We start from the raw sequence: 72,089 nt of genomic DNA, 5'->3' as shown, positions 1-72,089 counted from the left end.
ATCTTAATTTCTTTCCATATGACATGTGGGTAAAATTCCAAGAAAACCTGTGTTTTAGACATAAGAGAGTTTGCCAAGATTTCCTCATTTCATTTCCTTTAACTAGAAACTGATTTTGAGCAAGAAGATGTTTGCTTTTCCAAACGTCCCCTCAATCTGAATCTCTCAACCAGTGTAGCTCAGGTTCCTTTTGTCAAAGGAATGATCAAGAAAATCACAATTAAACACTAATAAAGCTTTATCTACAGGTGTGCTAGTAAATTTTAACAGCTAGCTCTCAGGGAGGGAAAAAGGCTCTGATTGTAGAATTTGCCAATTTTCCTGGTAAAAATACTCCCACCATGGCTGATTTCAAGTTACCAACATGATGATACTAAATGGAGGACATGGGAAAAGATATGCAGTAGCAAACCACCATGTAGTAGCTTCACTAGAAAGATACAATAGACACAAATGACCTCAAGATCATAGACAATAGTAAAATGTCATAGAGTAGTTAAAAAGTGATGAGTTTTCAGTATCTATTACCTTTATCTTAAATATAATTAATTTATCTGTAAGTTTAATTATTTGATTTATAATAATGGCTGTGTTGGACTTCCCTGGTGGCACAGTGGTTAAGAATTCGTCTGCCAATGCAGAGGACACAGGTTTAAGCCCTGGTCTGGGAAGATCCCACATGCCACAGAGCAACTAAGCCCGTGTGCCACAACTACTGAACCCGTGTGCCAAAACTACTGAAGCCCGGGTGCCACAACTACTGAAGCCCGGGCGCCTAGAGCCCGTGCTCTGCAACAAGAGAAGCCACCGCAATGAGAAGCCCATGCACCACAATGAAGTGTAGCCCACACTCGCCGCAACTAGAGAAAGCCCGCGCGAAGCAACGAAGACCCAACGCAGCCAAAAATAAATAAATAAATAAATAAATAAACAAATTTATATATTAAAAAAAAATAATGGCTGTATTTAACAATGGGCTTACAAAATGCCTGACAATCTAACAACTGGCTCTTGTGAACCAGTCAGTACTAGCGAGCTGCAGCACAACCACTGGGTGTTTTTCTCTTCAACTTGGAGCAGTCAAGTTGACATTATGTGAAGGGTCACAAGGGACTTGCAAATAACTGAAGACTTTCCCAGACTGTCTAAGACCAGTAGGATTTGTCCTAAGTAAAAGATACACGTGGTCTGAAATTTCTGAAAAGTCATATGCAAACTGCTTGGTATATGACCCAACCTGTCCAATGTAAATGAATTAAGGTCACATCTTCAAAGGTTTTTATGTTAATTTTTTTTTTTTTTTTTGCGGTACGCGGGCCTCTCACTGCTGTGGCCTCTCCCGTTGTGGAGCACAGGCTTCGGACGCACAGGCTCAGCGGCCATGGCTCACGGGCCCAGCCGCTCCGCGGCATGTGGGATCTTCCCGGACTGGGGCACGAACCCGTGTCCCCTGCATCGGCAGGCGGACTCTCATCCACTGTGCCATCAGGGAAGCCCTATGTTAAATTTTGGATGTGGAAAGGGCATTTGAGTCAAACCCAGGTTTATCTCAGCTCCCCTTTGCTAATTGTGTGCCCTTGGTTTGTCAGTCTTAACTTTTTTGTTCTTTAGTTACCTCATTTCTAAAATGAGGCTAATAATGAGCCTAATAAAACACTATCAACAATTGTGAAGGATAAAATTAGAGTCCCTCTCAAATCCTTCAATTTCCACATACCACAGGAGTATATAATTTCCCTTATGAAATGCAATAATGTAAGTGAAAAAAATTAGGCAACTCCCTCAGACCCCTAATGATCTTATAAATACAGGTTTTAAGTCATTTATGAAGCTATTAAAATAAATTCTACCATCTGTAATTTTCACAGAGTTTCCTCTTTTATTTAAAGAACAACTTTTGACTCTTTTAACAGCTTTATGAGTCACTTTTTCTTCTACCTTTTCAGTGCATATAGTGGATTCTTCAGTTACAGATTTGAGCTACAGACAGATGCAGTACTGCATTCATAAATGTATCTAGAACTTCGAATTTTTTAACTAAAACCTCTCACTTTCTTAGACTTCTTCATTTCTATCACCTAGCATCCAACTTTCTCTAGGAATTTTTATTTCCACCCCCACAAAAAAGAAAGTATTTAAATTATAAAAATTCTGAGTGATGAGAGAAGAAAAAAGACATGTAAAGGTGTGGATGTTAGGAGATTAGCTAAGTGCGCTCACTGTCCAGTACTTACCCTTACACATAAGCCTTGCAGAGCAATTCAGACTCCTTTGTCAGTATCATTAAAAATCATACATGCAGCAGACCTTTCAGTGACTCATGAGGAGGCATAATAGTGAATGGCTCATTTACAAATGCCAAGGTTCCACTTATTGGAGCTACTTGGCGTAATTTTGAGAGTATTAAATAAAATAGTAGTTGTGAAGTACTGGGAACAATGCTTGAGACATAAATATATCAGAGGCCTCTCCCTTAGTTCCTCCTTTGACACCATAATGACAAAAATAGCCCCAGAAGAAGACAAAATGTGGGGGGAAAGCTCTAGATTGCTTTCCATGCTAATTTTAGACTTTTCCTGTTGCAGGAAGTCGGCATGCCCATCACTCCTCAACGTTCAGTAAGTGACAGCTCTAGCGAAAGGAGAAACAAAAGTTTCCTCTTCAGTTATGCCTGGGCACGCCCTCATTAACTTATTTCTGCCTATTTGGAACTTTGCCTTTGCTTTTGCTAGATTGTCCCTTCAGCTTATCCCCCAGACCTGGGCAGGGGTGGGGACTGTTCCTTTTAACAACAATTATTGATAGCTTTCTTGCCTCTTTCTCCCTCCTTCCCTCCTTGTCTTCTCATGTGGCTCAGCTACATATACCATCAGAACTTTCAATGCTCGATTCCCCATTGTCTTAGTCAGTCTGGGCTGCTATAACAAAAATACCATAAACTAGGTGGCTTAAACAACAGAAATTTATTTCTCACAGCCCTAGAGACTGGGAAATCTGAGATCAGAGTGCCAGTATGACTGGGTTCTGGTGAGAGCCCTCTTCCTGGTTCACAGATGGTTGTCTTCTTGCTGTGTCCTCACATGGCAGAGAGGAGGTAAGGAGAGAAAGAAGGGCAGGGCTTGGGGAGAGCCAGCACTCTCCTGTCCTTCCTATCAGATCTCTAATCCCATCATAAGAGCTCCACCCTCATGATCCAATTACCTCTCAATGGCCCCCACCTCCTAATGACATCCCATTGCGGGGTGCGGTTTCAACCTATGAACTCGGGGAGGACACAAGAATGCCGTCTATAACCCCTATCTTCTACCTCTGTTCTACTCAATCCTTTGAAAATCTCAATCTTTAATGACTGAGAGCCCTAAGTTTTCCTTGAGCATGCCTTGCATTGTCCCTGTGCTGATCAAATTCTGGCTCTCTCTGGCAATGCTACCTAGCTCAAAAGCCTCAAAAGTAAGTCAGCATCTCAAAAGGGGGCAGTCCTAAAAGAAAAGGTTAAAATGGAAAAATTGTTATTAGAAAATTAATTAGGGTGAAGCGGGACAACTTTCAGCTTTCCATTTTAGTATAGGAATCCTTTGTTGTTTTTCACAGGATGCCAGGATTCTACCAAATACAAGTTAAGCCATGACTTAACCTTTAAAAGAGCATGCAAGATTCTCAGGGAAAGCACCACCAAAGAGTCAATTTCTATAAATTAAATACTTAAGGTCAGACCTCAGATGCCTTAGCCAAAGTACTTTTTGAGATAAGTATCTATAGTTACTTAATAAGTGTTTGTTGATTTATCTTACTAAATCACTGCACAACATATAGAACATTCTGAGTGAGGGATTTCTCCTAATATAGATAATTTTAGCATCTTTAAGGCCATATATCACAAAATCAGGAACCCCACAAAAGTTAAGGTTAAAACATATTTATTTCATCATAAAAAGAAAGTTTGAAAAAGAAAAAGGAAAAAACCTTTTTAATATATTATATTACACAAGATCTTATTCTGAACAGAGATCATCTAGTTAGCAGCCTAGCAAAAAAATCTCCTCCCTTTCCCAGCTAACTGTATCTCAATCTTTCCTCTAGTTACCAAAAAAAGTTCCCCTTTGGCCACACGACAGATTCATCAGCAATAGTTTGGATGTGCTCTTTGGCATTAATCTATCCTTAATATTTATGTATTTCAAAGAAGCCCAAAGAATACAGTTGAATAATGAGGAATAATTTAAACGGTGCATGCAAATTGTCATGAAGAAATGAAGAGGAAATTGTGTCAAAACAGAATGTTCACATTATAATAAAAAAAAAGAATAGAATGAATTTCAATGCCTACCGACTCCTCAAAAAATATTCAATCCCATTAGACTGAACTTTGAAGATGTCACCAGCACTCCTGAACACTCTTAAAGCAGAGAAACTATGCCACCCAGCACTTGAAAATAGATAAATATACTCCTTTGAGGAATATCATGAACATTTTTAAGGAACTGTTTTGGCTAGATCTGCTACAAGCAATGGTACTGGCAAGAGACACATTTGTATTCATTTCTGTATTCACTGTAAAACCCTAGAATTTTGCCCAGTTGTTGTCTCTTGAAACAGTCTCAAGACTATAGTCAATTTTCAACATGAAAGTACTAGCTGGGTGATAATATCATCAACTAAGCATAGATAGGTTTAAACAAACTTGATATAGCATTTACTTCTTTAAACAAGTCTTCCTCTTTTTTTTCATTATTTGCTTTCATCTAGAGCAGCCTCCATTTTTTCTATTCTGTATAAACCTCTATATTTTTAAGAATTTATCAGTGACAAGAATGTAATCATTTCTTAAAGTTCTTTGAACAGCACAGCCTAAAAGGAATTATAACAATATATTTAAGTAATTGAAATTTGACTTCTATCTCTTTTAAAAGTTATTTTATCTTACTAATACTAGTCATAATATGAAAACCTGTTCAACAAATAGTCATTTTTCAGTGCGTTTTTTAATCCTATAGGTACACCCATTTAATATCTGTAAGTTTGAGGGGAAAAATAGCAAAAGAATAAAAATGGAACAAGAAAGAAAGATAAAGATGAAAAGATTGGTTATTATGACATTTTAATTCAGTCCTTCCTAACTGTAAACAAAACTGGGACAAAACTATTTAAATTCTGTGTTCTTTCCCACAAGGAGCTTTGGTTTGTTTTACAGTACATTTTGGTTGCAGTTTACTTTTTATAGCCTCCAACAGGCACCAGGTTTTTCTCCAGCAGTTCTGAGGGAGTTTTCTGTGTGTGGTATTTTATTACAATTTATAAATGTTTGTCCTATGTTAAGTCCCACTTTCTCTTAGAGGATTCTGGAATCAGAGGATGAGGAATACACATGGCAGGAAGTCACATGGCAATCAGCTAGGCCATTGTTGTGATTTGTTAGCGAGCCTGCTCACACAGGAAGTCGAGGAGCAGACCCTTCTCTAATGAAGAGGCAACCCCATTCCTTTAGAAATGACCAGAGTTGTCCTCTTGTGAATTCAGTTTCACAAACTACACAGACAAGTTTAACATGGTCTCCAAATGGAAACGGTGTTGAAGCTCTAAAACTGTTGTTCACATGATACATATAAAAACCTAACTCTTAGATGTATTTCAGTCCTGTTCTCAGTTTCTGCAAACTATCTCTCCCTTGGAATTTCAGGATTCTTTCATGTGGTACCTCTGAAAATAATTGTAAGGTTTATTTTTTACGGTTCGCATATTTTGAGGAAAAAAAACCATGAAATAAATCATTCATACATTAAGAATGATTACCAGCGTGTAAAGTGGAATGCAGAATTACCTTAGGTAGATTACACACAATGCTTTTTCAGGACGGCAGCTAATTTCCAGCAGAAAGGTCATGCAAAAAATAATGTGATTAGAAGAGGTGGAAGGAAAAAAATAGCCACATATTTGGACATAGACCAAATTCCCTTTTTGCCACTGTAACTGAAAACCACTGCTTCAATATTTAATGAAACGCTTATGCTGCAGCACCTGGTCACATTGTCAGCACTGCCTAACCACTGCCTCCCCCGTGGGTCATTACTGCAGCCATCTGAAAGGGGGCAAACTGTTCATCGACGACAATAATGCCAGTCTTTAAGAATCTACAGCTACAAAACAGCAGGAGACAGAGTTACTTTGGCTTTGATCTTGGGAAAAATGGCTGGGGGCAAAATGCTGTTTCCTACCATCAGAGGCTATACAGTTAGCAATAATTCTGTAAGTCAAAGCCATTCACAGGACTCAACTTGGCTGCCCTGCTTTGCTTTCTCTCTCCCCTTGCAGAAAGCTAGCAGCTCCTGGTGAGAGATCCTTGTCAACAGGAAAACACTAGTTCACGCTACCCTGCTAATGATCCAATGCATCAATACCTCAAACAATCACAACAAGCAGATGTCCTAAGTTAATGTAGACTTCCCTGGGATTTTCCTGGTGAAACATGGCTTTAAAAGGCATTAGTCTTTTGTCCTCGCTAGAGAACGGCTAAATTCTGGCACCAATTCCTTGGGTATGTGAACCTCAGCCTAATGGAATTTAATTACTTTAGTGGTATTAATCATCTGTACAGTAGAGCAAAGAGTATTTTATTACCACTTTTAAGGGTTATCGGCACATTTATTTCAAATGAACTGTCAAACTGCGTTACGTGTAAGGCATGCCAGGTTTGAATTCTGCAGCTGAGGTGAAAATAAATTTACAATTTAAAACTCTTCCCCTATCATCAGCAACCCACCCATTAACAGTGGTAGCACATATGTAAGACTCTCAAAATTAAAAGAAATTAAGTGTTGAATTAGCTATTCATTTTTTACTCTCTGGTTTTATTCCTTATTCCAACCATTTTGACTACTCATTTGCAAAGGTTGCTTTATACCAAGGACCTCAGGAACACCAATTGGCATCAAATAAGCTGTGACACCATTACAGGCTTAGTTACAGGAAAGTGACGCTAATTTTGTCCGTTATCAGGCAACTAGCACCAGCTCAATAGTATAACGTTCCTCCAATTCACACCATAGAGCAAATGCTTTTGTTTTTGTTCATATTCAGGGAATGTGAATGTGTACTTCTCTCTCCTCTTGGTTGTTTTTAGCCCTATTTGAATTGTTCTATAAAGAACTCTAAGAAACTCTTGCATCATTTATAAAGCTCTCCTCCTGTGCTAAATAGATCCAAGAATGGATTGCAAGATGCCAAACTCAGGTTAATTCTGTAGACTTCAGTAAACTTTGTCATGAAGCATTCTACAGAACACAGAGGTAGCAAACTAGAAGAGTGGGACCAGGAAAAATGCAGGACAAAGGTCCTGATACAATTGTGGCCAGAGCGCTCTCTAGGGCTCTGGAATCAGATTGCCTGGGCTTTAATCCCCAAGTATTAGTTATGCCACTGTGGTATAAAAAAATATATTTGGTCTTTGTCCCCAGTTCCTGGCACTAAGCTCCTCAAACTGTTAGAAGTTCTAGAATGACGAGAGTACTTTTTGTTATTCACATGGAGCCCCTTTTCACCTTATGTTAACGATGTGACTTAGGGTAGGGCCCCTGGATAACTTCAGGATAGGGCTGGTCAGCAGAAAGATCAAGTGATCAGAGGGTTGGAACTTGCAGCCCCACTGATCGACCTGGGTGAAGGGAAGGGTGGAGGTGCTGCGGATTAAGCTCTATAAAAATCCTTGAACAACAAGATTTGATGAGCTTCCAGGTTGGTGAACATATGGAGGTGCTAGGAGAGTGGTACCCTTGGAAATGGTATGAAAGCTCCAAACTTGTTTCCCCATACCTTGCCCTATGCATCTCTCCCATCTGGCTGTTCCCCAGTTAAATTCGTTTATAACAAACTGGTAATCTAGTAAGTAAAATGTTCTCCTGAGTTGTGTCAACAGCTCTAGCAAATTAATCCACCCAAGGAGAGAGTTGTGGGACCTCTGAGCTATAGCCAGCCGGTCAGAAGCACAGGGGTCTAGGTAGACCTAGAGATTGGCATCTGAGGTTGGGGGAAGGCAGTCTTGGAAAACTGAGCTCTTAACCTGTCAGATCTGATGCTATTTCCAGGTAGATAGTGTCAGAATTGAGTTAACTGCTTGGTGTTTTGGGAAAAACACACATACTGGAGACACCTTAGGTAAATTCTTCAACCTCCTCAGTGACCTGATCTATAAAATGGGAATATAATCACAGGCTTATTTTAAGGTTCAAAGATTATGTACAAATAAAATAACCTTAGCACAAATGCCTGGTTTATAGTGGGCTTTGTTATGTTGTTGTTACAATTGTAAGGAAGATACATAATATTTGAAAAGCTATATATTCCACCTTATCACATGGGTCAATATCATGTTGAATGAATCCCTTATGAATTCCAGTGCCTTCTAAGACACCTTCATTTTTCTCCTTCCTCAACCCACCCCTCCTCCACCAAAGTCCTTATAGCCCCCGACCTGTTCCACATCCACCTGTTTAAGGCATTTTCCACTCATCTCATTTCAGAGACATTCTGCAAAGAGAAGCAAATGAGAGCAATTTGTGACATGAGATACTGCATGTGCAAAAGACACATAATTAGTGTCAAAATGGATGCATTTGCTTTTTAAAGTCTATTTGTCCTGTGATTTCAAATGAATCAAGCCGCTATATCTCTCTCAACAGCTTCATACTACTCCATAATGAATTAAATGGCTCCTTTGAAAAAAAGTATAAGCTTTATGAATAAAATGCTTTTTCAAATGTTGGGATAAGAAGAACTTAAAAAGACTCTTATGTCTAGTACCCTTTCACTTAAAGATCATCTCCAAACTCGGGATCTTTGAAAGAAAAGCATTCTCCAAGAAAAAAAAAAAAAAAACAACTTTCCCCCCACCATCTTTCCAATCATTATAATTACCAGTGGGGGGCAGAAAAAAGCTACAGTATTCAGCAAAGCAGAATAGGGCCCTGAATTTCCCTACCCCTTCTTAGTACTCTGACATCCTAAGCATGCAATCAAGGCTCCAAATCCTTTTCAAAGACATTTCATAAGAGAAGAAAGAATGCCCCACTCAAAGCTCTAAAATGTTTGGATTCTGCTATTCAGTTCCTCTATTTCCACTCTATTTCTAGCCTCTGCTTTTCTTCTCTGAATATCTGTTTGGTATTGAAATAATATATGTACCTTGTGAGTTGATTCTCTTAACTCTACCTTTGAAACAAGGTTGTTCCTCCAAGTTTCCCAAACTTTAGTCTTTACTAATCTCCTTACAGATTTGAAAAAAAAGGAACAAAAAATTTTTGAGCCTGACTAACAGTAGTCTACGGAAAGGCATACAATTTTTTTGAACTTTGGAATCATCCAGAGCTATGGATGACTAAGGGAGAGAGTGTTAATAAATAACTTAATCAAAAATAGTTAGAGATTCAAGAAAGCAATCTGCACTGGTCCAGCTAGAAATATGCACATCCACATTATAGATAAGCCCAATTTCTAGTAATAGTGCATGCTTCCTGTGTTGGGAGGGAGTTAAAATTAGCAATAGATGTATGGAACTAATCTTTTCCTATTTGAACAAGCAAAAAATAAATAAAGGAAAGGACTTCTCAGATTCCATCTAATAGTCCATGAGGGTTAAGTTTACCTCATCATTGTCACTTGCATTATAAAAACTAATGTCACTGCAAAGACTCTAAACTAGGCTCAGAGTGAAGGGTTTAGGATTTAATCCTAGTTCCCTTTTATCTTTCTAACCATAAAGTCTGTTTCTTCATTGTGAAATAAGATGTTAATCATCTTAACAAGCACATGAGGATAAATGAGATAAAATTTATATACCAAGTTAAACTAACTAAATCCAACATGTTATAAAATGACAATTATATTAATGGAAAAAATAAAACAATTTCATTTCTTTTCTTAGAGGAAGCCCCAGGCTTCACAATAGTGAGCTCTAGCTACTTTTAGTTCTAAGTAATAGGCACAAAGTATCCTTTGTAGTGAAGAAGCTCTTTCATTGAGTCTACATTCTCCAAGCCTAGGATTCTTTTGGGATAATTTTCCTGTCCCTCAGGTATCTGTCTCTAGAGTCGGCCATGATCACTGTTTGAATGATTAACCCTGGTAGTTGCTTTCAGAAACTATTGACTAAGTTCCCAGTTGCATATAGAAATGGGCTAATGGAGATATCATACAAACCCAGTGGATGTTTATACTCTAGAGGGGAAATGCTAAAATAATGTGAATGCATGTAACTGAAAATAAACATAGGTGGTGAAAAAAGCTAGTTATTGCCCTTCCTTCTTACAACTTGTAAAATCATTAAGTTTGTCATTTTATTAAAAATTTCTATTCACTAATCACTTGGTAATACTATCTCAAACAGAGTACAAAATTGCCACTAGCAGGATCATCAGTATTATAAGATATGATTGCATAAATTGTGGTACATCTATTGATGCAATATTATTGTATGAAAATTATCACTGAGAGCTTATAATAACACAGGAATATGTTTTTGCTAAAATGAAAAGAAACAGAAAACAACTGTTTCCATGGTATATATAAAACGAAGCAACCAAGCACCAAGTATAGACAAAATGTTGGAAGAAAATACGTCAAAATGCTGTGATCAGTTTGGGTTGGTAACAGTAAGAATTTTTTCTCCTTTCTAGTTTTCCCAGATTTACTAATATTCTATAATAAGTATATTCTTTTATGCTGAGAAAACACATATGCAAGTTGTTTTGTTAATTAGTAAAAAAAGACAAGAGATCTTATTTTATACTTTTATATCACCATAGAAGGGTATAAACCTACAATTAATGTTATGTATCAGTTGGGGACAGAGGTAGGTACACAGCTTGGTAAAGAATAAGGCCACTAGCGTGGAAGTTCTGTTTCCATCACTGCTGCTCCTATTCAGTTCTTTTTAATCAGCAACCATTTTCTAATCCCAGAACACTGGTTTTAAGTATCATTCCACTTCTCAGATAATACAGTCTTTATTTATTATTTAGGTTTATCTAGCACTGCTACTTATTTTAGTATAAGCATCATTCACCCAATTACCAAAATGTTCTTTATTGTGCTATTTGGGAAAACAAGTGACTTCCCACTTATTTTTCAGAGATACATTGTCTTTACATAAATTCATTCCCCATTTACTCATTTTTTTCCATTTCTCAGGATATTTTTATTCTCTGCTTGACATGTCTTAAGGTGCATCGACTGAAATTAGACTCAGTATTCTAGATGAAAGTGTATCATTATTTGATATGACATCAACTTAATATTTCCATATTATTTTCTCCCTTTTTTAATGCACCCTGGAGTCCTATTTGCCTTCCAACTGCCTCTGTGTGATGGGGAGACTTCTTCCTTGAGCTCTCCATGATGACTCCTAATTCATTTAAACAGCACACACTGTTTTAATCATATCTGTTTTCACAGATATCACATCTTTTTATGAGCTGAACTGTTCTTTTGCTAACTTAGCTTTTCTTTTATGTGAAATGTTCTAGGTCAGATAAGTAATACAGTATTCAAAGATACAATGATAAAAATTAATGTTAGCTCAGTGGCAAAAAAAAATTATGTTTCAAACATAATTTGTAGAAATGTTAATCATTTCTACATATATATGAGAATTACCACTAAAAGATTTTCAAATGATTTGAAAATATTCAAATGAGTGAATATTGAAATATTTAACACTTATGAAAGAGATTTATCTGCCTATCTTGTTTTTCATAAATGTCTCTGCCATTTTACTAATTAACCAAAGATATCTTTGTTTAGACAAATTTTGTCTCCATCACAGACTATGCTTTTTCTACATTACTTTTTCCCTCAGTAAAATTAAAGCACTCAGTTTTACACACTAATCATCTTCTAGGTAACAGATTGTAATATTTTGAATACAAAAGTATGAGACAGGAAGATGGGACTTTTGGGCTCTCATCCCGGATCTTCCGCCCAATGTGTGCTGTGCTCCTGGAAAAAGACTGCTTTCTCCTTTGCCTCAGTGAACTTGTTCAAAGAATGGATGTAGCAATTTTAACTACCTTACAAGATGTTGCAAGTTGTGTGGTTTTTTAAAAATATGATTCCTGATTCAATTATTTTTCCTCAGATTACATTTGAGTGTTCCGGATCACATCTTTATACAGCATCCTAAAAAGATGACTGGTGAGCACAGGCCTGCATGCATAGTCCCCAACTTCAGTTTAGTAGCTGAACTTCATTGTTAAAGCATTTCAGGTTCTCTCCAACCAGCCTCAGCTTTTAAAGCATATTCTTACTGCAAAACTGAAAGAAGGCATTCCCCCCACCGGCAATACTCACACTTTTCATGATCCCAAAGCCTTTCCTTTCAAATTTAGTCAATATTTAGTTGGAGAGAAATATCACTTTGTCAATTTGAAGCAATAGTTTAATCCCACCCTAATTCTGCCCTGCTAGCATGCCTCTCATCTACTCAGATGAAATGTGTTCAGGACGTAAATATCAGAATTTACAGTAGGGGGTCTTAGTAAAAATAAAGCATAATTAGTGAAATAAACATTATATAAATATATATACATATATTAGATTTGAATTTATATTGCATACTTCTTTCAAATAGTTACTCTGTTCCCCTTGAATCATCCCAATTGCATACTAGTTCCTGGTTGAAAAAGATGGTGACTCATTTTTATATAAAGAGATAAAACAAAAAAGAGATTGATACATGGATAGAAACATGAATAGCACACTGTAAGTACCTTAGAAGTATTGCCAACTCATTCATTCATTTTATTCTATAGATTTCTATTGAGTATTAATTATGTACCAAGCACTATTCTATGAGCCGGGGCTACAGGAGTGAACAAAACAGAAAAAGCCTCTTCTATCACAGAGCTTACTCAAAAACAGGAAATATGAATTAGCCTGAACTCTATGCACTACCAGTTTTTGGAGGAACAAAATGGACATTATCTACAATTTCATGTGGTTCAACCCAAATGATATGTCAAATGGTGATAAGTGATGTTGAGCACAATAAAGCTGGGGTAAAAGAGAAAGTGAGTCTATGTGGGCTATTACGCTTCTAAATAGGGTAGTTGGGAAGGAAGGGACCTTAAATAAGTGAGAGAGCAGGATAATGTGGATCTTGCTCTGGAAATCTCTGGAAAGAGCAGGCAAAGCATGGGAAACAAGAGAAAACAAAATCCTGAAGCAGGATTGGATCTGGTTACTGAGAACTAGTGTAACTGCCAGTGTGGCTGGAACAGGGTGGACACGAGGAAGAGTGCAGACAGTGAGATCATCAAGGTAGAGCAGGGGCTTGGAGGCAGCAAGGTCACATAGGACCACATGGCCACAGTAGGGAATTTGAGTTTTCTCTGATAAGATTGGAAGTTTTTGGAAGGCTCTGAGCAGAGAAGTCACATGATGCAATTTGCTTTTTAAAATAAATTTATTTATTTATTTGTTTTTATTTTTGGATGTGTTGGGTCTTCATTGCTGCGCTGGGCTTTCTCTAGCTGAGGCAAGCGGGGGCTACTCTTCGTTGCGGAGCACCGGCTCTAGACGCACGGGCTTCAGTAGTTGTGGCATGCGGGCTCAGTAGTTGTGGCTCGCGGGCTTAGTTGCTCCGTGGCATGTGGGATCTTCCCGGGCCAAGGATCGAACCCGTGTCCCCTGCATTGGCAGGGGATTCTTAACCACTGCACCACCAGGGAAGTCCGCGATTTGCTTTTGAATAGGACTATCCTAGTTTTGGGGTGGAGAACAGCATCTAATGGACAGAGAGAAGGGCAGAAATGAGGCATTTTAGGAGGCTGTAACATGGAGCTCATTGGTGACTTTAACAAGAATTGTTTCGGTGGAACAATGGAAAGAAAAGCCTGATTGGAATAGTTTCAAGAGAGAATATTGGGAGAAATTGACTAGATACAGCATTTTAAAAGGAGTATTTCTATTAGAAATGGGTAATAGGTAGTAGGGCATTTGCAGGTAAAAGAATTTTTTTTAATGATATATGATAGGAAGACATATTTATTTTGCTGATGGCAGTGATCCACTAGAGAAGGAACAAATGGTGGTGCAGGAGAAAGAAAGGAGAATTGCTGGAATAATCTCCTGTAACAGGGAAGAGGAGGTGAAACCTGGTGCAGGAGCTTGGGGATGGCCGTTGGAAGGGCACGGGTAGTTTATCCACAGTAACATCCATGTGAAAATACTTAAAAGAATATGAAAGTGACTAGACTAGGGAAATGTACTATGATTTCCAGGTAGCACCAAAGGCCCAGTTGGGTTAGTGGTAAAGTGAGATTTCTGGCATGGTTGTGAGTTTTCCTCCAGATATTCAGGTGTGAGGGTGCAGGAGTGGAGGGTTGACCTAACCAGGGTGGGAATTTGTCCAGGTAAGATGAAGACAGAGGGAGCATGAGACTTAATGACTGTAATCAAGGACCACCGGATCTCATTAGAACAGGAGCTATGAAGGTGACGATGAGAAAAAAGTAAAAATGATTGATGAATCTTAGGGAAAGTTGAGATACTAGAAGGGGAGAGCCAGAAAGATAAAAATGGTGATTGAAGAGTGGGAAGCTTGAAATTGAGATGAGGAAACAGGTAAAGTTATTGGTATCAGCAAGGTCTAGGGAAGCAGCTCTCAGAATCACCTGGAAGCCTTGGTAAAGGAATCGCTGGACTTCACACTCAGAGTTTCCAATTCAATAGGTTTGGGGCTGAGCCCCGAAATTTTCATTTCTAATAAGTCCCAGGTAATGCTGAGTCTGCTAGTCTGGAGATCACACTTTGAGAATCACTGGTCCAGGGTTTGATCTTGGTTTAGGTATGATGGAAAACAAGATCACTGTGGGAGAGGAGGTCAAGGAACTTGGAGGCTGGGGTTTTGGAAGAATCACCCATGTGACTAATACATGAACAGAGTCATTTAATCCACATATAGGTTTTATTCAGCTACCAATTGTGAGTCCAGTGCTGTGTCCAATGTGAGGGCTCATATAGAATTAAAAAAACAGAAACAAACAAATCAAAAAAACACCTTCACATCTGTAAGACTCACACTTTAAAATCATGGCTACCCCACAGAAAGATGCAATACATTTATGGGCTTGTTTATTCCATGGCAAAGTATAGAATTCCTGGTATACTTTGTCCAGAGCAAAGAACATTTGTTTCTGAAAAGTGACACATAAATGAAGTAATTTAAATGTCTGGGAAAGCTCATTAAACAAAATTTTACCTAATCATTTCATGAAGTGAACATCACCCTATTTATAAATTTGGATTTTTATGTATTGAGTATTTTTATAAATGCATTAACATGGTATGGTAAAGTAAGGTAAGAGTGAAAAGTAACACACGGAACAAGCGTCTTTGGTACTACTATCAACAGCTAGACAAAAAAGCCTTTGTTACTGAGTATTTTAGTCTACACATCTGTAGTCCTAAACTCAGCTGTGCTAGTACCTTCTAATGCAATGACCCTCAACTATCTTTGAGTCACTTTGAGAATATGATAAAAATTTTGGACTCCTTCCCCACAAAGGGAGAAAAGTCCCCAAACACACAACATTACTCATATAATTTCAGGAAGCTTAAGGACCCTATGAAGGCCATCCACGTGAAGTATCCTCCTCAATCTAACTGGCATTGATCACAGAGAGAACTGCAAAAACATACTTTTGTATCTTTCCTTTATCCAAACCACACACAACCCTTTTTACAAAAAGTAAACCTCTTTGTGAAAAAGTAAATAACTGAATCAAATATATGTTCCAAGCACAGGAAGTTTTATGACTATCTCTTTGGTGATCAAAGTCAAATCAACAGAAACTGAAATGATCATATATTTTCATGGATCCTGAGCTCTGTGAAGCATCCAAAGGAATAAAAGGTATGGTTTTGGACCTGAAAATTGAAATTTACACACATAAAATTTACCTGAAAATGTATGGATCCAAGTAAAGATTCCAGAAGGCAAAAGGAGAGATACCTCAACATTGACTACTAATCTGATGTCAAAATAAGAGCTCAAATATTAAGAGCCACTGAGGCAATGCCTTTTGACATCAGAATAGTGAAGAACAGGCTTTCTGAAAGAAAACAGCCTGGAGTTGGACCTTGTAGAAGGAGGTGAAACAAATGAAATCAAAATGTAGAAAGGATGTCTCAGAGACAGAGATGGCTGGCTACCTGTTGTTCTGAAATTTGACATGTTTGGCAAGCTCTCCATCAAAATGCACCAGGCCTGTCATTAGAGAGTGAAATGGGCCAATGTGCAAGATCTCAGCAGAGCAGATGAGCAGATTCAAATTAGTGCAGAAGCTGAAGTACTACAAAGTCTCCTCCAAGAAAGTTGCTCCCTGGTTTCCAGTTAATACTCAGGGAATATTCAACTGTCAGCCTTGTTAAAACACCCACTGTCGTCGGGCTTCCCTGGTGGCGCAGCGGTTGAGAGTCCGCCTGCTGATGCAGGGGACACAGGTTTGTGCCCCAGTCTGGGAAGATCCCACATGCCGCGGAGCGGCTGGGCCCGTGAGCCGTGGCCGCTGGGCCTGCACGTCCAGAGCCTGTGCTCTGCAACGGGAGAGGCCACAGCAGTGAGAGGCCCGCAGACCACAAAACAAAAAACAAAAAAAACCCACCCACTGTTATCATGTTCTCATTATCACATATCTGTGAGCACTTTACGGTTTGCAAAGGTGTTTCACATACATGGCTTCTTTCTTGTGGTTAATAGCATTTGTATTGAACGTTTATTAAGCAACTTCTGGGAGATAAACAACGAAGAAAATGGATGCAATTATTTGATATATGTAAAATCTCATCCAATTAAAAAAAAAAGTCATGAAAAAGTCCCACAGATTGTCACAATTTGTACCAAAAGAGTAACGCAGCAAGTACCTTTGCTACTGTCCCTTGTGATACCCATGTTAGGTCGAGTTTCATGAGTCAAAGAGAAGAGGAACATACTTTGCCTCTGGGTAATTAAAAATGAAAAAAGTATCATATTCTTTTGAATTTCATAAGTTGTTGAAACAATTTATGGAAGGTGTTTTGCTCTTGTGTTTGTTTCTTTTACCAAATTCTCTAAATTAAATAAAGCTGTCAAAATTGGAAATATTCAAGGTATTTGATTAATAAGTTTTCTGGCTAACTTGGGTAGTGTAAATTGAACATAATTTAATACTTTTTCATAATTTGCAACCTTGAAAGGTGTTCTGATCGTTGGTGATCTGAGGTGGCAGGAAGACAACAGGGCTGATTTGAACTTGAACAACCTCGGCACTAAAGTGGGAAAGGCCAGTGCTGAAAAAAAAAATCTACTTAATTAATGGTTCTGGTGAGTTAGGATCCAGATTATTAGCTTTTAAATAAAATAAAAAATTAAAACCTCATATTTTAATTATTTTAACTATCTCTTTCACTTCCTAGAGTGCCCTCGCTAGCTTTCACACTTTGTAGAATATGCATTTATTTTAAAAGTTGAGAATTTACTATATCTTAGAAGTAGATAATGAAGATCTGACATATTGAGCAAAGCTATCTTTTCTGAATACTTAAAATATTCTATTACAAAGAACTTTTGCAACTTTAGAGAGTAAGCATAATGGAACCTGAAATAATGGGAAGTTCCCATTTAGGCCCCCTCAGACACTGGAAAATCCTGATACATCTTCTGACTCCTCAAAGGCCAACGTGCAATTAAATTTTGTTTTATTTTTAGGGGAAGTTAATTTAGCTCTGATTATTAGAAAATTAGCCATCTATAAATTATATATGGAATATATGTGTATATGAATACTTGGCTAAACAAAGCATTTTATTTTATAATTATTTCAGATGACAGAGTTCATTATAATTTTTATTCAGTATTTTAATCATTAACACTAAACTCTCCTTTCTCCAACTATCTACCACAGTGCAGTTGAAAAAGAAAAAAAAAAAAGACTAAATTTCCCTTTTGCCGTGCAAGAAAACCTGCAAGCACTAGCCTGGAAGTAAAAGATTTAGGAAGAAAACCTAAATAAATCTAGAACCAAAAAAAAAATGGACACAGTATCTAATTTCATCCAATACATAGTGATTAAAATCTCCAAACTACACATAAAGTTTTGCTGACTGAATTGAGCCAGAAGTGAAATAAAGCAAGCAAAAGTTTTTTTAAACATAGTTTAAAAAAAAATCATGGATAATCATAAGCTCCACTCCACCAGGAAAAGATAACAAGATTTAAAATTGTTGTAATAAGGCAGTGGTTAAGAATACAACCACATTATGCTAATTATCATAGTTATACCAATGTAAATTACTACACTTATTAAAGGGACAAAAATGGTTCTGTGCTTAGAAGATACAGATAAGTTATAGTAAGGCTTACAGGCTGAGAGTAAAATTATGCCCCTTTTGCAATAAAAATAATGGCTTTACATAGAAAATAATAAATAACATGAGTGAACATGCAAGAGTATAAGTAGTTTAACTTTTATGGAGGGCAGGACCTCAGTTTTATTATCAATAGTGTATCATATTCACTTCAGCTCTGTACAACTGTAGCCTTTTTTAGTTAAAGCAAATATTTGGTGTGTCGTTATGGCTTTAATTCCTACAAGGGCACATTCTTTTATTTTTTTTCCCCTTTTGCACCAAGGTAGAAAGAACCAAAATAATTTTCAAGAGCCTTTGATCTAACTGTTATTTTAAATTCATATAATCTTCCCCCCAAGCCCACCAACACTTGGAAGATATTCCTGACATCTCCACACCATGAATCAATTATCAAGACCTGTGAATTCTATTTCCTAAATGCTTCTCAAATCCATCCCCTTCTGTCTCTCTCTACTACCAATATCCCAGTCCTAGTGACCCTTATTTCTTACCTCAACTCTCTCAGGAGGCTGTTAACTGGTCTCTCTTCTTATGCCTTACTCTGAACCAGTCAGAGCCCTCTCCTAAGCTTCTTGATGCTCCAGGGATAACTTCCAAAATCTTCACTTTGACTTACAAGCCCTGCAGAATCTTACCCCAACTCACTGCCTGGCTTTATTACAGTCGGACTTTACTATTCACATTTCAGACTTTCCCACTCTTTTTCAGATCCTTCAATGTTCTGTATTCCTTCCTGTCTTAAGGCTTTCCCTCTTCTTCAGTGCTTTCCCCCAAGCTGTGGCGTACTCAGCTTAACAATCACTTCCTTAGAAAAGTTCACTTTGCTAGGCCAGGTCAAATACCATGTGTTCCATATACCAATGTGCTGTATAATGGTCACAATTCTAGTTATTTGTTTATATGTCTATTATTCCTGCCTTCCCTGCCCTATATGTCCCTCCCCTCAAAAACACAGTCTTTATAAGGGTAGGGACCATGGAGGTCTTGTTTTCTACTGGATCTCTAACCCCCCAAACAAGCCATATTACATAATTTAAATGCCCACCAAACAGGTGAACAGCCCCACTTCTAGAGGAAAACGATGTCCTATACCTTTGGTGCTTGGAAGCAAGGATGGCTCCATTAAAGAATAAACCAGAGAAAAAGCATCGGGAATTAAACCATCTTCTCTGAAAGGACCTTGACTTTGTCTACCCCAAACATCTTATTTTGAACATCAGTAAATTGGGGGTACAAATAACTGCTGGACATTGTTCACAATGTTGTAGGGACATTCTCATACGACAATTTTGATGAAAACACTTTCTAAACTATAAAGAGCTGTGCTATACAAATGCAAGTTATTACTGGGAGATATGTGTATATGTGTGTATAAATGTTGATTTGAAGATGTATTTGGATATAATTATAAATATTTATATTTCCCCAACTGTGCTGTGATTTTCCCAAGGGTAGAGATTGTGTCTTCTTTTAGTGAAGTAAAAATTATCTTTGTTTTTCAAAGCTGGAACGAGTAATGTCTTCTTTTCTAGATCTCACCCAGTAATGGGTACATAATGGTTGCCTACAAATGCTTCACGAATGAAGAGTTCAAGGGTCTTTAATAATCAAGGAACAAAAGTCATGCATAGCGACAAGTTCTGCAAATCACTAAGAAGCAAATTACACATAACTTCTCCTGGGAAAGCTGGTGCATCACTCTGTACTTGCCTTCAAACACACTCACAGATTAATGCAGTGGGGATGGATCTGAGTATGAAATACTCATGATTTATATAAGACTTGATGGGAAGGGGCTTAATCTCCATGTTTTCCCTAAGAAGGAACCAGTCAAGAAGCAATCTTTTCTTGCTAATCAGGATTGCAATTTACAGATTTAGCAACAGAAATATCAGGAAATTATCTAGTCAGCTTAGTTCAGAAGGAATCTTTTAAATTTATCACTTTTAAGATCCAAATTGAAAAAAAAAACTAAAGTAATTTTTCTTGCTTACAATCAAAAAATTTTAGGTATGTTAATATAAACTCGCACAAAAAATGTAACAGGGAAAGAAAATTAAGAGCAATACAAAGCACTGTAATCAAAATAGTATGGCACTGGCATAGGAATAGTCAGAAACATCAGTGAAACACACTTGAGAAAACAGAAAAAGTCAATAGCAGGAATTTAATATACAGAAGATGCAATTTCAATCAAGCAAAGAAAGGAAATTTATTAAAAAATAATAATGATACCAGCAGCCATCCCTCTGAGAGGAAGAAAAATCATATACTAAAATTCCAGTTTGCTTAAAAATTTCAATGTAAACCTAAACCAATACAAATATTACACTGAATTTCCAACCCAGAAATTAAAGAAAAATAGACATATCTGAATATGTAAAAATTACTATCTTTTATATGACAAATAATTCAATAAACAAAATCCACTGGCAGGTATTATCTTAAGGAAGATTTGCAATCCAGATGACATAAAAGTTTTAAAATCTAGGATCCACAAAAAGCTTTTCAGATTGATAACAAAAAGATGTACCACCCAGGCTGACACACCTTGAAAACATTATGCTACGTGAAAGAAGCCAGACACAAAAGGTCACCTATTGTATGACTCCATTTATATGAAATATCCAGAATAGGTAACTCCACAGAGACAGAAAGCAGATGGGTGGTTGCCAGAGCCTGGGAGTGGGGGGAGGAAATAGGGAGTAATTGCTTAATAGGTATGGGGTTTACTTCTGGGGCAATGAAAATGTTTTAGAACTTATATAGAGATGTGGTCACAGAACACTGTGAATGTACTAAATGCCACTGAATTATTCACTTTAAAATGTTTAGTTTTATGTTATGTGAATTTCACCTCAATGAAAAAAAATACCATCCAACAGATGTACAAAGCAATTGAATAGACATTTCACAAAAGAGTAAATTCTAATGCCCAATAAACTTATGAAAAGGAAAAGATGTTCAACCTCCCTGACAGGAGAACATAAATTCCATGATTTTATGTCCATCAGACTAGAAAAGATTAAACAGAGAAGTAGCACCTACTTCTGGTGAGGATTCAGGAAAATGGTTATATCTCATAACCAGCCACTGGCAATATGAGTTGTTATGGAACTTTTTGAAAGTAATCCAGACAGATCTATAGAAATTAAAATTGTATATACCCTAGTCCCAGTAATCCTATACCTGGGAATTAATCTCAAAAATAAAACCATCAGTTGGTAACAGGTATGTTTACAGAAACACAAAGAATTGGAAACAAAGAAAATGCCTTTAATATGGAAATGGTTGAAGATCCACTGAATTTTTTCCAGGGATTTTTTTTTGCCAATGTCAAGTGACAACATGCAGAGAAGTTTATACAGAGCGATCCCTGTTTTGTAAGGCAAAGGAAATGTCTATGTTTACATACGATTATACGAACTTGCAGAGTCACAGATCATACACACAGTTTATTACCATCAGTGACAGAGGAGGGGAGGGGGTGCAGATGGTCTGAGGAGGAGAAAGCAGAGAGGGAAACAGAGAAAGAGGGAGAAAAAACGTGTCTTATTATTTAGAGTCTCATTTTAAGCAAGTACAAAATAAAAACCTAAGCTTTCAACAATAGTGGCCCTAAAACAAGGAGAAACCCAGCTCCATTTCAGTGGAACAAGTTCCGTCTGGGATACCTGGAAAGGTTCCCAGAGTCTATCAAAACTCCCCCTTTGGCCACAGTGATAAAGGATGTAAGGGTTACAACCTGTCTCAGGTATCAGAAGTCACCGCACATTATACTTAAATGAGGGCTCCTTCCGTCATTAGTAATAGGAAGTTGGGCAAGTTATTTAAATTATTTAACCCAAAGTTTCTTCATCTAAACATCTGTATAATTGGAATAATACCTATTTGATAGGGCTGTTGTGAGAATTAAGTGAGACAGTGAATGTAAAAGTCTATCACAATGCCTGCCCTTAGTGAGCTTTCGGTAAATGGGAGCCAGTAGAAGTAAAGCAAGATCCCCAAACTATAGAAAACTCGAAATCCAATACCTTTCCCATTACCTGGGCTGGCCTTTCACTACTGGAATTTGAAAAGACTTTTCTAATTAAAAATCTGCCAAATAGAAGTGGTCATTCTTTCTGCTATGCATGAACAAGTATTAAAACATTTCTCCTTAAAAAGATACAATAGTATTATAATATAAATGATTCCAGAATGAGAGTGTTTTTCAAAATTTTTTTCAAATAAGAGCTCCATACAGTCTCCCCTTCTGTAAAACGGATGTAATAATAGTAACTGGTAATGCTGCTCTAAACCTGTGGTGGCTTACATCTCACTAAGAGTAAGACTCCTGTTGACAGCTTCCAAGATTAGATTCCTACAGGATTGGGCTCCTCATTACCTTTCTAACCTCATCTATGACTAGTCCCTCCCAATGAATCTTTCTGCTTCAGCCACACTCCCCTCCTTGTTATTCTGAAAATATATCTGGCCCTCTGTCCCAGGGCCTTTGCACTTGCCTCTACCTCTGCCTGGAATGCTCTTCCCCCAAATATCCATGGGGCTTCTTTTTTTTTTAAACATCTTTATTACAGTATAATTGCTTTACAATGGTGTGTTAGTGTCTGCTTTATAACAAAGTGAATCAGCTATATGTATACATATATCCCCATATCCCCTCCCTCTTGCATCACCCTCCCACCCTCCCACCCCTCTAGGTGGTCACAAAGCACAAGCTGATCTCCCTGTGCTATGTAGCTGCTTCCCATTAACTATCTATTTTACATTTGGTACTTTTTCCTCCACTTCTTTCAGGCATTTTTAAAAGCCCTCCTCTTACTCCCTGACCTTCCTATGTATCTAAAAATTCAACAAAACTACAGTAAAAAAAAAAAAAAAAAAAAAAAAAAAAAAAAATCCCCCCTTTCTGCTTTATTTTACTTATTTCTCTAATTTATTGTCTGCCTTCCTTTCTTGAATGTAAGTTATTGTCTGTGCTCCCCACTACACTAATGTAAGTCATGGCTTTTTGTTCATTCTCTTCTAGTACCTAGATGAGTGGCACATCCTAGGCACTTCATAAATATTTGTTTAATGAATGAGAAGCATTGTTTTAAAATGTTATTGTGATAATAGATAACACACGCACACATGTATACACATAACATTTACATATATAGAGAAATACACATAACCATCATTATTAACTAATATAAATATAAAGAATAACATGACAACCTTAAAAGAAGATATTTTTAAACACATTTATTGAATTTAAAACAAGACCTTCTTTTCAGACTTGAATAAATACATCAAGGATTTCAAATTGCTGGTTTACGTAAGATTAATTAGTCAACCAGTGTGTTGAAAATAATTTTTGTATTGTTGAGGTCTCACAAAATGGAGTTGACATTTGTAGAATACGTGTTTATGGGATTGAGCTTTAGGAAGAGAAACACCGTCTGATTGAAGAGAAAGAGTCCTTAAGAATACAAGACTACCTCTAATTAAATAACACAGATGAAACAAAATGTCATGAGCAAAAGATGTCCTCTTAATTCTGAACTTCAGATTCTACCATAGAAATACATTCCTTAGAATAATTAATGTTGCCCCATAGCTATCACTTAGTACCCTTTGGGTCACAACTATAGAAGAGATGGCAGGGCAGGCGTCTCTCAGAGAGATTCATAGATGGCACTGCCACATTGGAATAAGACAAAAGTTAATTCCCAGTGAGACCTAAAATCTTGATTGCCATGAAAATATATTCATTAAACGAGGAAGGAGATTATACCGATAGGAATTCATATTTTCATATGTTTGAGGTGAGATATTTTCATCACCATCAGATGTAAGAAAACATGAGATCTTATGAGGAGATTTTTAAAAACAAAACCATGTCATTAATTAAAGAAATGTGAATTGGAATATACTTTCTCCAGCCAAGTCAATAGATGAATTTCTCACTGTTTACCCAGCAGCCACTTGGTGACCAGTGCTTTGGTGAGCACTGGGAAGGATACAAAAGGAACTTCTGACATGATCCTTTCCTTTAAGAGGAGTGCAGTCTGTTTATCTGGGAAGGTAAAAGTAGTATCCAGGAAATAAGTCGAGAACAATAAAATATTTAAGTTTTGTCAGTACAATTACAGGAGAACAGATGCTGTATGGAGCAGATCTCCATGGAGAAGGTGTGATCGGAAGTGATTCTTAAAAAGAAGGACGGGATAGGAGAGGCAAAGAGCTGGGGGAGCCTCCAATAAGAGGGCACTGAAAGAGTCAGTGAGCATGCCGCATGGGAGAGGTCAGGGAGTAAGGCAGGACAAGTGGGTGAAAGGAAACTGTGCCAGACCGAAAAATCCAGACAGAGGAACTCGACTGTATGCCAATCAAAAGCGGAAACACTAAGGCTGACATCTGATCCTCTACCGTCCTGTTCCATAGTCACGTCTCTCCATGGGACACAGATCTCAGATTTCTTTAGTTTGAGATGAGAGCTATTGGACTTTTCCAAATCCTCTGAAAACAGCCCAGACAGGCCATTTTGGTAAGCCTGTCCCTACAACTAAAACATGTTTCCTCAAAGTACAGTGAATTCCATTCCACTGTTCAGATTTCTGTCCGTTATAATGAGTTTCTCCTTTCTGTTAGTTGCTGCCCATTTCACCTCATACAGTCAACAGTAATAAAATTCTTCAATGATATCCAGCCTGCAACCTTTGAGCCAGTCCTGACTCAGACATAAGGTGTCAGAGCCTAAATCTGTCCCTGAGGTCAGGGCCCCTAGGGTGTTCCCTCTGATGTGCAGCCTATTTCCCCAAACCTATGATCTTTGTCCAGACCATACAACTATCCTTCTACCTCAGCTTCCAGAAGGTATTCTAGCTCCTTGGTCTCTCTTTTCTCTACCGGGGCTTGGAGTCCTGCACTGAACTTCAGCTTCTCTGCTTGGGGCCTGGACCTGGTTCTCTGACCAATATTCTGCTCCTGGTGTCTGGACTCTTCTGTGCTCACAGTCCCTCTTTCAGTACCGCCAGATCTTTCTGGAATAATGATAACTGCATGTATTGCCATTCATAAGATGTATGTCAGAGGTTCTTGCTGCCTCAGCCTCTCATCCAAGAGATTGGATTCCATGGGTATCCTTGCCAGGTGGGCTGTTTAAATTCCAGTTGGACAGATGGCCTGACCTATGTGGAGAATACTGTGAGGTGCCATCCACACCCCCCTTTAATAAAGGACAAGTTGTCCTAACTGCAGGGCGTGCTGTCAGCAGACAGTCTTCAGTTGTTAGCCTTTCCAGGGTTCACCCCACTTGCAAAGAGTGGCCTTACTCAAGTTCACTCCCCTTCTTGGAGCCGTCCACATAAAATGGATGGTCACTGTGAGACCAAAATATCTGCCCATCCTGGTCCAACTCTGAGAGGCCATCCTACCTCGATTGGTCTCTCTCTCTATTAAGTCATCTGAAGTAGATATTAAGCCTGGATACAGCTTGACCTTTCTCTCTGCTCTGTCCTGATTGCACAGGTGCTGATCCCCGGGGCATTCTCTGATAAACACCCCATACACTAAACACTGCCTCAGAGTCTACATCCTTGGGAACCCAATTTATACCATGCTGTGATTGGGTTCTCCCCTCAGCACAAGCCCTGTTCAGTTTCTTCTTACTGCCCTTTTCACTTCAATTCCTAGGTAAGGCATGCCTTTTAGTGGAGGTTATGACCATTTCTTAGCTAAATTTGGAGGGACTTTTTTGAAGTACAATTCCCAATAAAAATAATTTTTCTCCTGAAAACTGCAAATCTAGAAATGGTCACAAGCTCACCATTAGAAGATCATTATAATTTCAAGGACCTTAAAGTCCCCAAATAAAGCTTTTGATAATGATCGTATTTTATAGCTGCATGATTTCAGCCTATTTGCACACTGTGATTGAACCCAAATATGAAAGACTCAAGGATACTTAGCTTGGAGTAGGGGGTATTTATCTCTCTCCTTTATATAGGCTACGGCAGTGTTCACTAGCAATCATATGGTTCTCAGTGGAAAGCCCTCGAAGCTGTTTGGGAAACGTGGGGATATTTTTGGTAGTCATAATGATGCAGAGGGTTCTTTTGGCACTTAATAGGTGGAAGCCAGGGATGCTAAGTATTCTTGCAATAAGTGAGTCAATCCAATAAGTAACAAAAAACTAACCTACATCCTGAATACTTTTCTGTTGTCTTGCGCAATATTCTTGTTGAAAACCCACTGTAATTCTTTGAGCCTAAGGTACCCTTTTACACATAAACACAAAGCTTTTCTCCCACAAATTTAACAGAAACTGAAATTTCTGGGAATGCAACTACCACATAATCAAGGGAAGATTATGCACTGTTTTGTTCTTTAACTTTACCAAGTGTTATTCATTGTTTGGTAACTCATTTCATAGATGGAAACCCACTCCTGCGTCTGAGTAGCCAACACATCAGAGCTCTCCCAGCCATGGTCAGTCATGGTGACATACATACAGGCAAGCTTCAGCCAACTTTGTTCCATCTTCTGGTGTAGTCCTGCCAAGCATTCACATTCTGAGATACATATTACTTTATTATTGATCATGTTCCTTTTTCTACTTTTTAAAATTACAATTAGAAAATTGTGTTGCTTTTTAAAAAAATTTTATGTGTGTAATAAGTTGTATTAACTATGTATTTCATCCCAGAATAATGAGAGTTATAAAATGTTTATAATAAAGAGATTATTCGCTGAGATAAGGTTGAGAAAAGCCATGCAGAATATTTTCCCAGTTGTTTTATTTATTTATTATTATGTTTTTCTTTTAGCTGCACCGCACGTCTTGTGGGATCTTAGTTCCCCGACCAGAGAACCCAGGCCCCAGCAGTGAAAGCACCAAGTCCTAACCACTGGACCACCAGGGAATTCCCAACTTTGTCATTATTTTTTTTTTCTGTCCACATATTCTCAGGGAGAAGGCAAAGGTATCTCTCTCTAGAGTCAATGTTTTATTTCTTAAGTTTCTAATTAGAAACTTACACTCTATAAAATGGTTTTAAAAAGACATTAGTAACAGAAACCTTATCCTGTGTCATCAGATTAATGACTTTTATCTCAAAAGTTATTTGATAAGACAAAGTTCCAAAATAAACACAAACACTACCTGTGGTTACCAAGTCATTGAAAAGGTGAAAAGAGTTGCATTCCCAAGATTTCCTTATCCGGGACTTCCCTGGTGGCACAGTGGTTAAGAATCCGTCTGCCAATTCAGGGGACACGGGTTCGAGCCCTGGTCCGGGAAGATTCCACATGCCGCGGAGCAACTAAGCCCCTTCGCCACAGCTACTGAGCCTGCGCTCTAGAGCCTGTGAGCCACAACTACTGAGCCTGCATGCCACAATTACTGAAGCCTGCATGCCTAGAGCCTGTGCTCCACAACAAGAGAAGCCACTGCGATGAGAAGCCCGTGCACCCCATTGAAGAGTAGCCCCCGCTCGCTGCAACTAGAGAAAGCCCACGTGCAGCAATGAACACCCAATGCAGCCAAAAATAAATGAGTAAAATAAGTTTAAAAAGAAAACAACCTCAGTAAATTGAAAGGTTGGGATTGACGTATACACACTACTATATATAAAATAGATAACTAATAAGGACTTACTGTATAGCACAGGGAACTCTACTCAATACTCTGTAATGGCCTATATGGGGAAAGAATCTAAAAAAGTGCCTATATGATATGTATAACAGATGCACTTTGCTGTACACCTGAAACTAACATGACATTGTAAAGCAACTATACTCCAAAAAACTTGAAAAAATCAACCTCAAAAAAAAAACCTTAAAAAAAAGAAAAAGATTTCCCTATCATATTACCACACTTACACTACTAATAAAAAGTCAATAAGAATAATATATAATTAAAAGTTGCATGCTTGCTCTTATTGTGCCAAAGAACTTTGTTGTAGCCTTGAACATTTCTTTCTATGCTATCAATTTCAGTTAATATATAGTGATCAATCATTTAAAAGTAATTTTAAACAACAGTTATAATACCTTTTATTTAAAATAATATTTCTGGAAGTTTAAAGTAATTCTTTCCTTTAAAAACCTATGATGTTTGCAGTATTTATTGCAATTTTAGAAACAAGGTTAAGAAGGCTGCCCTGGGCATTAAAAAACAAACCAAAACCGAAACCAAAACCAAAGGCACAGCTAGAGGCCATCCAAGCCCTGTACACTCAACTCACTTGACTTGCTCTCATTACAGCTTTTGAAAATTAAGAAACACTGTGCTTGAAAAGTATTAGCATTTTGGTTTAAAATTCAAAAAGAAAGAAAAGTTAATGGTAGATGAAAAACTATGTAAAAAGAGATGAAAAGATGGTTGAAAAAGAATAATTTCACCCTCCTAGAAAGCTTCTTGTATTCTTAACATGCCACTTTTAACCTCAGAGTAATCCATGGTTGCAATACTGTCAAATAACATATATTTGATCATTTGATACATTCTTTTCTGTTCTTCCTTTTGTACCCAAGAGGGTGCTCATATGCGTGAAGAGGAGACCAACCTCTAGGAGACACCCTTTTACTCTTGATGGCCTATTATTCTCCCTTAAAAGCGGGATTATTTTGATGATGTATAAAAGTCTTTTAATCTCACCTTGACATTGATCAGACATTTTTTTCAATAAATCACAGAGGAAAACACTGTAATTATTCTTAAAATACTATAATTCCCTTCTCCAAGTCCCCTATTGTGAGCATTCAAACACAACACTTCTTATCACCATCTCCAAACCCCCCTGCCTATACACACACACACACACACACACACACACACACACACACATCCCTTCTTTCCTATCTTTACTAAGAGAGGAGGGAACTTAAGTATTAATCAAGCAGCAATATATGGTTTTCATTAAATTATGTGATTCTTCCTTTCTTTAAGGAAGAAAAGATCCACTTGGGTACTCAGTAATCAGAGGCAAAGTTAGTTGGTTTATGCATTTTATTAAATGCTCTACCTGCTTTCTGCACTTCCTAATGTTCTTTAAAAGGGGCAGGGAGATGATTAAAGCAAAAGGATGGTTCAAGGTGGTTCCATAGTCAACACTCATACTTTATTAAACAAATATGTACTAGGTGCCAGAAACTCAATTTATTATTATTTGACCCATATTGCAGAGGTGAGCAAAACCAGACTTAGTCACTAGGCTCATAGACACTGATCAACTAATTAAACAAGTAAAGGCATTATAAAACTATGGTACAAGGTGTCAGGTGAGACTATAGAAGAGCAAGATGTGCTTTGGAGGAATCAGAGAAGGCTTTCCAGAGGAAGTGAAGAATAAATGGCCAACTAAGGTTAAGTAAGAGATGACCAGGTAAATGGGGGGGGGAGGATGATGGAGGGATAGGGTTCCTTGCAGAAGAAACAGAAACCAGTTTTCAATGGTCACGTAGTGGAAAAGAGAAATGACTGGCTAAAGAACTGAAATATGTCCAGTGTGGCTGGAGAGCAGCATGTGAGTGGGAGTGATGGACCTGGAGGCCGATTAACTGGACATCAGACTACACAAGGCCATAAGGGGCTGGGAAAGGAGGCTTTCCATCTCTATTCTTAGAGCACCAGGAAGTCACTAAGGAGTTTATTTACATGGAAATGATAAAACAGTAGCTTAAGCAGAAAAAAATCTGCCCAATTTATAAAAGTAATTAGAAATATGGCACTTAAAAATATTCTACAGATATGTGCAAGTTGATCTTTGTTGGAAAACATAATAATTATCCACCTAATCGTCACACTTTACAGTTCAATGTCAACAGTCATGATTCCATAGACTAAAGAGAGAAGAAAGGAAGACGACTGAAGAAAAATCTGAATATAATTCAGACATGAACTGAATTAACTGAATTGAGGAATATATAATATACAATGTAAATAAATTATGCATATGTATTTTATATGAATAATTTGGTACAGGAAATTATTTAGTTTAACAAAAACTTACAATTCTACATTAAAAATATAACAGAAATGTATAAAACCAAAAATTTCATACGTTTATAAGCTAATACCCACTACACAGAATAGACGGCAGATTTGAAAACTCAATGTTTAAATTCATGAAGTTTCCCTAAGTTTTTGATGTTATCACTTTTATCTTTATCTAGACCAGAATCGTTCATAGTAGCACAACTGAAATGGACTTATTTGTTGAGTGAATTAATGAACTTTCTCAAATGTTTAATATACAATAAAGCAACCTAGGTAATTTAAAAATATTGTGCCTGTTTATAGTAGCTGCTGTTAATAACAAGTTGAAACAGAAAAGCAATGCGCAAATGTTTGCCTTTTCTCTGCCTCGAAGCATATCAAGAATCCACATTTAAGAAGGGAAGGAGGGAAGCTCAGTTTCATTCCACTATTGATCTATCAGACAGGAACTTAATCAATCTTCTTTATAAGCTATTAAAGCTGAGCTTGAGAAATGAACTCACCTGATGCATTCAACATTGATTGCCTCTTTCTAAAGACTGAATGCGTCAGTCTTATCTACTACTACAGCTGTGATTCAATTTTTAAGGGGCAAGATTTTCCTTTCATTAGTTTCCCCAAAATGCTCCAATTAAGAAAAAGCAGTTTTGATAGTGGTCCACAGTGAATGACAAAAACAAAATGAAGACCATCACCCTCAATTTCAGTCACAGCCTCCAGAGAAAATGAGAGACCAAAAGCATACGTTCACCAAAGGAAATTCAGCACTAGTCCCAAGACCCTGCTCTCGTGTGAATTCTGGAGAATGCTTTGGCAGCATAAATTAAAGTTGAGACCTTAAGCTCAAATAAATCTTGGAAATTCAAAGGGAAACTCAAGACAGCTATAAATCTGTCTTTACTGCATATACATTTCAGCCAGGGGCTTCTATATGTAGTATTAGGTTATGTGACATCCCATTCAGCATCTAACTACCTCATAAATAGAGGCAGAGAGGTCATTTTATATTTACAGGGCACCCCCAAAGTGCTAGATGCTATACACTGAGGGTGGCAGGAGGTGGGGGGGGAGGTCCTACGTTTTCAGTTTATTAGGAAAAGTTAATAGCACCAATCCTCAATGACCAAAGAGAGTTCCCTTCGGCTCAGCTTTCTGGTTTCCATTTCCTCTTTCTAGGTCCCCTAACAGTCAAGAAATTAAACACTGGGAGCAGCAGCAATAAAGAGTTGTCTCTTGAGGGTATCTGCCCAGTCCAATATGGAAATATTGCCAACTCCCTGATATAATAAGAACAACATTTCCCCCGGATTTGTTGTTAGCTTGTCTTCCTGTGGTAGATAAGAGGGGACAGAAATATCTAGTGCAAACCCCGACTTCTCCTGCCTTTCTCTCTCCTCTCTGCAGATGTATCACAGCTCCATCACAGGCTTTTGGGTGGCTTTGACAAGGTCTGATTTTCACTGGCTCCCCAGTCACACTCACCTGAATCCTTTCACAACATTCCTAATGAATTCACCCACAGGCAGGGGCTGGAGGCAAAGTACAGAGAGAAGCCAAGAGCCTAGGGCAACATTCCATATCGGAACTCTCTCCTGTGCCCTCCCTCCCAACTGTCTTCTGGAAGCAGGTTAGGAAAGGGATTAGATGGAGCCATGGCTAAGGGCCACACAGCCACTGGCTAGTTGAATCCCTTCCTCAGCATCTTCACCCAGCCTCAGTGCTCTTCAGCTTCATTCTCAGTAAAAGAACCAACCTCTTTGCTATCAAAGATGCTGTTCTATGTGTGAATTCCCCTAGAAATCCAAGGAGTTAATGGCCTCAATATTTCTAGAATACCTAATACATTCAGGAGGATGGGATGCAGTATGGGGTCTAATGTTTATTTATTGCAAAAGTCAAGAATAGCTGGAAGTCCATTAAGAGGATGTTCAGCAGATTATATTAATTTGCAATTAATTTTCAGTGGTATTTATGAGAGAACCCTTTAATCAGCATAATTCAGACTTTGGAAATTATAATATTAACCAATATTAATTAAATAATAATCTATAAATTTCAATAGTTTTAATTATCTTTTGATTAAATTACCTGTTAGTCAATTCCACACTGCTTTTGATATTAATTAGCTAGCTTAAACATGATCTACTGAAACTACTCCCCCGTGGATTAAGGCATATTGTCTAAACAGGTCAACACTGAGATACTTAAGTGTGACAATTTAGATTGCCTGATTAGGGAAATTAATTGTTTAAGGCACTGGCTTGTTCATTCTCACTTTGCCAGCAGGTAAGGTCTTTAAAATATGCTCTGGGTTTCCCTAGGCCCGAATTCTGAGACAACCACATTCTGTTCTTCCCCCTCTCGGCCGTCCCCCACTCCTTCCTTCTCTACCCTGTTACGGAACATTCCAGTCTTCTGAGACCTAAATTAGTGTCAGCCTATTAATCAGCCAACAAAACATGTCAGAGGAAAATGAAGTTGCAATCCCACCTCCCTCTACAGGCCGATGGCTCTGCCCCTCTCAGCGGGCTGGCTCTGCCCGTGGAGCTGGGACCACAGGGCCACAGCCCAATTTAGGCCTCCTCTGTGCAGTGACAACCAGCCCAGACCTCATTTTTTTTTTAATGTTAATATTTAATTTAAAGCCACCGACCCTCAAGTTCTCACAAATGAGCGTGGCGTCCCTGCACGTGTTGCCCTCTCGCGTTGGCAGAAGCCCCAGCACCCCCTGCCTCCACTGCCCAACCCCGCCTCCCTCTTCAGAAGTTCAGATCTTCTGAAAATGGGTCTTCAGGAACCAGTTATCAAAGTGACAGTTCAGATTACTCATGAGTGTCACCCAAAAAGGCAGAAGGATATACACTAAACAAATAGTAAGAGAGGGACTTTATTTTTTTTGCCCCCTGAAACATAAAAAAAGCATACTGGTTTCCAGAAGCTCCAACTGACCATCTCCTCTGAGGAAACACCAAGTGAGTACTGAGGCTCACACCAGCTAAGGGGACATAACTTTGGTCACAGATAGTTCCGATAGAGGGGAAGAAAATCCTCACCAAGAAGGTGTTACAGTTTTTACAAAACAGAAGGTGCAAGTGGTCCTTTTAGGTTATTCATATTATAACATGTTTTATATGCTAAATAATTGCATCCCAGAACTCATTATTTACAATGATTTATGAGGATAAATTATATTTTAGAGCCCTGCACTAGAGCTGAGAATAGTATAGTACTTGCACATGAAAGCCACAGCAGCACATGAAGTAAAATAAAATTTCACAAACAAGAAAAAAAAGAATTTGTAATTTCCAAGTGTTGGTTGTTATTTCTGACTTATGTCACATAGTTTTGCCATTGATATAAGCTAAGCCTCTAAAATGTATATATGATATAAGAAGGGATATATTACATACTTCTGAATTATTTTTATATCTATTATGGTTTTCTGTAATTCTGGGTCTAGTGATTTTCTTTTGGCTTTACCTTCTATTGCTTAGCCTATTCTTAAAAAAAAAAAAAAAAAGAATGAGTTGTTTCCACACAATATAGAAAATTATTCTCTCTACATATTATACTTGGAAAGAACATAGTTATTTGTTTGTTTTTCCAAAAAGTGATTTTAAATGACTTGTAAATTATTTGAACAGTGTTAAACTTATCTTCATGGTGTATTTCTGGATGGATGACAAATTGTTTAAATGACAGGGAGTTTTTGTATAAATACAAATGACAAATTCTGTTAGTTATTTTGATAAAGGGGACAGGGAGTGGCAGGGATAGGGACGAATGACCATAACATGAGAATTTTAGAAATATATAATTTTATATTTATTAAATTCATAAACATGAACTCATGAGTTATGGAAAAAGGAATTGACTGTCTGAAAATACTTGCTCTAACATGAACTCAAATCTTCAGTTACACAGCACAAAGAGAAAGCTAACTACAGGTGGGGCTCATTGGGAAAATAGCACTTAAAATAAAGCTACATCTCAATTGGAAATCACTTATATATAATGCGTGAAATACAAAATACCTGAAAATAACCATAATGAGAAAGGTCCAGAAATGAAAAAAAAAAAAAGAAAAGCTTTACTGATCTATAAAAAAGACTCAAATAAATGGAGAGACATATTACTCTTGAATTGGAAGACCCATCATTGTAAAAAATGCAAAAAGATTTCCAAACTAATACATAGTTGTACATAATTTCAGTTAAGATCCAACTTTTTTGAATTGGCCCTTCAAATGCTCATCTGTCAAAACTAAGTAAGAAGAATGGGCAATAATCAATAAGAATTTGAAAAGAGTATTGGGGAGGGAACTGACACTGTCAGTTATTGAAACGGATCACAAAACTATAATGGTTAAAGCAGTATGATGCTGGTTCCAAAACACCAATCATATAAAGGGATAGAATAGAAATCTCTGCAAACAAATGCAAAAGGATACTACTGTTCACTGTTACAATGATGGCATTTCTATCAGTGAAAAAAGAAGCAAGGTCCTGGGATCTTTGGTAAACTATTTGGGAACAAAAAATGTGTCACACTTATGTCACATTATATTAAAAAGAAAAATCATTCCTCCAGTAATCTTCCAACAAAATTTTTATCAAGTGCCTCTATATTCTAGGCACTAGTTGCACTTCCCAGGTATATAATAGTGAAGGAAGGTAGGAACAGAGGTGGGAAGGTAGGAAGGAAGGGGAAGGGAGTAGGGAAGTCCTTGACTTATATGAGTTCATGTTCTGGAGCAGTCAGACATATTGGGGCAACCAGATAGTTAACCAAGCAACCAATTAACTGGTAATATCATTTTAGATAGCAATAAGTGCTTTGAAGAAAACTAACTATACTCTAAGAGTAACAGGAGGGTCAGACCTTCGGATAGGATGGTCAGAGAGGGCGTTTCTAAGGAGCCGATATTTGAGAGGAGACCTAGATGAAGTGAAGGCACAAACTGTGTGTTTGGGGGCAGCGCTTTCCAGGTAGAGGTGACTGCAAGAACAAAGGCCCTGAGTAGCGAGCATGCTTACATGTTCAACAGCTGCAAAGTGGCCAGTGTGGTTGGAACCTGGAAGCGGGGTGGGAAGCAAGGAAGCCTGGAGCCAGGTCATGCAGGCCATGGTGAGAACTTAGCATTTTGTATGTGTGATGGGGGGGCGGGGGGGTTGACATGATCTAATTTACACTTTGAGAGTATTACTTTTTTGCGAAAAGTAGACTATCAGAGGCCTGACTGAAAGCAAGGAGACCTATTAGGAACCCTTGCTGTGATCCAGGTGGGAGTTGTGGTGACTTGGAGATAAGGTAATCATAAATGGTTGGATTGGGACTTCCCTGGTGGCGCAGAGGTTAAGAATCTGCCTGCTAATGCAGGGGACATGGGTTCGAGCCCTAGTCCAGGAAGATCCCACATGCCACAGAGCAACTAAGCCCATGTGCCACAACTACTGAGCCTGCACTCTAGAGCCCATGAGCCACAACTACTGAGCCCACGTGCCACAACTAATGAAGCCCGCGTGCCTAGAGCCTGTGCTCTGCAACAAGAGAAGCCATGGCAATGAGAAGCCCACACACCACAAGGAAGAGTAGCCCCCGCTCGCTGCAACTAGAGAAAGCCTGCATGCAATGAAGACCCAAAGCAACCAAAAATAAAATTAATTAATTAATTAATTAATTAACTTTTAAAATAAATAAATAAATAAATAAATGGTTGGATTCAGGACACTTTGAGGGCAAAACCAACAGGATTTGCTTATATATTGGATGTGGGACATAAATTATCTGCATGATGCAAGAAAAAATAATCAAAACAATATCATCATATTGATAATATATTTTAGTCAAAATGAAAACCTTGGATAGAATACAAAATAAAGGCTTTTCAATAAGCAGAAAAAAATAGTTTTTTCACTAGTGGAAGAATGGTGGATGATTCCATAAATCATGTATTCAGAATCTGAGAGGTAGGTGGACAATTACTTTAAGGTTCTGTAGGAGGCGCCATTGTCTATTTAACTTTAGTTTCCTCTTCTGACCTCTGTCCCCGCTAGTAGTTGCTACTTGATGCAGCATTAGAATGGAGTTCATAATAGGAAAAAAAAAATTAAATCCATAGTCCCCAAAGTCTCATTTCAGTAATTCTTTTCAACCTGAGCAACCATCAGCTGCTTTGCCAGGGTTGCTGACAAGGTGACACAGTTGATGATTTAAATTTCTACTCCTCTTATTTCCTCTGCTCATATTCTAGAGAAGGGGCTATATGCTGTGAACTGGTCAAAAATTAACCATCCAAATAAAAAATAAAGATGTGATGGTGGCACATATTCACATGATAAAATAATTATATTGTGCTTAGAACTAGCTAAAGTCAAATTCAGCAACAGTGCTAAAGTTTTGTCACAATTCCTAGAAATTTTTAAAGAAATTGTGATATTTAACTAAGGATAACATTACATTTGGTTCTTTGAGTTTGCTGACATAATTATTTTTATTTGATTGAGGTAAAGATAATATGTAATATTATTACACACAGTCTGACTTACCAAATGTTATTAGAGAGATAAGAAATAAAAATTGATCTTCAAAACTGAGCTAAAGGGCTTCCCTGGTGGCGCAGTGGTTGAGAGTCCGCCTGCCGATGCAGGGGACACGGGTTCGTGCCCCGATCCCGGAGGATCCCACATGCCGCGGAGCGGCTGGGCCCGCGAGCCATGGCCGCGGAGCCTGTGTGTCCGGAGCCTGTGCTCCGCAACGGGAGAGGCCACAGCAGTGAGAGGCCCACGTACAGCAAAAAAAAAAAAAAAAAAAACTGAGCTAAAAATACTGAATTTGAAATACTGTCCTTTATTTTCAAGCATATGTCTATATTCATATCCTTACATATTTCAAATGTTCCCACAATATCTAACTAGTAGATGTGAGATATACAGATTTTTCTCCTTTATCTAAGATTTTACACAGCTCGTAATAATATGTCAACAAAATTGGTGATTGTACTTTGACTTGTAAAATAAAACTCATTTTAAGAGTATCATAAATCTAACAGAGCATGTCTTGTGTTCTGATTGGTAGAAAATTGGATATTAAACACAAGGGACAAACTGATCTTCTAATTCTGGTACTTGAGTAAGTACTAAAAGAAAAAAGAAAAGGAGAGAAAAAATCATTACCTGGAGTTGATAGTTTAACTGATCATGATCAATTTGAAGTGCTTATTGCTTAAGTAAATGACCTTTGCAGTGATTTCATTAGCTCCACATACTGCAAAAGGTTATATCTGAATTCAATTTTATGACTGAGTCTAGGCATATAAAATCTCCAAATAGTTTGAAAGGGTGTAAAAAAAGAAAAGAAAACAAAACAAAACAAAAACAGATTCCTTCTGAGACAAAGACTGGACTGTGAAATTCCTGCTTGCTTCTCTAATTACTGGCTTTTTGTGTGAGTAAATATTTGAAAGAGGAATGACAGTGCTCTGATACCGTCATCACTTTGATGTTTGCGGTTAGGGAATGACTTTAAAATTAGCTACCAGTTCCAAATTTTTAATACTGTAAATTACAGATTTGGTCCCCCTGGATCTATTTTATTTGTTTGATGAAGTCTCTTCACCTTTATAGAATTGTAATACCCTATGATGGTTTGATAGGGTTCTACCTTCCTTACCCTCTTAAAAGTGCTACAAAGCATATGCTTATTATTTTGTTAAATTAAGATATGTCTTAAATGCTTGTGGAAAGAATTTTGCACGCTTCCTTGAGACATACCAGGCAGAAGGACCAAGAAAGGATGTTTGAAAGAAAGATGAGGCATAGAAACTTCCAATTCTCACATGTTATTGGTAGATGAAATAGGGCCAAATGTTGTATCCCCAAATTAGGAATAATAGGGTTGGAGAAAAACTGAAGAAATTCATTTTTTTAAATGAAACTCTATTTTTATCCAACTGACCTTGAAACCAATATAACGATTCATTTTTTTTGATGTTTCATTCTCTTCATATTTCAAAAACACTATGATAGTCCCCATCTTTCATATGAGCCTGTTTCCTAGTGAGTCTCTTGCTTCAGAGTTCAGGACCACTTTTGTACTCCTTTCCGCTCTTGTGACCCCACCCCCACCGGCCACCTTCTTCTCTGTCCCCACCACAGGCCTTTTCACACCCAGGGCCGCTTGCTACAACCTCAGTCTCAGCCTCTTCCAGAGTCTCCCCTGTGGTCAAGGACACGGTCTGTGGCAGCAGTGGTCAAAGGGGAAGGGAGGAGGAAAGGGTGTGACCCCCTCAGTGGTCCCTCTTTCCTTCCTCCTCTACCTCACTCTGGCATCCACATAAAGGAGTTCACTCCCTAAGTCACTAGACACATGACTTAATGCAATTACACTGCATCTGTGAACCACCTCAGCTTTTTCACCCAGTAAGACTCAAAACTTCTGCTCTGCCTACCTTAGTAGGGCTGCTAAGATAATGCTTATCCATACACTAGAAATGAAATCCTCCTTTGAGGTCTAGCCTTGCTCTTCTGAAGCCCAGGAATTTCTTATTTAATCAAGTTTCTCAAGTCCTTCTCTGAGACATTTGCCTGTTTAGGAATAGATACTGCTAAGAGGTCCCCTGAATTCAAAGCACCTGGTGAACTATTTGTTACTTTAAAAAGTTAAAAGACGGCTACTAAACATTTTATTTTAAAAGAAGCAGGAGGATCAAGCAGAAAGGGCGGGAAGCAGAGACCTGACTTTGAGTCCCAACAGTGCCACTTCTTCCTGGTTATGTGCTCCTGGGCACTTCACCCAACCTCTTTGCACATCTGTAAGAGTAGTAATAACGATATTAGCTCGTCTGTCACCCATAAATCTCCTATTTCCTCATCTGTAAAAGGAATAATAATGATATTAACTCGTCTATCACCACTAAAAGGTAGTAATAATGTTTACCTTAATTTTATTGCAAGAATTGAAAAAATTATCTCAAAAGTCCTTTGTACGATACAAATAGAATAGAATAGTTGTTAAACTGACCCCTAGCCCTTGTTAAATAAAGTATCGGACACTCTTCCTTAATGAAGAGCAATGATCCCTGAGGAACAAACAGTATAACCTTTTTTTTTTTTGAAACACTGGTAACTTTTTAATGAATTTTATTTACGAACCTAGCACTGCACAGTATGATTCTGTGATTATTAAACTAGTGAGTCAGTGGACTGACAGTATGGAGTAAAACAATTTTTAGGCTTCTGTGGTTTGATGGATATTTGATGATTTTAAAAAAGAGTTAAAAATAAAACTGACATAAGGATAGTGGCTAGCTTTAGGGAAAGGTATGGGTTGTGACTGGGTTGCTAAATGGATGGAAGGGAATTTCTGAGGTGTTGGGGTGTCCTTTTCTTGACCAGAATGAGAGCTGCATGCATGTTCAGTTGGAAATATTCATTAAAGCTTTATGTTTTATATGCTTTTACTAATTGTGTGATATAATTTAAAAGTTTTAAAAATTGAAAAAGAAAAATGTCACTGACAGTTTTGACAACTTTCCAAATTTACAGTGCTCCATGGAAAATAGGGGTTCAACATTCTTTTATACATTTTCATTTATTTTTTAAATTAATTTTTATTGGGGTAGAGCTGCTTTATTATGTGTTAATTTCTACTGTTACAGCAAAATGAATCAGCTTTACGCATAACATATATCCCCTCTTTTTTGGATTTCCTTCCCATTTAGGTCACCACAGTGACTTTTTCACTTATTTTAATGGCAAGTCTCATTCACACTGAATTTTCCTATATAGTGAAGGATGTATGAACATAAAGAACCATGGGTCCTGCGTGTCAATATTGTCATGACACACAACAAGGGGTTATTCATTTTGCACTTAATAACTTGCACTAACCCATTCCTCAGAGTTGATCTTTCCATAGGACTGAACATACAGGATATGGGATAATTAAGTTCCATACATTTTGAAGATTTAGGAAAATAAATGACTACTTTGGCCAGGTCTAGAATTTTGGAAATTCTACTTTTCCCTTTTTTTTAAAAAAAGAAACATGCATCCTCTTCCTGCTTCCACCCCCATTTCCAGGAAATCTTTCCAACTAAACATTAAAATTAAAATAAGACTGTTTCATATAGTGTAGTAGGTAAGATTCAGATTCTGGAGCTAGACTGCCAGAATTCAAATCTCATGTGCCCTTTTTATTCGCTGTGTGACTTTGTAGAACTGTGCCTCAGTTTCTTCATCTGATAAATGGGTATAGTAATAGTACCTATGTCATAGGGTTGTTGTGATTTAATACATGCAAAGTGCCTATGACCAGGCCTCACACACACATGGTAAATGCTTATCCGTATACTAGAAATGAAATCTTCCTTTGAGGTGCAGCCTTGTTCTTCTGAAGCCCAGGAATTCCTTCCTATTTAATTAAGTTTCTCAAGTCCTTCTTTGAGCCATTTGCCTGTTTAGGAATAGATATTGTTAGTATCATTTATTTTGTTGCATTTTCTCTGGTCACTTGTTACCTGAAGCAGATCTTATAATGTGTTTTTCTTTCATGATATGAAACCTAAAACATTTTGGGGTGGATGGTTCATTAAAATATCAATTATTTTCTGCCTTTGAAAGGCCAGAGGGCTTCTCATTCGTCATCATCCCATCCCACCCTTCCTCCTTCTCAGGCAGTGGGATTCCACAGTAAGTTCTAAAGTTCTCTTTCGTCACCCAAAGAGAACAACACAAACAAGTGCTTTTTAAACCGTATAGAAAACATTTCAAAATATTTGGAATAAACCACTTTGTAGCCAGGCTGATGTGTTTGCTTTTTGGTAGAGATGGAGAAAAGGAGGAAAGATGAGGTGACTAAGAATGTAGAGTACCTAAGAATGTAACCATTCCTACAGTATTCCTTCAGATGCTACAAATCATAAGCTGTGATTGCTAGGAGGAAACTAAACAAATTACACCAGCCCTCTGCTACAGGTAAGGACACTGAGTTTATGAGAGGCCACCTCCTTCCCTAACGCAGTCAGGAATACACACAGAATAGAACTAGGCGTCATGCCTCGGGCCCAGCATCCTTTCTTTCCTCGAGCACATGGTGTCTCTCAGCTGAAGTGTCTATGCTGTGATATCTCAGAGAAAAAGCAATTAAGTATAACTATCCACACAGCTGAAAACAAAGGTACATGGCTTTTATACAGCAAGGTACAATCTGGTGGAAATACCACTTCCACCTTCAGCTGTTCAGATAATTAACACTGTTAGAGTGCTTAAATCATACTCACATACATTTAATAATTCCAACAACCCTATGAGAAAACGTACTTTCTCTTGCCCAAAGCCACAGAGCAAGTAAGTAGTTAACTCCCAGGCTCAAGCTCAAGTCTTCTTTAAACACTGACTTAACGTTCTTAAACAAACCACTCAGCAGTTACAGAGGCAGTATTAAGTGCTTGGTGCAGAGAAGACAGAGATTAAAGAGCTCAAACCAGGTAAACAACTACACAAAATCAAGGTAAGCACAGCGATAGGGGTATGCGTGGGATGCAACGGAAGCCCAGAGGAGAGGGTCAGAGAACTTTTTTGGAACATGTAATGCAAGCTAAGTTTTAAAGAAAGAGAAGATGTTAGCTAGACCAGGAAGTAGGAGAATGGCAGTTGAGTGACTAAAGAATGTGTGATAGAAATAATAACAGCTCCCTTATATTGAGCACTTGCTATTCTTTATGCTTCACCCATTTCAACTATCCTATATTGTAGATATAGTTGAAAAACGCCAGGACCAGAGAGATTAAACCATTTATCCAATGTCACACAGAGCCTAGATTTCAACTTAGACAGTCAGGCTTCAGGAGTCTGCATACTTAATCACTGCCCTACACTCCACCACTCACATCGTGTGAAAGAACAAGACAGTGCTTGTTCAAGGACAGACCAGTTGTCTGGATTACAGAAACACAGAATATGCATGAAGAAGTGTCCTCCAGTCTCCTAAAGGCTGGAGAAATGGGCAGGAACCAGGACTTAAATCTGCATTCTCTGCAAGAATGCTCCAGTGCTTGGTGCTTGGTGTTTGATTCTGCCCTGAAGGTGATGGGAATGCATGCACCTAAAGGAGTATTTACCATGGAAGAGGCATAATTCCATCTGTGATTAGACAGGTCCTTCTAGAAAACACAAAGGTGATAAATTAGAGGGGGTGAGAATGGAGACAGAGAGACCACTTAGGGGTTAATAACAACATAGGCAAGAAGTAGCAATTAATGCAACTAAGATAGTGGTACTGGGTATGGAGAAGAACAGATGGATTCAGCAGATAGTTAGGGTGTAATAGACATAAGACTTGGTGTTTGAAGGAAGAATCGGAACTCACACCCAGGTTTTATTTATTTTGCAAAAGGTAAATGGTGGTGTTATTCATTTAGACATCAAATATAGAGAAGGGGAGAAGACTGGGGGCTTTGTGTGGAAATTAGTTCAGCTTTGGACATGATTTTGTGGTACAGTGAGAGAGAGACCTGAGAATTATCTAGCAGTTAGGTACATAGGTTCGGCACTAAAGTTTGCAGAACAACATGTGGTGTGTCGTAGGGAGGGTTATGGATGTGAATAAGAGTAGCCAGGCAGCAATTTTAGAGTCAAAGCACACCAAAGAGGGAGCCCTGAGAAATGACCATTTAAGGAACTTGTAGGAGAGCGCCCAAGAGGCTGCTTGAGAGAGAGGAGAAACCCAGGAAATTCTGGTGTCACCAAAGTTCAAGGGAGAAGGAACTTCAAGGAGAGAGGACTGGCCCATAGTATTAACTGTTACAAAAAGGACAAATAAGACAAAAGCAACCTGGAGGTAATTATTGACACTCACCATCACATTTCTTCAAACCATGTGAGAGCAAAACACCAGTAAGGAAAAATGCAATGGCTCCTTTGATAATTCAATTTGTTTATATGTGGAATCTCCACTGTGTATATAATTATTTACTGCTCCTCAAAGTACAAGAGAAATTAAGCAGGAATATAAAACAGTACAACTTACAATTTATTTGGCCATGCTATACACAATTAGAAAACAATCTCAACCAACAAGTTGGATATAACAGAGCCATGCAAAATTGCACTATGGAGAAAAAGATATGAGTTAAGAAAGGCAGATTCTGAAAGATAAACATTTTATAACAGGTATTAAAGAAGTATATTGTCAGACAGAAGTTTAAGAACTGGCCAGCAGCATCACAGGCAGGGGTGCTCTAACAAGTTAATCCACCAATGCATCTTTGTTATGCATCCTCTGGGCTCCACACTGCCAGAAGCACTGTAGATGATGCCCCAGAGTATAAGACAGGGTCTTAGATAAGGGGACAGGCAAGCCTAACACAGAGACAGAAACAGGGAAATAAGAACAAGAGCTTCTCTGTCAGACAGACCAGGGATGGAGTTCCCTGCTCCACCCTTACTAGCCTTTAGGCAAGTTAGGTAACTATTCTGTGCTTCAGTGTTGTAATTCATTACATAAAATATTCTATTGTTTCCTGATAATATCGTAAGAAAGTAATACCTAACATCTATTGTGTACTTTTTAAAAAAATTTATTTATTTTTGGCTGTGTTGGGTCTTTGTTGCTGTGCAGGGGCTACTCTTTGTTGCGGTGCGCGGGCTTCTCATTGCAGTGGCTTCTCTTGTTGCAGAGCACGGGCTCTAGGCGCGCAGGTTTCAGTAGTTGTGGCACACGGGCTCAGTAGTTGTGGCTAGCGGGCTCTAGAGCGCAGGCTCAGTAGTTGTGGCACACAGGCTTAGTTGCTCTGCAGCATGTGGGATCTTCCCAGACCAGGGCTCGAGCTCGTATCCTCTGCATTGGCAGGCGGATTCTTAACCACTGTGCAACCAGGGAAGCCCCTATTGTGTACTTATTATATGCAATATAACATGGACTGTTCTACCTCATTTATTTATTTTTTAATTTTTATTTATTTATTTATTTTTGGCTGCATTGGGTCTTTGTTGCTGCGCGTGGGCTTTCTCTAGTTGCGTCTACTGGGGGCTGCTCTTCGTTGTGGTGCACGGCCTTCTTGTTGCCGTGGCTTCTCTTGTTGTGGAGCACGGGCTCTAGGCACGCGGGCTCAGTAGTTGTGGCTCGTGGGCTTATTTGCTCTGCGGCATGTGGGATCTTCCGGGACCGGGGACCAAACCCATGTCCCCTGCATTGGCAGGCGGATTCTTAACCACTGTGCCACCAGGGAAGTCCCTGTCCTACCTCATTTAATCAGCACATCTATCCTAATTGGTATGCTACTATTATTATCCTCCTTCTCCAGATGAAGAAACTGAGGCACCAAAGTGTTCAGAAATGTGTTCAGGAACATACAGAACAGTAAGTGGCAGAGCTGGGATTTTTAACCTAGACAGTCTTAGCCTGGAGGACTTGTCTCCTGTAGACCATATTGTCCTGACTCTCAATAAGCATTATGTAGGTTCCAGTAAACACAAATGTCTGTTTCATGAAGGCAGAGGGATGGGATTATGAGACAATGGATTTGAATAGGCAGAGAGTGTTCCTAGCAAGCCTGCTGTCCACCAAGCCCTTCCCAAACCCAGGCACATTAAAATTCCTATGGATATATATATCCATAGATATATATATACACATATACATATACACTCACACATATATGTACGTATAAGTAATTCTATTTTTATACGTGTGCACATGTATGTATAAAATAAAGCAGTATTTTAAGAGAAAATATACTCCCGTGACTGCAGTGAAGCTTTTCCTTGCTCAAGTGAAAGTGTTGGTGGGAGTGAAGTTTAAATTCTCAGCCTCTTCCCCTGCTCAAAAGCAGACAACCTGTCAATCAGCAGGGAGGTGCCCCACCCAGGAGTAGAAAGGCAGTCACCTAACTGTTCCCTACCAATTTAGTTAGGGATTCGTTCTAACTCTTATTTGAAGTGCCTAGAAATTAATGTAATATTTCCTGTACTCATTTGCATTGCCTGCGGGCTGGAAGAGCCTCCTGTGAGGGCCACCGAGTTAGGCAGGGAGCTGTATCCAGGGCAACTCAGCACCAAGTTAAAGCAGGAGGAGCCCTTGTAGAGTGAGGCTGACACTGGGATTAGGATCTGTTCTATGAGACCGTGCCCAGCTGATAAATTGAAGTGGTAATTTGGGATTTAACCAGATAGAGCAATAAATGTATTAGAATGAGGAAAATCCAAGGGGAGCAAAGACTGGGGGAACCATACAAGTTGGTGAGTGAGGTTTTGTTTTGTTTTGATTTTTAAATTACAGTCTCTCCTTTTGGCTTTGCATTTGAATCCTGAATTTGAGCATCTCTTCTGCTACAGCAAATTATTAGTAAAGTGGATTGCCTTTGTTAGTCTAAATTGCTGTGTGTTTGCAAATACATTTCGAGAGAATGACACTCCAGAGAAAACTTCTCTTGGACCCAAATCACAGTGTCTATAAGTAACTCTTGACCTTGATGCATCTATGCCCTGTGTGTAATGAAAGTAGGTGCAGAAGCAGTTGAAATTTTCCCAAACTATTCATCTCTTATTGATTCACTTGTTCTATTGTGAGCAGAGAGACACCTACACACTCGTTTAAAATTAGGAGCTTCCAAGACTGTGATGAATGAAAGAGACATGATTTGCCCTCTGGGATTTAGAAGTACAGAATTTTCTCAGCCAGGAATTGTTGGGGGCCTTATTATCCTGGCACATCCTAAACACATTCATTAATTTATTTCTTTAGTCTACAGACCCCCAGTCATTTCTAGAATCACTATTTTTTTAAGCCCAATTACTTAGCAATACTTCAAAGTGCTATATAATTTTTAAATGAATAAAAAATAATTTTTGAGAATTTGAGTTAATTGGGGGAATATTATGAAGAGTTGGCTGGGGGAAGGCAAAAGGTTTGGAATTCTTTTACTAAATTAGAATTTAGTAACCCACAAAGGATATTGCTGCATACCCACCAGGGAAAAACCAACCCATTCACATAAACAGTTTGTGAAAGCATCATAGACCACTTTAAACATATATAGAGTGTCCTCTATTTCCACTGAAAATATTTCTCTAAAATATAAAAACTGGGTAAAATAAACATAGTCAGCACCATGCTCATGGGAAATTTGTCACCTCACTTTCAGAGCCAGGGTTTATTTTCAAGCTTCTTCCCTGGAAATTGAAAGTTAGTAACATTTGGAAAAAGCCAGATGACTTATCAGTTCCTAAACCCTAAGAAAGACCCATAAGGCAGGGGAAAAGTTACAGGGGTATGTGGCATGTGGCAATAAGTTTTCATTCTCATTATCATCTTCTTTGGTCTTCTGTACACACAGTTCTGTAACCCCCAAAGCATTTCGACCCTGCCCCTTGGTGTACAGTGCTCTATCCACGCAGAATGCCTTCCTAGAGGCAAACAGGCCAGGAAGCATTTGCTTGAGCCCCTTACAGGTTCCCAGTTTGTATTTATAATTTGCACTATTTATCTTAAAAAGTGACCCAGCAGTGTACCCATTTCAGGCCCCACAAAACCTAGATTCTTCCTAGGCCTGACCTATCCTCTCTCTACTTTTTCAAATCCTATTCACCTCCTAAGACACTGGCCAGGTCCTGCTTCCCTCACCTCACTAACTCATGCCCTGAAAGCCTTGCAACAAAATAAGGAAAGAATAAAATCTGGACTGCAAAAATATCAGACTGTCCTTTCATTAGCTTAGCCTTCTCTAAATAGTATAAGATATATAGGGCTTCCCTGGTGGCGCAGTGGTTGGGAGTCCGCCTGCCGATGCAGGGGATGCGGGTTCGTGCCCCGGTCTAGGAAGATCCTATATGCCGTGGAGCGGCTGGGCCCGTGAGCCATGGCTGCTGAGCCTGCGCGTCCGGAGCCTGTGTCCCACAACGGGAGAGGCCACAACAGTGAGAGGCCCGCATACAGGAAAAAAAAAAAAAGATATATAATGTAAAGAATGAGAACCATTTTAATTTGCATTGTGTGAAAATACTACATAAATACTAGGCAAACTTCATGTTTACTTTAAAGTCACTGATCTACATTTCACTGAGGTAAATGTTTTGTCAACAGAGGTCATTTGCTTACATACAAATATATTACTGATTTTGTATTGTCTTCATTTGTCTCTAAAATTTTAGATACAAAATTGATTTTCTTTTGAGCTTTTCGCACTGATATCAAAAACCTGGATTGAACCTAGAGGACCAAGCCTTACACAATATAAAGATAAACCTGAACTCTTCCGCGTTCCAAAAAAGAAGGATCCTTAACATCGTGAATAGCATGTCTATAATGTATCCATTCATTTATTTTTTCCTAAAATGGCACTTTATAAACTCCTGATATCTGGCATATTTTATCTACTCCTGACATCTGGCATATAGAGAACAATTTTTTAAAATACAGCATTTTATAATTCTGAAGGAGAGATTTATTCCAGAGAGTTCTAACGTGTTAGAGAAGAATTTGTAGAAGCCACTTCCACTTTTTCAAAAAGCTAAATCTTGGGCTTCCCTGATGGCGCAGTTGTTGAGAGTCCGCCTGCCGATGCAGGGGACACGGGTTCATGCCCCAGTCTGGGAAGATCCCACATTGCCGCGGAGCGGCTGGGCCCGTGAGCCATGGCTGCTGAGCCTGCACGTCCGGAGCCTGTGCTCCGCAACGGGAGAGGCCACAACAGTGAGAGGCCCGCGTACCCCCCCCAACCAAAAAAAGCTAAATCTTGACAACTTGTTACTTAAAGACATTTTTTTGCATTAGAAAAAAAGAATTGATGGGAGAAAAGCAAACAAAAAATTTATTCTCCTTACTCTGTTGATGTAGAGCAAAGCTTCGCAACTATAAGGTGCACACACACCATATAAGGATCTTGCAGATTCCTGGTCTGGCCTGGAGCTGGAGAATCTGCAAGTCTCACAGGCTGCCTGGTGATGCTGACGTTGCAGGTCCCTGGGTTACTCCGTGGAGCAAGGGCCTAGAACACATCTCCATTTTCCTTCTTCTGCCTCTTCCAACTTACTTTTTCTTTTTTGAAACACAGATCAGAAATCCTATGACATTCCCATCTCATTAATGGGAGCTAGAAAACTCTTTGTAAAGAGCTCCAGTTTTTCAATGATTTGGGTAATAATTAGTATGTGAATGGGAAGATATGGCTAAGGAGAAGATCTGAATCCTAGGCTGGAAGTAAGGAAATTTGAATTTTTATTAGTGAGTCTAAGACTAATAACAGTATGACCCTGGACAGGTCGCTGGGTTTTTCCAAGCCTTGGTCTCTTCATGTTTAAAATCAGGATGTTGGAAAAGGTCCTTGCAGAGACCTCTCTCCAGTTTCTAGATTCTATAACATTCGTTGGCCATGTGTTTGCATGTGTCAGGAAGGATAACACATAATTAATCTGTTTACTTTGCCCATTTTAATAATCAGTGCAGATTGCCAATCAACATATCTAAACAACCAATATAATGATACTGGGGCTTAGTATCAATTAGGAAGATTGCTGAATAAATACTTTGTTTATTTCTTTCTTTGTTCATTTGTTGCCAGCTATAGACTCTGCCTTTGTGCTTTACTCATAGTAGAGGGTCATTCCCAAACTGAGAATTAGGAGGTGTGAATCAAGACTTGTCCGTACCACAATCAGCTATGGGGCTTTGAATGAGTCACTTAAACTCTCTGCAAATGGGCTTTTCAACCCCTATCCTAAAAAAGTAATACCTGGCCCTACAAACTCACAGGACCATTAAGAAGCCAGAACAGGACACAGTTTACAAAGCTGCGTTATAAAGTTTTTAAAAGTGTCTTGCAAATGCAGGTTATATTTTTATCATTCCCCACATCTTTTCTAAATAATTTATCAACTAGCAAACAAAAATACACTTTGCATTTTGTTATGCAGGCATTTTCTTTTCATCTGTTTATTGACTGAAATAAAAACAAAGAGGCAGGAAAAACAGAGGGATGAGTAAATGAAAGAAAACATTCTCCAAAAACACACAGAAGTCTATGGAAATAGATTTTCTCTGAAGAAAAGAGTCTATTAGAATATTCTTAATGATCTAATACAAGAAAGGAAAAAGACTCAAAAGTGTCATAAATCATCTTGCACTTATTTTGTTATTAGGAGAAAAGGGAATTGTGTGGCAATACACAAATTATGAACAGAAGAAATTATAAAGTGCACATCTGCATAGGAAATAGATGTGTACTTCACTGGGAATAAAGTTAATAATTATGCCCATACCATTTTACATTGTGTGGAGTAACTACTAAACTATTATGAAAACAAAAAATTTCCTTGACAAAGATGGATTTTTAACAGACTCATAATATGTAGGATTTTTCTCTTTTTCTTCCTACTAGATGAGTACATTGATAATTGTACTAAAAGTGATCTGGTTCCATTTCTTCTCACTGCTCCTCTAATGCTCAAAGTTTATGTAATATATTAAAATATGAAGAATATACTAACACCATCAAAGAACCTAGAGAAATTGTTTTAGGCATTTGTTTGGATTCTTTACAATTCTAATACAAGCAGAAACACAGACCACTCCCAAAAATATCAAGTAAACTTGGTGACTGTGCAGTCTTGCTAATCTGGCTTTGCTGCCCTACCTAAAAAGCAAGACAATTCGCAAGTCCCTCACACATGTAAGTTTTAGTCACATAATTGAATAAAGGTAGAATTTCCATACTTCCTTCTTGACATAAAAGAAACAAGTAAACAAACACAAAACGGGTGTGAGTGTCTCTGGATTCTTGAAGTTAATTGAAGTTTTTGCACAACTAGCAAACAATATTATTGTAAAACCGTATTCTGTTAGCCCTAGTTGAAAGCGTTCTTCTAGATTTGTCCTAGAAAATGCAGTCTGGTTAGCACAATGAATTCTTATTTCATAATTAAATATTTTGCACTACCTCAGGATCATTACTTCCAAACATCGTCTCTCATTGTCCAGGATAGTACACATAAAAGTTTAAGATGTTCACATCTTAAGTATCCCTGGAATTTTTGTTTTCACACATAACATTATTTTCATATGGCTGCTAAAATTAAACAATAATTAAAATTATTAAATAAATAAAATTAAAGAATAAAGAACTGCCCTAGTTAAAACTCTCACCATCTTGAACCCAAACTAGTTTCGCACCCTCCTAACGAGTCTCCTAGCCTCGGTTTCTCCTCTTTCTACCCTCCATCTACTGGCAGAGACATCTTTCTAAAGCACAGTTCTGTTAGGTCAGCCCTTGAACCTTGATTCCAGCTCGAGAAAGCAAACCAAGCACTCATATCTACCTTCCCTTCCTTTCCAAGTCACACTGAAATGGCAGAAGAGGTTGTTTTATTTTGTCTTCCAAAGAATAAAACCCTAAGAGCCCTGGTAAATAAGAAAACAAACCAGAAGCAAACCATAAAGTCGGAGGAAACTGATAAAAGAAAATGGAAGTAAATTAAAGGAGAAAAGACTAGAAAGAAAACTGCAGTCCAAAACTTCAGAAAAAAAATCAGCCCAAGTTGAGTCAACAAGCTCAAACAGTAGAAGAAGGCTGTGAGGCTGTCAGCAGGGAGGGAACTGAATAGTTAACATTCTGAACAGCTGACCCACGAAGATCTTTCTCCCTACTCTCCCTCTCCAGCATGTGATGTGAGTAGTAGCAAACTATAGTCCCCCCCCCTCAAAAAAATGAACAATTGCTTTCTAAAGAAAGTGGGCGATATGGCTGGTAAGTGAGCCCAGTGAGGGAGTTGGACCTGAGAGAGAAACAGGGCAGAGTGGATGTAATATTAGACCTTCTTACCAGCAACCAAGGAGAAAACAGAGATCAAAGTACCCCATGGCCAAAATAAAGCGTCCTATGTGCCAGTTATGGGAGTCCCTGAGTGCCTGCCTGCTCCACACACGCCTCCTTCAGAAAAACCTCACAAATACTTAATGGTGCTTCCATGTGATGGGGAGTTCTGTTGGAAACTTACACAGCTGCAGTGGCAACACATGGAGGATCACCATATTTGATAGCATTTTATTTAATAGCATTAAAAAAAAAAAAGGGCTTCCCTGATGGCGCAGTGGTTGAGAGTCTGCCTGCCAATGCAGGGGACACGGGTTCGTGCCCCGATCCGGGAAGATCCCACATGCCGCGGAGCGGCTGGGCCCGTGAGCCATGGCCGCTGAGCCTGCGCATCCAAAGCCTGTGCTCCGCAACAGGAGAGGCCACAACAGTGAGAGGCCCGCGTACCGCAAAAAAAAAAAAAAAAAAAAAAAAAACTTAAAAAAAAATTAAAAATTATAATTAGTATCTTTAAAGAGATTTGAAAGAACATAATATCCATTAACAAGAGCGGGCTGTTTATGAAAAAATGAGAAAGGAAAAATTCCTGGAGATTAAGAAAAAAAAGACTGCCGAAATTTAAACATATATCCACTGGACTTGGAAGCTTGGGATCCCCTCCTTCCAGCAGTGGGAGTTTAGTGAAATATTATTTACTTTGCCTAAGTCCAACCAAAATACTTTGTCCTGGTTATAAATATTGAAAATATTTACACAACGTAATACTGTTTTATTGGGTTAAAATATATAGTATCATCCTATAGTAGTGAAGAAGATGAGGAGGAAAAAGAAGAAAGGAGTAGGAGAAGGCTTAATTATGACTACAGAATAGAATGTACATGTTATCAAACTTGACAAAAATCAGAAATCTGGAGAAGTAAGAGGATATGGAAGGCAGTGATTGTGTGAAAAGAATTTGCCGTTCATCGTAGACAATCATCTGAGTAGTCGAAGATTGATAACTCAGAAAATGAAAGAATAATTTTATTACCTGACAATGTAATTAAGTAGAAAAACAAAAAGAGAGGGAGAAGGAAAAAGAGAGAGCTGGCTGGAGAGGAGGTGAAGAGGGAAAGAAGCATAGAAGAGTTAAAAGTGGTTTCCAAGAGGAGTAAAGTTGTTGGTTAAGGGAAATGTTCACTTTTCATTTTTGCCCCTCTGGACAGTTTAAATTTTTAAAAAGTTAAGTACAGGTATTATTTTTAACCCACAAATTAATCACAAGTGCCTATGAATTAAGTTAGCTGAAATTTCAGTGTATGTACAATTTTCCCTGGCAAAATGTCACAAAGACGTAACATGTTTTTCTCTCACTAGCCTTGACAACGTTTTTCTCATGGACTTTACTATAAGACTGAAGCCTAAAAGGTTATACTATAAAAACATGGATCCCACAATCATATTTTAGCCTTTTATTTTAGTTTTAAATTTTAAAAAGTCCAGTTTTATATGCAGTAATTACTTAGATATTAGAAAGACTAAGGAAGTTGATGTGATATAAATCATACATATTCAATATTAACATTTAAAAGTAAGCATTACTCCAGAAACCATACCCTTTTTGTGTTTGTTTTGCTTTGCTTTTAATTCATGACTTATACCCAACTTAGGACATCTCTGGGCTGATCCTGATCACACGGAAGACTTGGCCAGTTACACCAGTTTGACACACACACACAGAGCTGTATATTTCACTTTTGATGTTACTCTATTTGCATGTGTGCGTGTGTGTGTGTGGTGTGTGTTTGCATTCATGTGTCTATAAAAAAAAAGCATGTTTACACCTTGGCTGCCTTGGATGAAATTATAAATGATTTATGCCTCAGGTATTTATGGAAATGATAACCACTCAGCAGCCCATCTTTAAAGGATACAATTTTCCCAAAAACATACTTAATAACTGCTGTCATACATGAGGTTGTTCCCAAAAACTGCCCAAGAGGATTTCCTATATTCTTAGCAGTGCCAGAGCCCCTGATAGGAGTTGGGGCCATCAGATCATGGGAAAGGTCATGGCTTTGAAAACCTCACATTTTCCATGGCCTAGAAAATACAAGACAGCTTTCTGAGGATTATTACTCCCATTCCCAGCCAGACAGTTAACAGTGCAGTCCATATTACAGCTGTGTTCCAGGTAGTATGGTATTTATTCCACTTGAAATACAAGAAGGCTTACCTAGGGCTTGAAATCAAATCACCACTTCACTGCTTGGTTAAACAGAGTGGAGGATATCGCTTGGCTCAAACTGAAAGACCCTATTTAAGTCTTTTGAGTTTAGTGCACTTTCTTTCCTACCTGCAATGCAAATGTCTCATATTGGTTGTCACTCTTCTAGGTTAGTGGGGGGCTCAGGCCCCCCATCAAGGATAACTTCTTTAAAACAAGACTAAGAGGGCCTCCCTGGTGGCGCAGTGGTTGAGAGTCCGCCTGCCGATGCAGGGGATACGGGTTCGTGCCCCGGTCTGGGAGGATCCCATATGCCGCGGAGCGGCTGGGCCCGTGAGCCATGGCCGCTGAGCCTGTGCGTCCGGAGCCTGTGCTCCGCAACGGGAGAGGCCACAACAGTGAGAGGCCCGCATACAGCAAAAAAAAAAAAAAAAAAACAAGACTAAGAGAAAAATCTAAAACCAATTGCAAGAATTATAAAACTGGATCCTGATGTCAAAGAGCAATGTGTAGGAGGATAATGGAGGAGAAAGACATTTTTCTCTTTTCTTCATTGCTGGGGAAAAATTTTTTAATTAATCATGTCTACCATGTGTGGTTTATTTTGCTCTGCATCATGACAGATACAAAGTGGTATATGGAGCCATTACCATGGAAAAGGAACTTAAAAACCAGTTGATGAGATAACAAATAAAAATAGAGAAAAATTACTGCAACATGGCAATACGTGATGTGTGCCAAATGAATGGTCCAGAGCCCAGGGGCTCAAGGAGGAAGAAAGAAAATTATTATTTATCAGAGGCCAACCATATGCCCAGCTTACATATGATGCATTTAATTCTTAAAAGAACCATATGGAATGAATATTATAATCTCCTCTTTAAAGTTGGAGTGAGATTACTAAACTGAGGTTAACTAAATCACCCAAGGTCACGTAGCTAGTCTGTGGTATATACCAACAAAATTTGTTTGACTCTATGTTCCCAATTAAAGCACATTTTGTGCAGGTGAGCAGGTAACCTTTTGAAGCAATGGTGACAAGTGAAATTGGGACTTGAAGGATTGGCAGAAATTGGACAGGTGGAAAAGAGAAAGGAAGGATGGAAGGGCATTTTAACCAGGGGAAGGGGGTGAACGAAGAAATGCACAAGGTGTATTTGGAAACACCTGAAGTCGAAGATTTGTTCAGGGGAATGCAAGACAAGAGCAAAAAGCCAGTTTGAAGACCCATCCCTCCAATTTTAAACGGCCAGGAGTAGAGTTTCAATTCTGCCCTTTAGAGCAGGGAAAAGCCAAGGAAAACTTTTAAGGAGAGGGGAAGTTCCAAGCAGTGGCAATAATATAAGATTCTCCTGAGAAGTATGCAGAATGTATTGGGGCTGGCAAAAAGACAGGAGGAGTGGAATGAAGAGGTTCAGGGGCTCCTGTTATTACTATAAGTGTCTCAAAGACTAAGAACTTCAAAGAAGCACTGACACCACTTTAACTTTGTCCCGTGCATGTTCTGTATCTATTAAAATCTGGTTCCATTTTCATTTATCTTTCTATTTTTACTAAAAGAAAAACAGAACTTCAAAACGGAGCCCCAGTTCTAACCAGTACACTTCAGACCCCCAGTGTTAATGGGTCAAGTCCCCGGAGGGCTCCACATTTAGAACAGACTGTTTGCACATGTGAACAGGGCTCATACATTTTGTCCATGCCCCTGAAACAATTGATGTACTCCAGTATATGGTGTATGTTTTTTCTAATTACACCAGAAGAAAGCATTCTTTATGGAAATAAATGTGCTTTTTAAAAACACATTTCTGAAAAGCAGCAGGCAAGGCATTAATAACAAAGTGAAATGATAAACTGAATGGAAGTCTGAGAAAAATTCTATATTTGTATTATACAGGCATTGTTTTCATTCCTGGCACCTTATTTTTCATGTACATAAAGAGAACGCAAGCTACAGCAGGGTGAGACAAAGATCAATGCTGAATGTATTACTTGGCACTGGTCAGATGCAGTTTAATAAGAAAAAAATTGATCCATTAAACTAAACCTAATTTTTGGCCGAAAATGGTTGAAATCTCTTCTTTATATTGCTAGCTTCATAAAGACCTATAATATTTGGAAGAAACAACTCAAGGCTGAGTTTAATAAGATTAAATGTATTGCAAATATACTTAACAAGAATCTATCAAGTTGTTAATGATTGCTATTAATATCAAACAATTTTTGTATAGAATTCTTTATTAGAGCAATTGTAAAATAGAGCCACAAGAAATGCAATATAAAAAGGTTTTCAGGTAATTTGTAACAGCTACAGTTGCAGAACTCAAATTTTAACGTACAAGATATAGTAATTTATTTTATCAATCAGTTTCTAACACAAGCACAATTCAATTTGTAAAGTATTTAAGTGCTGGACTTAGGCCTATGTAGCCAAGTTCAGAGGGACCACATCCACAGCAGGCAGTAGAGCCATTACATGTCAGGAGATTATAAAGTAGAGGATTTGGTGTTATAAGACTTGGAATTAGTTTTGAAAAGGCAATGCTAATTTCAAAGAAATTATTTTAATTCAGCCTCAGATCATTAAAAAAGCAGAAGTTTTAGTCTCAAATGTCATTGAATCATGGAACTTTAAAGATAGTAGGGAATTCATTGACTGGTTCCATCTGCCCATCTACAGATACAGAAACTATAGCTACAGACTGAGTTTGTAAAATAATCTGCCAAGTGTGCATACACTGGAGGAACACTGAATGTTTTTATTCGTGAGATGATAAATGCAGCTAATGAAAACTGAGACAACAGAAAAGTGAAATAGACACTTGTAGCCATAATTACGATATATCAACTGAAGAACACACATACAATAAATACCTTTTTACCTAAATAATAAACTTCGGTTTGAATACTCTAATTCTATACTTTATTTATATGGATATTCACTAACTATTACATTACAATAAATCCAGAAACACACATATGCATACCCACATACACATATACACACTCACCTATACACATTTTGCTCAGAAGTTAAATAATCAGTATTTTAAATGGATCCATGAAAATTAGAATAATTTAAAGACCATGATTTATATAAGCAATTATACTAATAACATATTTTTAAATGACTATTCCTAAAAATTGGGAAGGGAAAACCATGTTCTTGTATCTGTTCAAAAAAAAAAAAAAAAGAAAGAAACACAGTCCCCTAAGGCTGGGCACTGGGTGATAAGCTATGCCCTTTTATCTTCAGGGTACCAATTTAAATCTCCTCTGCATCAGAAAGGAGAAAATATTGTTTCCATTTTAATGGCTGTCCAGTGTTCTATGCAAAAATGGATAGGAGGTTTCAGTTCAGTTATTAGCAGATAGATGCTTACATTATAGAATGGTCACCCAGGAGAAAAGACAAGGACTGAAAGATTATGGTGGAGAGGCACCCTCTCACCCTACATACAGCATATCCCGAGTGTGGGAAGGACACCTTGGGTGCTTAAGAATGCCTTTCAGTTCATGGGAGCTAACTGACTACACCTCATAATTACTGGATTTATTACAATTTGTAAAATCCAAACGTTTGCATGTTCATATGTTTTTACATGCAGGGCACCAGCTTGCAGGATCAATACTGGTGGTCAAATACTCTGATCATGAGGCCACAAGGCACTAAGAATACCGTTTTCTGAATTTTAGCTCCTGAATATTTTAACTGCAAAGTATGATATAAGAACTCTATTGATGATTAATTTGTATCTTAAGCATATCAATCACCTCTTGGTTGCCACGCTAATACTGATTTAGAAAAATACACACTTCAGTTTATATTGATCTGTTGTTCTAATTCTTCATCAGAAGAGTCTAATATGGTTGCGTTTGCAATTTACTTTCAAAGTTATCCTTTTAGGAGATGAAGTAACCAAAAGATATTGAAAATCCAAAGTAAATTACATCGCACCAGTTAAACTTCCCTGAAGGAATGGATACACCCCTGTAATCTGCTCAGCACACAGCTAATAGGCAGGGGATTCAGCTCTGTCTTAATCTTTACTAAACTATGACTCTCTTCTTGGCACACAACATTTGTCTTCAGGACATCTATCAAATATTTAGTGTATCTTCTAACACAATTAAATTTCCTATTAAATTACAATCTGATTATGAATCAGAGCTTTAAAATGTACATACAATCCAATATTATGTTGTGATACTTAGCAAAGCACACCAAAAAGGGATGCTTTGGAAAATATGGTGCCTCATTTTTAAAGCTCTGAACATGTAATTAAAAAAATTTTTTAATCCCTGGTTTCTTGAAACTGGTTTATTTATAGAAGTTGAGTTTATATATAATTTGCTAATGGAGAAAGAGCCTAAACATACACCCCTAAATGAAACTAGAACTTGAATACTGCCATAGGAGAACACACAACAATTGTCATCCAAAACAAAGTGAAACTGAATCATAGCTGAATATATATATATATATATATATATATATATACATATATTCGCACACACTTACAAATCTTGCATGAAGACAGATGGATCAAATATGCATATATTTAATGCCTTTAATACCATAAAAGGAATGTTAGAGAAGGAGGTACCAGATGATAAAGACTACTAAAATTTTTCAAATTAACTAAATTTAACTAAATATAATCTCTAGAGTAAAAATAACGCCAGAATAGGAAAAAGCTTACTTTACTGTGTCTCCTATCCTTCAATGTCATCTAGAGAAAAAAAAATTGCATGTAAAACTGTAAAAAGTAGACAGAGTATCTACAAGTAATCAATGTTTCAGTATTCATTGAACTTTGAAAAGGAAATTAATATAAGAGAGCTCAACACTAAGAAAAATACAATCATAAGAGAAGAGATCTAAAGGAATCAAGCATGGTGAAGGAGCTTTAAAAGGGAAGCAAGTTTTGGAAGTTTCTGTAAAGCTATAGGTTATACCAGGGAACTCGTGGGAGGGCTGAAGGGTAGTTTAGTGCATGGTTCAACAAGGAAAGAAATGTAAGGGAGGAAAACAAAAATGAATATAATTAACCATCTCATAAGATCATTTTCTTCCTTTCCATTCATATGAGTTGCTGTCAACCAACATGTGTCTGTATTCCTTTAAAAATTTCTAACAAACCTATAGAACAAATCTATAACCACATGTCGTCTGCCGTATGCTTACTGCTGTTAGTGTACAATTGTTTTTGTTAACTCACAATATCTAAATCCTGAAGCTAGAAATAGAATCTAGGTCTTTTGATTTTTAGTTTACCTTAAAAGTTAATGTTAAATGCTGCTTTCTATGAGGTTTCCTAATAATAAGCAGTTAGTTTCCAGTTAATCAGGATAATGGGGAGACAGTGGTCATAGATCACCAAAATTATGACTAAGACAAAGCATAAAGATATATTTTAAATGGGTCAATGTAAACTTACTTGGTTAAAATTTCATCCAATTGGCTAATTTAATTATGATGCACGTAGACAATGAAGTACATGCAACTGTTTTTTAAAAGATGAGGTTGATATATTTATATATGTATATATATGTATATATGATTGATTGTATAAATAAATGTATAAACGTATACATATATTGGAATATAGAGGCAGAAATACATTGTAATTCATCTGAAAATTGTGTGTGTGCACATAAAACCTGACTTCATTTTTACATCTGCAAGGATGTACACCAAAACAGAGTGATTGCCAAAAAAATATGTTCAGTATCAGAAGAGTCTAATCTGCTCTTGTTTTTGCTAGCTAGTTCCTCCTGCAGATCATGGCTCTCTGTTCCTCCTCCCAAAACACTCTCACTTCAGTGTCACAAACCCTGGCTCCAACACATCAACAAATTTTCATCCACTTGTTAAACATGAATCCCAGGGTGCTGTTTGCTTCAGGCTAACCTACCAGAATGTTCACCAAAGTTACCTTCCATTCTGAAACCATCAAACAAACACTTTGCCTTCTCAGCCCAGATTCCAGCATTCCCTGTGCCCCATTCTGACTGAAAAGAGCCTAGCAGGTCTTTGTCAAGATCACCATGAGGGAGTGCCCTTTCATGGCTTTAGGGCTTTATCTCTTTGTTTTCCAGTCTATTTGAAGAACTTAATCAAGCCTCAGAAAAAATTCATTTATATTTTCTTAAAATTTTTTCCTCTAAACTAATGCAAATTGCTTAATATTTTCCTTTTTGTCTAATTGTTTGACCATTTCAAGATTCTTTTTCTTGAATGTTAAGCATTATCCTGTTTACGTTAGGCTGACAACATTTTAAGTGCTTGGTTACTCATCTGATGGGTAAGTGGCATACACATTCGCCCATAGCAGGAAACATTGTGTGAAATTTATGAGTTAATACATATTTCTAAACAGTAAATGTCTTCTAATATCTAGGGAGTTTGTTTTGAATCGATTTATAGTGGTTCTATTTCATGTTTAATCACAGTAAATTTGCAAAGTGATTAAATATTAATTAATTATATTTACTTTTTAGCTATTGCCTCTGTTGCACCACCAGCTAGTACAGTGTCACATAACTAAACTGAGTAGATAAATAGTACAAATGCATGAGGAAAGGCATTTACTGGGGTGTTGAGACTCTTTCATTTTGTAGAGTCATCATCCCATCCCATCAGTCCTTTCTGATTCTTCCCCACTGAGAAAAAGAGAAAGAATGAGAGAGAGAGAGAGGAGGAGAGAGAGAGCTTTTTTATTCTTTGGTTTGGGTGTATATTTGCTTCATCTAGGACATTGTTAATTAAGCTGCTCAAAATGTTTGCAAAAGGGGCTTCCCTGGTGGCTCAGTGGTTGAGAGTCCACCTGCCGATGCAGGGGACACGGGTTCGTGCCCCGGTCCGGGAGGATCCCACATGCCACGGAGCAGCTGGGTCTGTGAGCCATGGCTGCTGGGCCTGCGCGTCCGGAGCCTGTGCTCCACAACAGGAGAGGCCGCAACAGTGAGAGGCCCGCGTACCGCAAAAAACAACAACAACAAAAAAATGTTTGCAAAAGATATACTGTTTTACTTAACTAATAATTATTTTACTTAAATTGTCTTTCCCTCAATCACCAAAAACAGATTTAAAGAATGTCAATGGTAAAAATGGAAATAGGATATTGAAACGCTAAGTGTAGACAAAGTCTTAGCAGTGATTCCTCCAGGTCTAGAAGTGTATGTGGAGTGTTTTCAGGATTATTTTACCTATGCTGACCCAGCACTTTTGGGAGAAGTCTAGTCCCTAAAATTAACTGTATTCAAAATGACTACGAATAAGTATATATTAACAACTATGATGTTTAATCAGTAATACCACTCAATTTGATCATTTTAATATAGATTACATATAAATCTGCATTTCAATTACTGAAACACATAGTTATCTCTAGGCCTACAGGATTTTACATATGTAATTTTTTACACATATGTATAGATACCACCTGTGGTGTTGTGAGCACCTATAAAGTTGTCTTTACAATATTTATGATCTTACTTTGCATAGTCATATACCACATGGCCTATGTATTTTAAAATGTTAGAAATAAAAATTACTGCCTTATATTCCTGAGTGGAATAAAAAGTATGTAAAGGGAAAAAAGGAACATTGGATCCACATGTTCCTTTGAAGCCCTCACAGAATGAAAAATTAAATGGAATAAAACAAAGAGATCAAATGGGAAAAGCAAGGGGAAACAGAGGAAACTAGGTTATAAATTCCTCCAGAGAATTATCTTTATTTTTTAGTTCTTTTGTAACTACCCTCAACACCTACATTGCTGTTTAACATATGGTGGGCTCTCGCTAAATATAGCTGACTTGCTGGGAAGATAGAGCAGTAAGTGTATCCGTTAAGGAGAGAGGAAAGGAATGTCTGGGCAAGATGCAAAGTTATCGTTATTCACTCTCCATATTACCTAATTCATATTTTCACCTCCCGTATCACTGATGACATTTATTGGTTTTCATTTTTTATACCCTCAAATTAATATCTTAATCATTAAGGGAGGCATATTCTCTCTAACATGAACATGCCTAAGTTTCCAAAAGAAAACTTTCTCAGGATCCTACGCAAACACAAAGGACCAAAATAAAACAAAACTACAGTATAAACATAACGTGCAAAAATGTTATGTCTGGTGACACTGGCCTTAAAAACAAATGCTTTTACTATATTGGATTTTAGACATTCCTATAGTCTACAGGCTGAAATAGAAAAGGTCCAATTTCAAAATACTAAAACGAGCTACCTGTCCACCCTTCTTTTCTCTCTTTGCAATCAGAATTGCAGAATTCTCATTGAAGGAATTAAGATTATATTTTCCAGCCTTGGAAATAGAAGACACTCTCTTCTTAAAGGGAACACACAAAAGTTGAGGCTCGAGTATTCAGACAACAGAAAAACCATTCACCAGAATATGTGGCCTTAAAGACGGTTAAAAATATGCATCTCTTTTTTCCTATGACTATTTCCTGTTGTTCTTCTAGGAAGGTAGGAAAGTGAACCTGTCAACCTAGTCTGGCAACAAAGACGATAGGAGAAATTATCCTTCAGGGAAACAGTCCTAATACAATTTTTTTAAAAAGTAATCAGCTCCAAAAATCAAAATTGCAAAATATTCTGAATTTGTGGAAACATAAAAAATTTTTAATTCAGAGAAGTAAGCTTGTGTTTACTTTCATTACCATAGAGAGCATAATATTTCAGAGGTGACATCTCCATTACCAACAGGTACAGTAACAAGGTTTGTAAAAGCATGGAAAAAGAATTTATTTTAATTCATGAAAAAAGAACACTGTTATATATAAGTAAGAGGCAAAGTCATTTAGGAGACAGTCCAGTCCAGTACAATAAGGGTGTGGGTTTGAATCTCACCTGTGCCATTTGCTAATTATGTGACCATGGGCAAGTCATGTAACTTCTCTGAAACACAATTCAGTAAAATTGGATTATTACTATAAGAAAAAATACAGCTACCTAGAGTTTCTATTTCAGATCTGTTCAGTGGAGAAAGCTAGTCCTTGCGATTCAAGTTATTTCTTAGCCCAATGCCATAAATATTCTTAAAGTAGAAATATATGCAGGGAATTTCAAAGAACAAACGTCAAGCACTTTTGGTGCATAAGACCATATCTTTGTGTGTATGAATATGTTAAATATACATCAAAAATCTCCCAAAGTCTACATAAGAAATGGTTGGTAGTATTTCTCTCTGGGAAATGAGACTGGGAGTTTTAAGGGGGAAGAGCTCAGGAAGGGAGATTTTAACTTTAATTTTATTCCCTCCTGTAATGTTTAAGCCTTTAACAATGTACATATATTATTACATAATTCAAAAAATAATTTGGAAGACAAACAAATTATCTCAAACATCAGCAAGAGGTAATATATCTTTTTCAGTATATGAAAGTAATTAATCCATGCTCCTTTTCTCACAAAGACTAAAGATCTATGAAACTTAAAATTATAAAAATTACCAAAAATAATTCATTTCTAACAGGAGATTCAAACGGCAATAAATGATTTTTTAACAATGCCTTGTAGGTACATGATGCCTTTGGGCTAATGACTAACATTTGCATTGCAAATAGTACAAAATATCCTCAACATATGGTCCTTAAGATGTAATCAACCACTATTACTATTACCACCACCATTTTCATAATGATGACGACTACAAACACCTTAGAAAAAATGGAAACACTTTCAGGACAGGGAACAGAGTCATTCTTATGTGTCTTCATATCTCCGCTGCATACCACAATACTTAGCACATGATAGATTTTTAATAATTAGTTGTGGAATAACTAAACAAATGAATAAATTTTAAAATGAATGAATAAATGACACAGAAGCATACCAATTCAATACTTGCTCCAAACTCTTAGTGACCATACTGGAGATGGTCCACTCTTTCATCCTCAGCTCCATCTTGCTTAGAGAACCATCTTCTTAGAGTAAATCTTCTCTGTTAACTGGCCAAGGGCTCCTACCTTTGCTCTAGGTTGACAGGACCAGAGGTGGAGACTGACATGAGCTAAGCTCCTAGATTCTCTTATTTTTCATTTGCTTCTTTCTGCTGGACACTTGAACAAGAAAGCTGAATTTGGGTCATGTGAAAATGGAGGAACAGAAGTCAGTATCCAGAGGTGGAGAGGAACATATCTAAAACTCAAGAGAAAAGAGATGAGTCCCCTCATGAGGCTCAACTACAATTAGCCTGGGTTTTCTAAGCCACCACTATATTCTTCCAAAAATTGATTTTTTCAAACTTTATTTATTTATTTTTGCGGTACGCGGGTCTCTCACTGCCGCGGGCTCTCCCGCCGCGGAGCACAGGCTCCGGACGCGCAGGCCCAGCGGCCATGGCCCACGGGCACAGCCGCTCCATGGCACGCGGGACCCTCCCAGACCGGGGCACGAACCCGCGTCTCCTGCACCGGCAGGCGGACTCCCAACCACTGCGCCACCAGGGAAGCCCAAACTTTATTTATTTTAAATGAGTTTCTGTTCCATGCAAATAAGCATTGAGACTCCCCGTACAACAACTACCTATAGATTTTGACTACATGTTCTTGCTTCTCCCACTATTAACACAGATGAATGATAAATATCTATATCTAAAGCCAATCCCTCTATTTGTGCACTGGATCATATTCCTTCTCGCCTACTCTGGGAAATGTAATCCAGCAATTCATCCCTTTCCTGACTACATCAACAATTTTTAGCTATCTACTGGATTAATCTTTTCAGGATGTACAAAGTAGCTTTTATTTTCTCTCATCTTAAAACAAAGCAAAACCTCTGTTGAGCCAGTGGTGTGACAGAGCTGGCTCATGCCAGCTTTCAAGAGCCCGTTGTGCACATCTGTTCTCAACTCTTTATTCAGTGAAATCAGCCATGACTAGGGGGTATTTACACTACTGAAGTTGGCAAAAGCTACAAATCAAACTTGTTTTTTCCCAGAGAACCGGTTGTTAAGTACCTACCAGCATACCACTTTCTTGACCTCATGATCTTCACCAAGTATCATCCGTTGTCTTTGCTACCCTTTCCAGCAAAATATATAAAAAGAGTTGTGCATAAACATTTTCTCCATTTTTTTCACTTGAACCCATTACAATCAAGCTTCTGTCCCTAATACTCCATGGAAACTGCTCTTATCAAGGTCTTCAATGACTTCTGCATTGCTAAATCCAGTGGTCAATGCTCAGTCCTCATATGACTTCATCTATCAGCAACATTTGACCCAGCTGCTCATTCTTCTCCCTCACGAGTCATTTCTTCTGTCTCCTTTGTATGTTCTTCCTCTCTGCTCTGACCTCTTTGTGTCAGAGTGCTCCAAGGCTCATTCCTTGGCCCTATTCTCTCCTCCATCTACACCCGCTCCCTTGATGCCTACTTTCAGACTCATGGCTTCAAAGCTCGTGGCTTCTCAATCTATATCTCCAGCCTAGACCTTTCTCTTGAACTCCACACTTTTAGATCCAACTGACTACATCTCCATTTGGATATCGAAAAGATATCTCTAACTCAGCAAGTTCAAAATTGCACTTTTAATCTTCCTTCCCAAAACCGTTTCACTAGCAATCATACATCTAAGACAATAGCAATACCACCTTTCCAGTGGCTCGAGCCAAAAACCTTGGAGTTATCTTTGATTTCCTTCTTACTCTCACACTCCACACCCAGTGCGTTAGGAAATCTTCTTGGTTCTACCTTCAGACTAGCTCCAAAATGTGCCATTTCTCACCCTACTCCATTACTGCTAACCTGGTTCAAACCTATAGCCCGGATTATTCTAAGAGTCTCCGGTAAAGCCCTGTATTGTACTGTTACCACAGTGCCCATATTGTTAAAAAGCCAAATGACCCCTTCAAAAGTAAAATCAGAAGGTGTCACTTCTCTGCTCAAAACCCTTGGATTACATCCTAGTTTGCTCAGAGTAAAGGTCAGAACCCAGATAATGGCCTACAGGCCCTTCATGATCTAGCCTCCTGTTAACTTCCTCAACCATCTCGTAGTTATCTCCCTCTCACTCATCCTTTTCTGACCACACTGAGGCTGCACCTTGAATATGCTAGACATGCTTCTGCCTTCAGGCTTTTGCTCTACCTGTTTGCTTTGCCTGAAACTGTCTTCTCCCATCTATGAACTTGGCTGACTGCCTTACTGCCTTCCAGTTTTTCCTCACATCTTCCCTATTCAATATATTGCAATTTATCCACCAAACCTCTACCCTCAGCACCCTGTTCTTTTTCCATTTTTTATTGCACTTACGACCTCTTAATCTACTTTATAATCTACTAATTTAGTATGTTTATTGTCTGCCTTTCCTCATAGAACATAAACTTCACGAGGGCAAGGATTATTGTCTGGTTTGCTGATGACCTGAGTATTTAAGGTGGTCTAGCTCCTAGTAAATTCTCAATAAATATTTATTGAAAACAAATTAATAAATGAACAGCAAAGAGCATGTGGCAAAGACCTTACTACATTATCACACAGAAATAAATCTGTGGTTATAAAAATTAGAAGTTTTAGAATTGTTTCCCTAATGAAATTTTCGCTTCTACAGTTTTCTGGTTGAAATTTAAAATTTACAGAAGAAATGCAGCAGTATTCCCACAACTGTACCTAAAGCTCTCTCATATCTGGGACTCAAATCCTGGCTCATATAAGAGTTCACAGCTCCTATAGGAGTTGTGCATTTATCAGTGGTGACACAAATGTGCCCATGTAGTATCTTGTACATATGGTGTTAACTTTTATGCTTTAATATATATGTGCAATATGTCTGAATTATACTTGCTCTAGGAACCATCACTTTTATTTTACTGACTTTTGTGTATTTAAAACCTCAGGCATAATACAGTATTGAATTAAAGTTTTTTGGGCTGTTTAATTTCCACAGAAGTAAGAAAAAGAATAATTGTTTTAACATTCAATTTTCTTCATGGCTTATACAATGCAAAATTCTCCAAAGTTTAGGAAGTGCATGAGACCTAAATATTGGAAAATGGATGTGAAGTCCCCAAACATCTCTGAGTCAACTTCAAGGAGGTTTCTAACACATGCTTATTATGCCTAAGTCATCTAAAATATGTCCAATAAAAGAATAATGTGTGGAGCTATAAATATATTGATGGAATACACTCATTCAAACATGAATTAAAAACATTGTAGCCAAGGACACAATCGTTTCAAACTGAATCTTACTCTTCAATTTAATCGTATAGTTATGACAACACAAGAAAATATCTGAAAAAGAGTGCTTAATTAATTTTAAATGTCATACGCCCGTCCCTTTAAACGAAGACAACAAAAAAGAGTGAACACAAATATAAGGAGGCTAAAAAACTAATTTAAAAGAAAACATAAGAATCTCCAACACAAAAGAATAAAAATTAAGAGTATATATTATGAATATATCATGTAATTTAGTATTAACTAAATTAATAACTAGATTGGATAGCTTTTAAAAACCTATATAACTAATTGATATATAAATATTATATAAACCCATAGATATACCTACGAAAGACTTCAAAAAATTTTGCAAACACATAAAGTGAAATATAATTCTACAAAATAAAAAGATCAATCGAATAAAACATCTTCAAATACTGTATGGATTGTATTCAAGCTTACTTTCATCTATATTTATCAGAAATTTTATCATAATTGAACTACATCACATTCTTGGCCTATGGACATGAAGAAATAGGGCCCAGGCTATAACCAAAGACAACTATTATTGGCAGGGCAGTGGCATGGCCCAGATTTTCTAAAAAGTTTTAATTTCAAATATTCTCTCCCTACTTATCAGTTCAAACGTGAAGTTTGAAAATTCTCTTTGCCTATTGTAATTCTAAATTTATAAAAATTAAGAAACAATTTGAATTAACATATATCCATCCAAAAAAATAAGATTTTAGGGAGAACATATTATTAACCCTTTAATTCAATACTTTTTTTTAGTACTTTGGCATCATCATTTGTATATAAATAATGTACTAGTAATAACCAATTCTTGTCTTTTTGATCTGGAGGATCTCTACTTGAAAAATCTTATTAGCTGCAAGTTTTATTGAGTGAAAATAAACTGTATTTTTTTAAATTTCACAGTTTATTGGCTTATAAAACCTAGACAGTTACTTAACCAAATAACAAATACCTAAGTAGGCTGCTTGAAATCCTGTTCACTTATACACTCACAGTCAGGTCCAATAACCATAGAATCACTTTGCCTTTGCTAGAGGTAAAGGACTCCCCCAGGGGGGAACAGTTTTTCTAGAACTTTCTGCATAGGTCCACTTTGATATTACTTACAACTCTCCTTTGAGAATTTCCTAACAGCAAATAAACACAAAGAACAACCAAAACATCCGGGAAAGACTGACCCTAAAGGTAGGACTGTCCTAGTTGTTCAGCCTTACTTGTACCCCAGTGGGCGAGAAACCAAAAGAGTGTGCTGTAATTACTTGTCTATCAGCTCAGAAGCCAGCACAGGAGGAAGGTGAGCAGACCATAAGGTGAAGTGGGATGATGGCGAAGACCAGCCAGGAGCCCAGGTACCAAATGCCCCCCTCTCTCTTCTATGGTTATTGATGCACAGATGTTTGTGCAGCTCACCCCTGCTTACCATCTTGCTTTCATTTCTCACTTTTTTTTTAATCTTCATAATTATCTGCTAACTTCCTATTAACATCTATCAGAAAACCTGGCTCCAGTTTTGACCAGCCTACGGGCATTAGGTTGAATTGGGTCACGGAACATATGAAATAACTGATCTAGTTTCCACAAAGTCTTTCATGGACTGAATGGAAATTATTCAGAAGGCACTGAAGGAAATAAATACTCATATTTTGTCTTTCTGTCTGTATTTCTCTCTTTCATGGTCTTTTTGTATTTGTTTTTGATGGGAATCTGTATCTCTAAGGAAAGTTTAAAAAAAAAAAAAAAGAAACTGCAGCCAGTACCTGAATTATCTTAAGCTAATGATAATATGCCAGACAGAGGGTATGAATGGGTCGAGATTTATAATTTTCAATGAATATTTTCAAAGTTTCTCTGTATCATCTATACTGTCTTCTGGTTAATATAATTTTTTTAAAAGTCACCTTCAAGGTTGAAATATGACATGTTTCTGATGAGGAAAGCAGAAACAGAGAAAACAAAGGAGGCAAAAAATAAATAAAACCAGGCTTAACAAATACTTTATATTTATTCAACAATTATTCATTTGCTCCAAAAATTATTGCGTGCCTACCATGTGCTAGGGAACAGGAAAGTAAATAAGTTCCTGCCTTCATGTTATAGTATTGAGACAGACAATATACCATAAAAATCAATTAATAGTGATAGCTGCTGTGGAGAAAAGCAAGGCTGGGAAAGAGAGTAGAGGGGGGTGCTGGTTTCAGTGGGGTGGGCCAGGATGTTCTATCTGAGCTGGTGACCTGGGGGCAGTACAGGGAATAAAGGGAAGCAAGTCCTGTACCTGGCTACCTGTAGGGGATGGAGGCATTCCAGGAAGAGGGAGCAGCAACAATAAAGGCTGTGCCACAGGGGGTCTGAAGAGCTGCAAAGAAACCAGTGGGATGGAGCACTGGGTTTGATGGGCTGTGAGACAAGCAATGAGGCTGGAGAAAGAATCAGGGGCCAAATCATACGGGGCTTTACGGACCCTGATAGGTCTTTTTTTTTTTTTTTTTGCGGTACGCGGGCCTCTCCCGTTGCTGCAGGCTCAGCGGCCATGGCTCACGCGCCCAGCCGCTCCACGGCATGTGGGACCTTCCCGGACCGGGGCACGAACCTGCGTCCCTGCATCGGCAGGCGGACTCCCAACCACTGCGCCACCAGGGAAGCCCCCTGATAGGTCTTTGAATTTATTCTAAGTGTGATAGAAACTCATTGGAAAATGTGCCATTATTTGATCTACCCTTTTGAAACTTCACTGGTTTGCTGGGTTGAGAATGCATTGTAAGGGGCCAAGAGTGGAAGCAGGAAAACCAGTTGTGGGTCTAATGCAGGAGGACCTCCCAGAGACGATGGTGACTAAGACTAGAAATGGGAAGTCAGGGACTGGAAAGAAGGGTCGGCTTTGGGATACACCTTGAAGGTAGAGCCCACACAGGTTGCTGATAGGGCTGGATGTACTGTGTGAAAGACACAGAGGAGTCAGGGATGAACCAAGAAATTTGGGCTGAGCAACTGAGTGATGGTGATGCTAATACTCACTGAGATGAAGAACGCTGGGGGGAGGAGAGGTTTGCAGAGTTGAGGCTAAATGAAACCAAGTGTTCTGTGTTAAGCAGGTTAACGTGGAGATGCCTCTTAAATGAGGATAAGCAGTGGGAGCTTGGAAGAGGCAGGTGCTAGAGATTAACACTTGGGGTCATCAGCACGTAAAGGGCATCTGAGCCAGGGGAGTAAAGTGTGGTGGGCTCAAGAGTGCCGGTCCAGAGGATGACACGTAGGAAGACCGGGCCCTGGAACACACCGGGACTGCAAGGTGGCAATGAGGAGGAAGAGGAGGCTCCAGCAAAGAAAGCTCAGGAGACAGAAGTGAGGTAGGAGGGAAACCAGAGATGCGATGTCCAGGAATACTAGCCACGGAAGTGTTCCAAGCGTTATCAAATGCTGTTGCGATGGCAAAGGTGAGGACTGAAAGTTACAGTAGAGAGACAAGTATAAAAGCCTGACCGGAGTGTGGTCAAGAAAGAGGAAGAGGCAAGTGTGCAGAGAAAACCAGCACCTTAGCAACAGTCTCTTGCCAAATTAGCAAAGTTATCGCCTGGAATTGTGTTTCAGGGTCTTCCTCAACTCTTAGCTGCTTAGTTTTCAGCCTGGCCTCCAGTCATTTTAGTATTGAACTCCTGAGTTCAGTGTTTGATGTTGCAGTTCGAGCTTCCTTTTGAGCAGTTTAAGTAAGAAAAACGAGAAGGCAGAAACCACGCAGGCACTTCAATTTAGGATACTTCTATAAACCTGTGTTGTTGTTAGCATTATATTATGTTAATTATCTGATGTTAATATTTATGTAGTTATTTTTTCTCTATATTTGCCTAAGAGAAGAAGTTAAAGAACTACAAAGCATTCAAATGACAGAAGTATTTAAAGCCTATGTTGGAATTAACGAGTGTTTAGTTAAATAGAAGTAGGCTTTGAGGACATCAGGTGTCTGAGATTATTTTGAAAGAGTAGCAGGAAAGTGATAGACTTAATGTGATTACTGCGATTTTTCTTTTATTTTTCCTTTCCTTCTCTTACCACAAAACAAAATGAACCATTACACAGACAGGTGAAAAGTATACTCTCATACCCCAAAGAATTTTACAGCTGTTTTCCTTTTTTTTTTTTTTCTGCGGTACGGGGTCCTCTCCCTTTGCAGAGCACAGGCTCCGGATGCGCAGGCCCAGCGGCCATGGCTCACAGGCCCAACCGCTCCGCGGCATGTGGGATCCTCCCAGACCGGGGCACGAACCCATGTCCCCTGCATCAGCAGGCGGACTCTCAACCACTGCGCCACCAGGGAAGCCCTTCCTATTACTTTTTGAACTTTATCCTTTCCTCAGTGTACCTCTTATTGACTTTAACAAGAATATTATGAATAAGAATTACAAGACAATATTAAAGGAAAAAATACTTGAAACAATGAGCAAAACAGTTTCACTTTAATGTATTTGCATGTATCCAAATTTTCCTCCTATATCAAGATCCAACTGAAATAAACCTCCATTGAGACCTTCCCAATCCCCTCCTCTTGGAATAAACTTCTCTCACCTGTAAATTTTAATAATATTTTATCTGTAAATCTCATGTTTTTCATTCATCCAACAAATACTCACTGAGTGCTTATTATGGGCTGGCACTCCTCTAGGTGCTTCAGACGTATCAGCAAACAAAAAGATCCCTGCCTTATAGAGCTGAGATTCTAGCGAGGAACAGACCACAAACAACAGACATCATAAACAAATCATCACTTAGTGTTTAGAAGGTGATCAATTCTGCGGTAAGATGAAATGTAAAGCAGAGGAACAAGGTGCAGGGGGTTCCAATTTTTAATACAGTGATTGAAGTAGGGCTTACTAAGAAGGTGAAATCTTAGCAAAAAACAGAGGATTTGAAGGAGGGGAAGGAGTCAGCAACGTGGATATATGAGGAAGAGCATTCCAGGCAGCAGGAGAAGCCAGTGGAAAGCGCTAGAAGAAATACACCTGGCGTTTTTAAAGAAAGCAAAGACACCAGAGTGGCTTGAGGGATGTGAGGTGGGGAAAGAACAGTAGGAGATGGGGCAGAGGCTCGTGGGGTGAGGGTTTGAAGGGCAGATTATGGCAGTGAAATGGAAGCTATTACAGAGCTCTGAACTGAGGAGTGCCATGACCTGACACTGAATTCAAAAGGACCCTCTCGCTGCTGTGTTGAGGATTATCTGGGCTGGATAGGGGATGGGGGCGAAATACGAGTAGCAAAAGCAATTAGCAGACCCCGCAGTTATCGAACAAGAAATGATATTGACTCATACTCAGCGAGGACAGTGGAGCTGATAAGAAGTGGTTGGAGTCTTTTAGCATTGCTTTTTTAAACTTTTGTCATATATATGTGCATATCTCGTCACCACGTCTAAACTCTACGCTCCTTGAAACCAGGATTTGGGTTCATGCTTACATTTCCAACAAGGGGT

The sequence above is a fragment of the Mesoplodon mirus genome, assembly GCF_964341445.2.
Source record: "Mesoplodon mirus genome assembly, chromosome: 14".
Taxonomy (NCBI): domain Eukaryota; kingdom Metazoa; phylum Chordata; class Mammalia; order Artiodactyla; family Ziphiidae; genus Mesoplodon; species Mesoplodon mirus.
The sequence above is the reverse complement of the archived record's forward strand: the minus strand, read 5'-3'. Positions refer to the sequence as shown.